Source organism: Arachis ipaensis, chromosome B6, assembly GCF_059453495.1.
Source record: "Arachis ipaensis isolate K30076 ecotype BB chromosome B6, ASM5945349v1, whole genome shotgun sequence".
In the NCBI taxonomy this organism is placed as follows: Eukaryota; Viridiplantae; Streptophyta; class Magnoliopsida; order Fabales; family Fabaceae; genus Arachis; species Arachis ipaensis.
In genome coordinates, this window is record NC_142441.1 from 37,500,402 (window position 1) to 37,572,490 (window position 72,089).

The 72,089-nt window shown below is 38.6% G+C and overlaps 5 non-coding genes across 5 annotated transcripts; 2 read left to right on the plus strand and 3 right to left on the minus strand.

Moving 5' to 3' along the window:
• Nucleotides 1-8,614: 8,614 nt before the first annotated feature.
• LOC148555171 (small nucleolar RNA R71) lies at nt 8,615-8,722 on the minus strand. The gene has a single exon (XR_015887478.1). It is a non-coding gene; the product is annotated as a small nucleolar RNA R71 (small nucleolar RNA).
• Nucleotides 8,723-27,461: 18,739 nt separating this feature from the next.
• On the plus strand, nt 27,462-27,569 carry LOC148555172 (small nucleolar RNA R71). The gene has a single exon (XR_015888074.1). It is a non-coding gene; the product is annotated as a small nucleolar RNA R71 (small nucleolar RNA).
• A 2,576-nt stretch (nt 27,570-30,145) lies between these two features.
• Nucleotides 30,146-30,253, plus strand: LOC148555173 (small nucleolar RNA R71). The gene has a single exon (XR_015887999.1). It is a non-coding gene; the product is annotated as a small nucleolar RNA R71 (small nucleolar RNA).
• Nucleotides 30,254-56,481: 26,228 nt separating this feature from the next.
• LOC148555174 (small nucleolar RNA R71) lies at nt 56,482-56,589 on the minus strand. The gene has a single exon (XR_015888172.1). It is a non-coding gene; the product is annotated as a small nucleolar RNA R71 (small nucleolar RNA).
• An 8,168-nt stretch (nt 56,590-64,757) lies between these two features.
• On the minus strand, nt 64,758-64,865 carry LOC148555175 (small nucleolar RNA R71). Its single transcript, XR_015888173.1, has one exon. It is a non-coding gene; the product is annotated as a small nucleolar RNA R71 (small nucleolar RNA).
• Nucleotides 64,866-72,089: the final 7,224 nt, after the last annotated feature.

The following is a 72,089-nucleotide window of genomic DNA, read 5'->3' on the forward strand; positions in this document are numbered from 1 at the left end:
CACTTCAATATGGTGGATGTGATGATCGTGACAGTCATCATCATTCTCAACTTATGAACGCGTGCCTGACAACCACTTCCGTTCTACCTTAAATTGAATGGGTATCTCTTGGATATCTAATACAGGGGTCCGAGTCCGAGTTATTAGTGTCTTCGTGGTATAAGTTAGAACCCATGGATGGCCATTCTTGAGATCCGAAAAGTCTAAATCTTGTCTGTAGTATTCCGAGTAGGATCTGGGAAGGGATGGCTGTGACGAGCTTCAAACTCGCGAGTGCTGGGCGTAGTGACAGACGCAAAAGGATCAATGGATTCTATTCCAATATGATCGAGAACCGACAGATGATTAGCTGTGCCGTGACAGAGCATTTGGACCTTTTTCACTGAGAGGATGGGATGTAGCCATTGACAACGGTGATTCCCTACATAGAGCTTGCCATGGAAATGAGTAGGATTGATTGGATGAAGACAACAGGAAAGCAGAGATCAGAGGAACGAAAGCATCTCCATATGCTTATCTGAAACTCTCACCAATGAATTACATAAGTATCTCTATCCTATTTTAATTATCTTTTAGTATACTATAATCTCTTAATACATTTGAATCCGCCTGACTGAGATTTACAAGGTGACCATAGCTTGCTTCATGCCGACAATCTCCGTGGGATCGACGCTTACTCACGTAAGGTTTATTACTTGGACGACCCAGTGCACTTGCTGGTTAATTGTACGAAGTTGTGAAACAGATATAAGATCATGAACGTGCGTATTGAGTTTTTAGCGCCGTTACCAAAGAATGGAATGATCACGATTTCGCACACCAATAATCAGGGACCAAGCATATCTCCCTTCATGAGCAATTAGACCAAGGAGTTGGCTATTGATCAAGATCTGAGAGATTGAGTCACCAAGGGATTGGGGCTCAATCAATCATGATTACCAAGAGGTCAATGAGTTGCATGATTGAAGAGGATATGAGCTAGATTTAATCCAAAGAGAGAACATCTCCTGATCTCAATGAATTCCCTTATTCTTATCTTCTACTTTCTCTATAGCTTTCTTTACATTCTGCAATTTCCCTATTCCCATTTACTATTAAGTCATTTAAGTTTCTGCTCTTTAATTTTGTTGCCATTTTTAATTCTGCTATTTACTGCTTTTCTTTACTTTTGAGTAATTTATATTTCTGCACATTTACAATTCTGTAATAACAAGCAATTCTGCTTAGCTAGACTAATTCACCAATTAATTAAAGTTGCTCAAATCTATCAATCTATGTGGATATGATCCCATTCCACTGTGGGTTATTACTTGGCGATAATTTTGGTGCGCTTGCCAAAAGAACAGATTCACAAATTTTATAATGGGGTGTGAATTCCGGTCATCATATATATATATATATATACATACATAATACAACACATACTATCATCATCGAAATCCTCAATTTCACAACTCCCAAATATGAAAAATCACACAATACATACCCAAATTATTATTCTCTACATCATGTCATCTATACATATCAATTCCAACTAAACACACTATTCAAACTTAATGCTAGGGGCATTTAACCTAGGAATTCTCATCACACCTCATGGTACTTAAATGAAACTTAAACCATACCTCTTGGAAGTCAAATTTAAGCTCTCAACTTGTGAAATCTCAACAAGTCTCATCTCCAAGCTCTACCCAACCGTTCCACAATCAAATTCCAAGTTCCAAAAGCGTACCAATACTCTAATACACACATTACATACATATATCAACTTAGGGCTCACAAAATCTCATAAATTACAAGAGTTAGAGGGTTTCTTACCTTAACCCACAAAATTAGTTGATAGAACTCACCAATGACTCATACTAGAGCACTCCTAAATAATCAAAATCACAAGATTTCTTCAAAACCCACAACCAAATTTGAATTTAAAGATAAAATGAAAATTGGGCAGAGGAGAGAAAAATTCTCACCACAATACCTAAATAGAATTAAAGAGGGCAAGGAGAGCGATGCGTGGCTGCAAACAGCTCGTCAATCGGAGCTCTGGAGAGAATGTTATGGTGATTTAAAGTTTCAAGGAGGGTTATGGTTTCTCTCTTCTTCCCTCTCTTCTCTTCAACGTGAATCACACAAAAATGAGGGGTTGTGGCTGCTGAATGGCCATAATAAGGCTATATATATGTTGGGTCTAGAGCCCACTTGGGTCCGGTTCACTTGGTTTAGTCCGTTGGCCTAATTTTGGGCCAAAACCTTTAAGATTAACGTTTTAATGTGCACTTTAATTATTTTTACTACCTCAACAACAAATATTTAACTTTTTAAGATTTCTCACTCATAATTAATTTTCTCAGCTGTAATACCAGACATATCTCTACTGGTACTGTTGGTCAAATTTTCAGTGTGTGTTTTTCCACATAAAACTATATTTTTTGACTCAGAAAAATCTACTGAGTCCAAATATTATTTAAATCATCAAATTCTGATTGCTAAATTTTTTAACTATATTCGCTCATTTTTAATTTATTATTTTATTAATTATGATTTGACCAGATTTTACAGACAACTCTTCTATTCAGGAGGTCCCAGAGGAGGAGGAGGAGGAGGAGGAAGAGGAAGATCCAGAGAAAGACCCTGGATGGGCTGAGAGAGATGTACAGCCAACGAGCTAGCCACCTGCAGACCTGCCCAATGGTGATGTGTGATCTTGGAGTTAGACCATGACGACACCATACTTTTGGATGACATCCGGTTAGGCACGACTTGAGGAGCTTTAAAGAATTACCCATACTTTTGTTAGAGTATGGGAGGGGCTAGAGATGTCTACACGGCTAGGTTAGCCTGTGCACCAACTTAGAGGCTTTTTGGATGGGTCAGGTCCTCAGATGTCGGATGTACATATATGTATGTGTTATGTATCTATTATGAAGGGGTGTAGTGTACTTGAATCTGGTTAATGAGTTTGTGGATAATTATTCTCTGTAATATATACATATGTGTGTGTGTGAGGAGTATGCATTTAATATATGTACTTACTTTCTCTCATGATATATTATTAACCATCTTGTACGGACTACCTCGTCTTTTAAAAAAATTTCTTTAAAAAATAAAATAATATTACCCAAAAAGCACCGATGGATTTTTAACGACGATACATGCTTATACATTATATTAAAGCTATAAGGTAAACAAATTTGTAAAACTTTACTTCTAGTATGATCATGATGTATTGGGAGTTGGATCGTTACAATGTAAGTATTTGGAGACTCTATTTTTATTTTAGTCATTTTAATTCTATTTTTGTATTTCAATTATTTAAATTTTGTTATTTTCATTCAAGCACATGTCAATTTCTGTACATTTTAATACAAGTCTTATAATTTTTAATTCTTTATCTTTTGTACTTATTCTTTCTTACTTCTTGCTTTCTATAATTATTGTTTTTTTTTACACTTTTATTGGGCACGTTCTCTAAATCCTAATAACAACCCAAAAAAAAAGTCGTATCTGCTCCTTGAATTGATATCATTGATACAAACTTGGTCGACACATCCTGTCAAGGTATAAAAAGAAAAATCTAAGCAGAACAAGCCTCTAATATTTTCAATGTCTTATTTCTATTTCAAAATATTTTAAATAGATTAAATATTATCCTATCGGTAAATTTCACACAAATAATTAATAGAATGAATGATGTAGACATTATAATATTATTAATTAAGTAATATCCTATTAACAATTATATCTTCTTAATGGTTGATGAGCGGATAATTTATACCATTTTTGGCATTGTTTTTACATAGTTTTTAGTATGTTTTAGTTACTTTTTATTATATTTTTATTAGCTTTTATTCAAAAATCACATTTTTGGACTTTACTATGAGTTTGTGTATTTTTTTGTGATTTTAGGTATTTTCTGGCTGAAATTGAGGGACCTGAGCAAAAATCTTATTCAGAGGTTGAAAAAGGACTGCAGATGCTGTTGGAAAATAGACATCCTGGGCTTTCCAGAAATATATAATAGTCCAAACTTTGCCCGAGATTTGATGGCCCAAACTGGCGTCCAAAGCCAACCTAAAACTTTCTGGCGTAAAACGCCCAAACTGGCACCGGAATTGGAGTTAAATGCCCAAACTGGCACCCAAGCTGGCGTTTAACTCCAAGAACAGCCTATACACAAAAATGCTTCAATGCTCAACCCAAGCACACACCAAGTGGGCCCCGAAAGTGGATTTCTGCACTATCTGCACTTACTTACTCATTTTCTGTAAACCTAGGTTACTAGTTTAGTATAAAAACTACTTTTCGACTATCTTTTGGAACGATATGTAACTTTTATCATCTTTTCACGTTTGGAGCCTGGCCTCATGGCCATGCCTAGACCTTTTTCACTTATGTATTTTCTACGGTGGAGTTTCTACACCCCATAGATTAAGGTGTGGAGCTCTGCTGTTCTTCATGAATTAATGGAAGTACTATTGTTTTTCTATTCAATTCACACCTACTTCTTCTCCATGATATACTCTCGTACTTAATTCAGTTAAGTCAGAATGAAGGGGTGACCCGTGACAATCACCCAATCTTCATTACTCGCTTAGCCAAGATCCGCGTGCCTGACAACCACAAAGCGGTCTACATGATGTTTAACGTAGTCATTGGACGATAGTTGGAGTATATTCTCTTGGATATCTAATACACGGACCGAGTCCGTGAGATTAGTATCTTCGTGGTATAGGCTAGAATCATTGACAACATTCCTAGGATCCGGAAAGTCTAAATCTTGTCTGTGGTATTCCGAGTAGGATCCGAGAAGGGATGAGTATGACGAGCTTCAAACCTGCGAATGTTGGGCACAATGACAGTGTGCAAAAGGATCAATGGATTCTATTTCGACGCTAGCGGGAACCGACAGATGATTAGCCATGCGATAGCTGTGCCTGGTATTTTTCATCCGAGACGAGAAATCCGACAGTTGATTAGCCGTGCAGAAACATTTTCACTGAGAGGATCCTACAGCTTGCCATGGAAGGGAGCACGCATGGTTGGAAGAAGGCAATAGGAAAGCAGAGGTTCAGAAGCAACAAAGCATCTCCATACGCTTATCTGAAATTCCTACCAATGAATTACATAAGTAACTTTATTTTATTTTATGATTTATTTATCTTTTAATTATCAAAACTTCATAACCATTTGAATCCGCCTGACTGAGATTTACAAGGATGACCATAGCTTGCTTCAAGCCGAAAATCTCCATGGGATCGACCCTTACTCACGTAAGGTTTATTACTTGGACGACCCAGTGCACTTGCTGGTTAGTTGTGCGAAGTAGTGAAAAGTGTGAATCACGATTTCTTGTACCAAGTTTTTGGCGCCGTTGCCGGGGATTGTTCGAGTTTGGATAACTGACGGTTCATCTTGTTGCTTAGATTAGGTAATTTTATTTTATATTTAAGCTTTTTATTTTTAATTTTGAAAAAAATAAAAAAATAATAATATAGTTTTCGAAAAGTTCAAAAAAAAATTTTGTTCTTCAGAATTTTTAAGAATGAATTATAGAGTTTCATAAGATATGTTGAAGCCTGGCTGGCTGTTAAGCCATGTCTAATCTTTTGGACCGAGGTTTTCACTTATCTTTGCCGGAGCCTTTTGGTTCCCATCAATTTGGCTGTTGTATGTAATGCTCTGCTAAAGCTTGGCTGGCCATTTGGCCATGTCTAATTCTTTTGGACCGAAGCTTTAGACTAACATTGCATAATTCCTGGAATTCTTATTAAATATTCTGTATCTCTTTATTTCTTTTTCAAAAAAATTTTTTGAAAAATATAAAAAAAAAATCATAAAAACCAAAAATATTTTGTGTTTCTTGTTTGAGTCTTGTGTCAAATTTTAAGTTTGGTGTCAATTGCATGCTTTAATTTTTCTTTAATTTTCAAAAATTCATGGATGTGTTGTTTCTTGATCTTCAAGTTGTTCTTGATGATTTCTCTTGTTTGATTTTTAAATTTTCTTGTTTTGTGTCTTTTCTTGTTTTTCATATGTATTTTCGAATTATTAGTGTCTAAAGTAAAAAAAAAAAATTTAAGTTTGGTGTCTTGCATGTCTTTCTTTTCTTAAAAATTTTCAAAAATATGTTCTTGAGTGTTCATCATGATCTTCAAAGTGTTCTTGGTGTTCATCTTGACATTCAAAGTGTTCTTGCATGCATTTATTGTTTTGATCTTAAATTTGTATGTTTTGTTTCATTTTTGCTGTTTAATGAAAAAAAGAGAAAAACAACAAAATGATATCTTTTTTTCTCTCTTTCTTCATTAATTCATAAAAATAAAAAATAATATCTTTCCCTTATTTTACTCATAAATTTCGAAATTTTGGGTTGACTTAGTGATAAACCATTATTTTATGATTTATATTATGTTTAATTGTGTGGTTTTATCAAATCTTTACCCACTTATTCATATGATTAGCATGTCTTTACAATTCCTTCCCAAAAATCACTCCATGGTTGAAAACTTGCTTCCTAGAGACTTTTAATTATGTATTTTAATTCTCCTTTATCCCATTCGATGCCGTGATCCGTGTGTTAAGTGTTTCATGCTTCATAGGACACCAATGCTTTGGAAATTGGAGAGGAGGCTTGCAGAAATAGAAGGAACACAAGAAACTAAGGAGATGACCAGCGAGAAATGACGCGAGCGCATGGCCCACGCGAACGCGCGAAATAGAGAATTCGCAACGACGCGGATGCGTGCCTGACGTAAATGCGTGGATTGGAGTCTGCACAAATGACGCGAACATGTGAACGACGCGAACGCGTGGCAAGGAAAAAGCTGAATGACGCGAACGCGTGGACGACGTGTACGCATGACCTGCACGATCTGCAGAAATAACAGAATATGCTGGGGCGATTTCGGGCCGCATTTTGACCCAGCTTTCGGCCCAGAAACACAAACTAAACCTAGGGAACATGCTGAAACTCAAAGACGCATCCACACACATTCAGATTCATCACATTAGGATTACTCTTAGTTTTAGATCTGAATCTAGATTAGTGTTACATTGATAGTTTATGCTTTTGCTTTGGATTGTGGATGTTGAAGAGCCATTACTTCCGTTGAAGACATTACTTTAGTTTGTTTCTTTACTCCCTTATTTTTAATTAGTTACTCATTGACTCTGTTAAGATAATTATGTTGCGTTTTGAATTTATTAATATATGAAGTTATTTTTATTTTAATTAATTTTAATTCTCTATTTTATTTTATTTAATTATGTCTTCTCATATTTTTATGATTATTTCTTTCATATCAATGGAGTAAAATTTCTACTTGACATGGGGTTGATTAAAAGGAGATACTTGAGTTGGAATGCTCAATTGCTTGGTTGAATTGGACGTTGTTAGCTAATTCCATACCTACTAACACGAGACCTCCCTAAGGGAGAGGACTAGGAATTGAGGGTAAGAGTTAGTTTAATCACCATACTTTTCCTATTTAGTAAGGGGTAACCGAGTGAGAACAACAACCTTTTTACACTACACTACACTTGAGAAGATTCCAACAAGGATAGAAATTCTATTTAATTATTCCCCCAGTCAAGGCCTTTTATTCAGAGTATCAATAACTATTCTTAGTTCATTTTCATTGCTTTAATTTTTAATCATTTTAATTACTCGTTATCAAGACTCAATTTTTCTTAAAACCCCTAGTTAATAAAATAGCACTCTTTCCTGCAACTCGTTGGGAGACAACCTGGGACTCATACTCCCAGTATTTTATTTCTAAAATTTGTGACAACCCTTTTTTAAATTGGTGAGGCAAATCTTAGCCGGTTAAGAGCTATACGTGCAACGCTGTCCTCTTAATTGAAATCTCTAAATTGGTTAACTTCTGCCACGCATCAATTTTTGGCGCCGTTGCCGGGGAGTTGCAATAGTGAGCTAAATTATTAATTAATATATATATTTTATTTTTATTTGCATATTTTATTTTTATATTTGTTACCATGAGTTACATGTCTTTCTCATTGAATGACGCGTTCATTGCCTGATCCGAGTTTAGTCCCATTTGATCCTGAAATTAAAAGAACTCTTTCACATATTAGACAAACTCGACGTCGGTTAGCCTCTGAGGGTGGTGAAGTGATTATTATCAATTTACCAGTCTCATCTGAGGGCGAATCTGAACTGCCATCTGAGAGCGAGACAAGGTCATTTACTACTGATCCAGTTGATTTACGTGCAGGAAACATGGAAGCACCTAGGAGGATTACTCTCCAGGAGGCAGGAGCCCCAGATTTTACACTGCAGCCGTATCAAGTGCATCACCCGACTGCAGCTGCAGATTTTGAACTAAAAACCTAACTTATCAACTTGATGCCCAAGTTTCATGGCTTACCTGCTCAAGAGCCTATCAAGCACCTTAGGGATTTCCAGACAGCCTGTTCTACTGTTAGGCGTCATGGTGTAGATGAAACTTCTATTCTGTTAACCGCTTTTTCATTTTCTCTTGAGGGAAAGGCGAGAGAGTGGTACTACTCCCAACCTGAAGTAACTGTTATCAACTGGGATACACTCAAGAGAGAATTTTTAGAAAAATACTTCCCAGCTGAAGTCACAGATAGACTGAGAAAAGAGATCTCTTGCATTGTTCAAGGTGAATCAGAGACTCTCTATGAATATTGGGAGCGCTTCAACAATCTACTGGACGCATGTCCCCATCACATGATTGGTAAACTAGTATTGATAATCTACTTCACCCAAGGCATGAACCCCCAGGATAAGACTACACTGGAAGGTGCTAGTAATGGTTCTTTGAAAAAGTACAAAACCGTAGATGAAGCATGGCAACTGATCAGCGACTTAGCTGAGTCCACTAGGAATCACAGACATAGGCGCCACCATCCCAAGGTTGTTGCCAAAGTTTTTTCTAGTATTGAAACTACTGCTCTCACACAGAGTATATGTGAAATGACCAACTTACTGAAACAAATGAAGTTGAATCAGCAACAGGCACAACAAGCTCAACCTTTACCACAACAAAGCCAACAGTTGGTTCCACAAAGAGTATGCGAGATCTGTGTTGATTATAGTCATTATACTGATGAATGCCCACAGCTCCAGGAAGACAACACTGTGGCAGCCACTCACAACTTCTATGACCGCCCGAATCAAGGATACAATCAACAAGGTGGCAACTACAACCAAGGTGGCAACAATAACCATGGATGGCAGGACAACTCCAACCAAGGATGGAGAGATAATTCTACCCATGGCTGGAGGGATAACTTTAACAGAGGAGGCAGAGACAATAATGGAAACCAGAGGTGGAATAATAATAACAACAACAGACAGCAGAATCAGAACCAACCTTACAGGGCACCTCACCTCAGACAATCACAAGGACCCCAGCAAACCCAACAACAAGTTTCTCAGACTGCTTATTCTAATTCCTCATCAAATGACGAGATGCTCCGTTCTCTTGCACAAGGACAACAAGACATGCAGGCGCAGCTGAACTCTAGCCTGAATGGCTTGACTGCCACTTTACAAGATTTCGTCTCCCGGATGGATCCCTCACTTAATTCCACACATCAACCTTCAAGCTCTAATAGAATTCCTTCTCAACCACTACCTAATCCCAAAGGTGGCATCAACGTCATCACTTTGAGGTATGGAACCACATTACAGGAGAGGAACCATGAGGAGCCAAACCCACCAGAAAACGTGCCAGCAGAGGATGTGATGGAAGTGGAAGATGCTGAAGAAGAAGAGGACGTACAAAACATAGTTGAAGAAGAAGAAGCTCAAACACAGAATGAAGCCCCAAGGGATGCTGAAGCTACAAACCATGCCCATCCTATCCCATTTCCGCCACTTGCAAGGAAGCCCAGAAAATAGATGGAACTTGACTCCAAAATGGTAGAAATATTCAAAAAGGTCGAGGTAACTGTTCCCCTTTTTGATGTTATTCAACAGGTACCTAAATATGCAAAGTTTCTAAAGGATTTGTGCATACATAAAGATAAGATTAATGATTAGAAACTATTCCTTTAGGTAGTTCTATATCTGCTTTAATGGGGGGAATACCTGAAAAATATAGTGATCCAGGTCCATGTATGGTTAGTTGTACCATTGGAAGTGTGATATTTTCTGACTGTATGTGTGATTTAGGAGCATGTGTTAGTATAATGCCTTTGTCTATATATGATACTTTGAGGCTCCCTCCCTTAAAAAGGTCGGCAGCTCGTTTTGTGTTAGCAGATAAAAGCATTATTACAGTAGTTGGAATTGCTGAAGATGTACTAGTGAGCATTAAGGGACTTACATTTCCCATTGATTTCTACATCCTGGAAATGCCCCCTAATGACTCAAGAAGACCATCATCAATCCTGCTTGGAAGACCATTCCTGAAGACTTCAAAGTTCAAGCTGGATGCATTCTCAGGAACTTACTCTTTTAAGATAGATGACAGAACAATGAGTTTCAGTTTAAATGAAGCTATGAAGCATCCTCCGGAAGATCATTCTATCTTTTAGTGTGACATTATTGATGAAATTGTAGCTGAAGTTCACTAGGAAGAATTAGAAGAGAAGTATATGGAGCAAGATCCAAGTCTGGGAATACTTTCTGAAAACAATGAGAAGACTTTACCATTATCACCCGCCCCAGATGATCCAGAGCCTAGCTATGAGCAGAAATTAGAGTTAAAGCCCCTTCCTCCACACCTCAAGTATGCTTACTGGTGTGCGAAATCGTGATCATTCCTTCCTTAGTAACGGCGCTAAAAACTATATACGCACGTTCATGTTTCTTAACTCTGTTTCACAACTTCATACAACTAACCAACAAGTGCACTGGGTCATCCAAGTAATAAACCTTACGTGAGTAAGGGTCGATCCCACGGAGATTGTCGGTTTGAAGCAAGCTATGGTTACCTTGTAAATCTCAGTCAGGCGGATTCAACTGATTTTATGAATTGATAAGTAAAAGATAAATAAAATATAAAATAGGATAGTGGTACTTATGTAATTCATTGGTGAGAATTTCAGATAAGCGTATAGAGATGCTTTCGTCCCTCTAAACCTCTGCTTTCCTGCTGTCTTCATCCAATCCTTCCTACTCCTTTCCATGGCAAGCTGTATGTTGGGCATCACCGTTGTCAATGGATACTTCCCGTTTTCTCAGTGAAAATGGTCCAAGATGCTCTGTCACGGCACGACTATTCATCTGTCGGTTCTCGATCATACCGGAATAGGATCCATTGATCCTTTTGCGTCTGTCACTACGCCCAGCACTCGCAAGTTTGAAGCTCGTCACAGCCATCCCTTCCCAGATCCTATTTGGAATACCACAGACAAGGTTTAGACTTTCCGGATCTCAAGAATGGCCATCCATGGGTTCTAACTTATACTACGAAGACACTAATAACTCGGACTCGGTCCCCTGTATTAGATATCCAAGAGATATCCATTCAATCTAAGGTAGAACGGAAGTGGTTGTCAGGCACGCGTTCATAAGTTGAGAATGATGATGACTGTCACGATCATCACATCCATCATATTGAAGTGCGAATGAATATCTTAGAAGCAGAATAAGTTGAATTGAATAGCAAAACATTAGTACTTTGCATTAATCTTTGAGGAACAACAGAGCTCCACACCTTAATCTATGGTGTGTAGAAACTCTACCGTTGAAAATACATAAGTGATGAAGGTTCAAGCATGGCCGAATGGCCAGCCCTCACAAAATTCTAAGATAGCATAAAACTAATCAAAGATAATGTAAATACAATAGTAAAAAGTCCTATTTAAACTAAACTAGTTACTAGGGTTTACAGAAATGAGTAAATGATTCAGAAATCCACTTCTGGAGCCCACTTGGTGTGTGCTTGGGCTGAGCATTGAGCTTTACACGTGTAGAGGTCTTTATTGGAGTTGAACGCTATTTTGTAACCTGTTTCTGGCGTTTAACTCCACTTTGCAACCTGTTTCTGGCGTTTGACTCCAGAATGCAGCATGGAACTGGCGTTCAACACCAGTTTACGTTGTCTATCCTTAATCAAAGTATGGACTATTATATATTGCTGGAAATCCCTAGATGTCTACTTTTCAAAGAAATTGAGAGCGCACCATTTGGAGTTTTGTAGCTCCAGAAAATCCACTTTGAGTGCAGGGAGATCAGAATCCAACAGCATCTGCAGTCCTTCTTCAACCTCTGAATTTGATTTTTGCTCAAGTCCCTCAATTTCAGCCAGAAAATACCTGAAATCATAGAAAAACACACAAACTCATAGTAAAGTCCAGAAATGTGAATTTTAATTAAAAACTATTAAAAATATACTAAAAACTAACTAAATCATACTGAAAACTATGTAAAAACAATGCCAAAAAGCGTATAAATTATCCGCTCATCACAACACCAAACTTAAATTGTTGCTTGTCCCCAAGCAACTGAAAATCAAATAGGATAAAAAGAAGAGAATATACTATAAATTCCAAAATCTCAATGAAACTTAGCTCCAATCAGATGAGCGGGACTCGTAGCTTTTTGCCTCTTGAATAGTTTTGGCATCTCACTTTATCCATTGAAGTTCAGAATGATTGGCATCTATAGGAACTCAGAGTTCAGATAGTGTTATTGATTCTCCTAGTTCAGTATGTTGGTTCTTGAACACAGCTACTTTATGAGTCTTGGCCGTGGCCCTAAGCACTTTATTTTCCAGTATTACCACCGGATACATAAATGCTACAGACACATAACTGGGTGAACCTTTTCAGATTGTGATTCAGCTTTGCTAAAGTCCCCAATTAGAGGTGTCCAGGGTTCTTAAGCACACTCTGTTTTTGCTTTGGACCTTGACTTTAACCGCTCAGTCTCAAGTTTTCACTTGACACCTTCACGCCACAAGCACATGGTTAGGGACAGCTTGGTTTAGCCACTTAGGCCAGGATTTTATTCCTTTAGGCCCTCCTATCAACTGATGGTCAAAGCCTTGGATCCTTTTCAGTACCCTTGCCTTTTGGTTTTAAGGGCTATTGGCTTTTTGCTCTTGCCTTTTGGTTTAAAGAGCTTTTGGCTTTTTCTGCTTGATTTTTCTTTTTCTTTTTTTTTTGCTATTTTTTTTCTCGCAAGCTTTCTGTATTCACTGCTTTTTCTTGCTTCAAGAATCATTTTTATGATTTTTCAGATTATCAAATAACATTTTTCCTTTTTCCTTATTCTTCAAGAGCCAACATATTTAACATTCATTAAACATCAACTTCAAAAGACATATGCACTGTTCAAGCATTCATTCAGAAAACAAAAAGTATTGTCACCACATCAAAATAATTAAACTAGTTTCAAGGATGAATTTGAAACCATGTACTTCTTGTTCTTTTGTAATTAAAACAGTTTTCATTTAAGAGAGGTGATGGATTCATATTCATAACTTTAAGGCATAGACACTTAGACACTAGGGATCATATAGTAAAGACACAAACATAAATAAAACATAAAGCTCAAAAATCGAAAAAAATAGGAAAATAAATAAACAAGGAGATTGAGGAATGAGTCCACCTTAGGGAGGGTGGCGTCTTCCTCTTCTTGAAGAACCAATGGTGCTCTTGAGCTCCTCTATGTCTCTCCCTTGTCTTTCTTGCTCCTCCCTCATAGCTCTTTGATCTTCTCTAATTTCATGGAGGATGATGGAGTACTCTTGGTGCTCCACCCTTAGTTGTCCCATATTGAAACTTAATTCTCCTAGGAAAGTGTTGATTTGTTCCCAATAATTCTGTGGAGGAAAGTACATCCCCTGAGGCATCTCAGGGATTTCATGGTGAGAAATTTCCTCATGTCCATGATCTCTTGTTTGCTCCATCCTTTTCTTAGTGATGGGCTTATCCTCTTCAATGAGGATATCTCCCTCTATGCCAATTCTAGCTGAATTGCAGAGGTGGCATATGAGGTGAGGAAAGGCTAACCTTGCCCAAGTGGAGGACTTGTCAGCCACCTTGTAGCGTTCTTGAGGTATAATCTCATGAACTTCCACTTCCTCCCCAATCATGATACTATGGATCATGATGGCCCGGTCTACAATAACTTCAGACCGGTTGCTAGTAGGAATGATTGAGCGTTGAATGAACTCCAACCATCCTCTAGCTACTGGTTTGAGGTTAAGCCTTCTTAGTTGAACTGGCTTGCCTTTTGAGTCAATTTTCTATTGAGCTCCTTCCACACATATGTCCATGAGGACTTGGTCCAACCTTTGATCAAAGTTGACCTTTCTTGTGTAGGGGCGTGCGTTCTCTTCCATCATTGGCAAGTTAAACGCCAGCCTTATATTTTCCGGACTGAATTCTAAGTATTTCCCCCGAACCGTGGTAAGCCAATGCTTTGGATTCGGGTTCACACTTTGATCATGGTTCCTTGTGATCCATGCGTTTGCATAGAATTCTTGAACCATTAGGATCCCGACTTGTTGAATGGGGTTGGTGAGAACTTCCCAACCTCTTCTTTGGATTTCAAGACGGATCTCCGGATACTCATTCTTTTTGAGTTTGAAAGGAACTCAGGGATCACTTTCTTCTTGGCCACAACTTCATAGAAGTGGTCTTGATGGACCTTAGAGATGAATCTCTCCATCTCCCAAGACTCAGAGGTGGAAGTAATTGCCTTCCCTTTCCTCTTTCTAGAGGTTTCTCTGGCCTTAGGTGCCATAAATGGTTATGGAAAAATAAAAAGCTATGCTTTTACCACACCAAACTTAAAATGTTTGCTCGTTCCCGAGCAAAAGAAGAAAGAAAGAAGTAGAAGAAGAAGAAAAATGAAGGAGAGGGAGAGATAGATGGTTTCGGCTAAGGGGAAGAAGAGAGGATTGTGTTGTGTGAAAATGAAGAAGGAATGAAGGGTTTATATAGGAGTGGGGAGGGGTTTAGGGTTCGGCCATTTAGGGTTGGGTTTGGGAGGAAAATTTTTTTGAATTTAAAGGTAGGTGGGGTTTTTGGGGAAGAGAGGATGGATATGATTGGTGAAGAGGTGATCGGGAAGAGTGATTGAGTTGATTGGTGAGGGGTATTTGGGGAAGAGAGTTATGGAAAGGTGTGAAGAGGAGAGAAGAAGTAGGTGGGGATCCTGTGGGGTCTACAGATCCTGAGGGAATCCTGTGGGATCCACAGATCTTGAGGTGTTTGAGGATTTCTCATCCCTGCACCTTTTAGACGTGTAAAACGCCCCATATATGCAATCCTGGCGTTTAACGCCAGACTGCAGCATGTTTCTGGTGTTAGACACCACTTCCTTGCTTCTTTTGGGCGTTCAACGCCAGTCCATAGCATGTTTCTGGCGTTGAACGCCAGTATAGTGCATGTTTCTGGCGTTAAACGCCAGTCTGATGCTTGTTTCTGGCGTTTAACGCCAGCTTTTCTCTGGGCGCAATACTGGCATTTAAATGCCAGACTGCTGCTTTTATCTGGCGTTTAAATGCCAGTAAGCCCTTCCTCCAGGGTGTGCTATTTTTAATGCTGTTTTTCATTCTGTTTTTGATTTTTCAGTAGTTTTTGTGACTCCACATGATCATCAACCTAATAAAACATGAAATAACAAAGAGAAAATAAAATAAAAATGATTAAATAATATTGGGTTGCCTCCCAACAAGCGCTTCTTTAATGTCAATAGCTTGACAGTGAGCTCCCATGGAGCCGCACAGATAATCAGAGCAAGGTTGGGACCTCCCAACACCAAACTTAGAGTTTGGTTTTGGCCTCCCAACACCAAACTTAGAGTTTAACTGTGGGGGCTTTGGTTGACTCTGCAGTGAGAGAAGCTTTTCATGCTTCCTCTCCATGGTTACAGAAGGAGATCCTTGAGTTTTAAACACAAGGTAGTCCTCATTCAGTTGAAGGACCAACTCTCCTCTGTCCACATCAATCACAACTCTTGTTGTGGCTAGGAAGGGTCTTCCAAGGATGATGGATTCATCCTCATCCTTCCCAGTGTCTAGGATTATGAAATCAGCAGGGATGTAAAGGCCTTCAACCTTTACTAACACGTCCTCTACTAGTCCATAAGCCTGTTTTCTTGAGTTGTTTGCCATCTCTAATGAGATTCTGACAGCTTGCACCTCAAAGATTCCAGTTTCTCCATTACAGAGAGTGGCATGAGGTTTATCCCTGATCCAAGGTCACATAGAGCCTTCTCAAAGGTCATGGTGCCTATGGTACAAGGTATTAAGAACTTTCCAGGATCTTGTTTCTTCTGAGGCAATCTCAGTTGATCCAGATCACTTAGTTCATTGGTGAGAAAGGGAGGTTCATCTTCCCAAGTCTCATTACCAAATAATTTGGCATTCAGCTTCATGATTGCACCAAGGTACTTGGCAACTTGCTCTTCAGTAACATCTTCATTCTCTTCAGAAGAAGAATACTGATCAGAGCTCATGAATGGCATAAGGAGGTTCAATGGAATCTCTATGGTCTCTAGATGAGTCTCAGATTCCTTTGGTTCCTCAGAGGGAAACTCTTTGTTGATCACTGGACGTCCCAGGAGGTCTTCCTCACTGGGATTCACGTCCTCTCCCTCCCTTGCAGGTTCGGCCATGATGATCAATTCAATGGCCTTGCACTCTCCTTTTGGGTTTTCTTCTGTATTGCTTGGGAGAGTACTAGGAGGGGTTTCAATGATCCTTTTACTCAGTTGGCCCACTTGTGCTTCCAGATTTCTAATGGAGGATCTTGTTTTATTCATGAAACTTAGAGTGGCCTTAGATAGATCAGAGACTATGTTTGCCAAGCTAGATGGGGTCTGCTCAGGACTCTCCGTCTTTTTCTGAGTGGATGATGAAAAAGGCTTGCTATTGCTAAACCTGTTTCTTCCACCATTATTAAAGCCTTGTTGAGGCTTTTGTTGATACTTCCATGAGAAATTTGGGTGATTCCTCCATGAGAGATTATAGGTGTTTCCATAGGGTTCACCCATGTAATTCATGATGAGACGCAGAAGTTGGTGAATTAAAAATTATTAAATTGGTTGCATTGCAAGTATAGTTCTTAACTCACCGAAAATCTGCCTATCAATTTAAAAGTATGTCACAGAGAATTTCAATTAAAAATTACTGGGAGTTTTAAGTCCCAGGTCGTCTCCCAACGAGTTGCAGAAAAGTGTGCTATCTTATTAATCAGATGTTCCAAGAAGTTGAGCTAAGTAAATTGGGATGTAAATTGAGGAAATTTAAATAATATGAATAAAAGCCTTGACTGGGAGTTGATTAGTTGGAATCTCTATTATGGATGGAATGATTTTAAGATTGATTTATAATTAATGGTTGCTCTGTTTGGTTATCCTTTACTATGTAAGGGAAAGTCAAACAAGTTGGGATGCTAGATCTGTTCACAAGTTGCAACCTACTTAGTTCAAAGGGATTGGCGTTGGTGACAGGATAACAATCCAACAATTAACCCAATTACAAATTTTCTTTCAATCCTTCCAACTCAAGAGTTCCTTTTTAATCAACTCCCCATCAAGTAAAGAAACTACTCACGCATTGTAAATAATAAATCCATAACACATGAAAGGGGATTAAAGGAAGACATGATTATTGGAATTGAAATTGAATTAAAAATAAATAATCCTCGCATTAAATAATCATAAAATTATCTGAATGACAAAATTGAACAAAGCAAAGAACATGGAAGAATGAAACCAAGTTAAGAAAACAAACTAGAATGATGAAGTCTTGATGAGGAAATAACTCTTCTCAATGTTCCAATGCTAAGACCAATTGAAAATTAAAATTCTAAAAACCTAGAGAGAAAAACCTTAGAGAGTAAAAACTAGATCTAAAACTGTCTCTGAATGAATGTGTTATTTGTTTCTGCATGTTCTCTGACTCTAGTCTTCTGTTCCGGGCCGAAAACTGGGCCAAAATAGGGTCCAAAATCGCCCCCAACGAATTCTGCAGGTTATGCAGATCGCACATGTCACGCGATCGCGTCATCCATGCGGACGCGTCATTCACGTTTTTCCTCGCCACGCGTTCGCGTCGTCCACGCTACCGCGTCGCTTGGTCTTTCCAATCCGCGTGGCCGCGTGAGCCATGCGGCCGCGTCGCTGCGAATTGCTCTCCTCCGCACGGTCGCGTGAGCCATGCGACCGCGTCACTTCTCGCTGGTTATCTCCTCAAATTCTTGTGTTCCTTCCATTTTTGCTAGCTTCCTTTCCAATCTCCAACTCATTCATGCCCTATAAAGTCTGAAACACTTAACACACAGATTACGTCATCGAATGGAATAAAGGAGAATTAAAATTGAATAATTAAAGTCTCTAGGAAGCAGTTTTCAAACATGTAATAAATTCAGGAAGGAAATCTAAATGCATGCTAATTTAATGAATAAGTGGGTAAGGATCATGATAAAACCACACAATTAAGCACAATATAAACCATAAAATAGTGGTTTATCAACCTCCCCACACTTAAACATTAGCATGTCCTCATGCTTAATTGAAGGAGATAAGGAAATAAGTATGAACATGTAGAAACTCATGAAATGCAATGCAAACCTATATATATATATATATATATATATATATATATATATATATATATATATATATATATAAATGCAACTATATGGTTCTTGTCCACTTGATCAAAAGTAAATAGGCTCTTCAAAACAATTACAAATCAAATTCCACTAATTTTATCATTACACAATAAAACAGATAAAAGTGCAAGAAGATAGCTTGTGAGAGCAGGGAACATGAAAATTCAAGCTTTGAACCCTCACTGATAATGTATGTACGCTCTGATCTCTAGTGTATAGGGTGATCACTCTATCCTTCTCTAATCATGCTTTCTAACTTTTGTTCTTCTCCTAACCAATCAACAATAGTTAATACACCAATGCAAACATCATGAGGTCTTTCCAAGGTTGTAATGGGGCTAAGGTATAGGTAGGGGTGTATATTTGGTCAAGTGAGCTAATAAATTGAATCTTTAATTAACCCAAGCTCTAACATAACTTGTACACACTTAATGTCATCTTTAAAGTTCATACCTAGCTACCCAGAATTCCCTTTTTCAATCATACTCATGTATCAACTTATTTTTTTTGGTTCTATCATATGTGCATTGATCTTCGAATTCTGAATTCAACATTGGGATAATTTTGTCCCCTTATTTATTGATTTTGATTTTTTTTAAATAAAGCTTGTCAATGCACATAGATTTTTAATTCTTGTAGTTTCACATGAGTAGGTATCCAAATTCCCCTTAAATTTTTATGACACATTCTCTTAACAACTTTTGTTCCCACAATTTTCCATACTTAACTAGCACACACAATTCTATCTTAAGCTAACCAAAGATTCAATTTGGGATATACAATTGTTTTTCGGCTTAAGGTTAGTAATGTGGTAAAATATCGAACAAATGGGAATTAAAGGCTCAAAGTGGTTAACAAAGGTAATTGAAAAGGGTAGGCTTAATTTGGATGAGTGAGTTTAAATAAATAATGGCCTCATTCATGTGCAAGCATGCAAATATAATAACTATTGGACATATAAGATAAAACAAAATATAGATTACAATCATAGAGAAGTAAACACACAAGAATGAAATAATTATGGTTAAATAATGTAACCATTCATAAAGGCTCAAATCTTTCACAGGTTGTGTGTTCTTTAACTCAAATATCATGTTCTAAATACAACTCAAGCAAATTTATCATAAGAATATTTGAAAAATTAGTGAAATTTTGTTCCAAAGATAGATTTTTAAAAGAAACTTATTGTCTTTTCAATCAAGTAGAACATGCATGCAATTATCCTAACCTATGTAATTTATTCTATTCTATAAAGGAAAGAAAATCTAACTAAAATATCCTAATTATTGGTGCTAGAGAAGAGAAATTACCTCCGAAAGTCAGGTACTGACCGACCTCCCCACACTTAAGGCTTTGCACCGTCCTCGGTGCCATCTATCAGGAACAGGGGTGGGCTGGTAGCAGTATCTCCACAGTCGGGGCCGTCAAGGCTCCCTGTGCTGGTAAAGGAAGTGGAGTCCGGGGTGTCTGAGTCTCTGAAGCGTCCCTTGAGTAGCTCCTTGAGGTGTTTGAATCGGCGCTCGTTACGGCGCTCTCTCATCTTTTCTTTTTGTTCTTGCCGATCCAACCGTTCGATTATCTGTCGGAGCAAGTTCTCAGTTGTAGATGCTTGTGGTGTCGAAGAAGGATTATCTTCAACTGGAGCAGTAGGAAGGCTTGTAGTGGCTGCTGAGAGTCTGAGGTATTTCCCGTTAGGGACATACTGATCATCCCGTGGAAGCATGGCTTTGGTGTCCCCAGCTCTGTAGGAGACTCCGGCTGCTAAGACAAGATCTGAGACCAAGGCGGGGAAAGGTAAGTTGCCCACAATTTGCACGTGTTCCATAGCATTCCAGATATGTCTTGCGAGATTCAGAGGTTGGTCTGTAAGGATGCACCATAGTAGAACAGCCATGTCTGCAGTGAAGGAGGACTCATGAGTGCTCGGAAAGACGTAATGGGACATGATCTGTGCCCATACGCGAGCCTCCAAAGTAAGTGCTGAAGCCAAGATTCCCTTAGGGTGGGTACGGTGGTATCTGTAGATCCAATGGCTGCCAGGTAATGTGATGACTCTGAGAACAGAGTCCCAGTTGAATTGGTATCTCTGGCGCTGAAGGGTGGCTACTTGAAAAGCGTCCATTCCTGCTGGAATAGGGGGAAGATTCAGAGCTTGCTGAATGGCCTCTTCTGTGATGGGGACTTGCTTCTTCCGGACATAAACAGACTACAGGGTCGGCATGTAGAAGTTGGAGTAGAACTCAACTACCCAAGAAAGATTGACCTGTCTTGGCTGTCTCCGTAGGAAACCCCATTGTCTTTGCTCAATTTGCGGCTCAACAAAGGTGGCAATATTGGACAGGAGGATAAGAAGGTATTCATTGTTATAGTTCCTTTCTGCCAGGATAGGGAACATCTGCTCACAGTAGCGATTGGAAAATTGCGCAGCGTCCTTTGCTGGAAAGGCTTTCTCCTTTTCGTCAACCTTTATTATCCTCTTAACTCTTTTTGTTGAGGGCTTGACGGCGGTTGAAGAAGGCTCTGCCACTAATGCTCTTTTAGTTCCTCTTCTTGCTGGTGGTTTGGAAGTTGCTTTCTCCTTTCCTTTCTTGGTGGCCATCCTGAAAGAAGGAAAGAGAAAGAAAATTAAATTTAAAGAGATATACAGCAAGGAAGGAAAACGGAAAAAGGGGGTGATGGATGCACATGAAGATATGCTGACATTATCACATGCTCGCGAGTACGTGTGAGAAGCCAACTATGGAAAATAGTTAGTGCATGTAAAGACAAATGAATGCAAGGTGTTTATTGGCATGCTGGCAAAGGGCATGAGTAGCATAGACCAAGCAATACTTTGTAACAAACCATCACGTTTGTATTGACAATTAAATTCAATTAATAAAATAATAAGGGAAAGTTGTGAAAAGCAAGCATTGAATAGTAGAGTAAAGTAATGTAGAAAAGTGCATAGGGCTATATAGGCTTTTTCACAAACACATGGCATGCATGGTAAATAAGATATAAAAAGTATGAAATTGAACATGCAAGCAATCCCCTTAAAAGTAATAATAATTGTCAAATAAATTGTAACAAGTCACAAGCATATAATGAGGGATAATGACTCAAAAATTTTCTAGCACCATGTAAAAAGGGAAAGAAGAAAATAAAATACAAAAGTGAAAAGAAAAAAGAAAGAAAAAGAAAATAAAAATGTATATAATATAATAAGAATGATGGAAAAGAGAAGAAGGAAGAAGAAAGTAAAACCCTGTTAATGGTGGTGAGAGGGATAGAGAGTGAAAGGTGAGATAGAAGGGGGAATGGGGAAGGAAGAAATAAGAAGGGAAAAGAAAAATTAGGATTTGGGGGAGAGGAAGATAAGATATGTGGCAATTTTAGGTTGAGCTGTGCGACGCATGCGACGCGGCCGCATGGGGCACGCGTTCGCGTGGGTGCGCGTCAGGTAAGGGGACGCGATCCCGTCGGTCATGCAGTCGCGTGACCCATGTTACGCTGCTGGCGCGAGTGCAGCCTCGCTCCAGCACAACTCTCTATTCGATTTAATTTAATTGCCAAATTGGGGTGACGCGATCGCGTGGGTCACGCGATCGCATGAGTGTGCGTCAGAAAATAGATGATGCGGCCGCGTCGGCGACGCGGTCGCGTGATAAGGATTGTACTTCCAGCACCAATCCAGCACTACTCTTGCACAATATCTCAGTGTGCACCCTTTTACGTCAAAAATTCAGGGAACGCGGTCGCGTGGGAGGCCATGGTTCCCATGCGACGCGAACGCGTCAGGGACGCGATCGCGTGGGTCGATTCGTGCCATTGGCACACCTCCAGCCAGACTTCAGCCGAACTCTCTGTTCGTTTATTTGTTTTCTCCACCCTCTTTGCGACGCGGACGCGTCGCTGATACGATCGCGTCGCACGGCGAAAAACCCCTTTTCTTTTTTTTTTTTGAAATATAAAGACATGTAAATGAAAGAGCACGAAAGCACTAATAAAGAGAAGAGTTATAGAAGAAAAACTAAAAGTGAAGAAAAGAACAATCATACCGCGGTGGGTTGTCTCCCACCAAGCACTTTGCTTTAACGTCCGTAAGTTGGACGCTCCACTAGCTCAATCTGCTGCGATGTGGGGATCTTCCAAGCGGAAGATCTCCAACTCTTTATTTTTCTGCACCTTCTCACCATGGTACAGCTTCAGGCATTGGCCATTAACCTTAATAAGTTCAGAGCTCGAAGGATGGCTTAGGTGATAAACTCCGTACGGTTCAGCCTTCTCTACTCTGTATGGACCTTCCCATTTTGATCTCAACTTACCGGGCATGAGCCTTAGTCGAGATTTGTAAAGGAGGACAAAATCTCCAGGTTGAAACTCTTTATTCTTGATGTTTTGATCATGCACAGCTTTCATTTTTTCCTTGTAAATTCTGGAGTTCTCATAAGCTTCTAGGCGAAGGTTCTCCAGTTCTTGCAGTTGCAATTTCCTTTCAGCTCCAGCGTTCTCAATTTCCATGTTGCACTCCTTAACTGCCCAGAAGGCTCTGTGTTCTATTTCAACTGGGAGATGACAAGCTTTTCCATAAACCAAACGGAAGGGACTCATCCCAATGGGTGTCTTGTATGCTGTTCTATATGCCCACAGTGCATCTTGTAGCCTGGTGCTCCAGTCTTTTCTATGAGGCTTTACTATCTTTTGCAAGATATGCTTAATTTCTCTGTTCGACACCTCGGCTTGCCCATTAGTTTGGGGATGGTAAGCGGTTGCAACTTTATGGATTATCCCATGCTTCTTCATCAATCCTGTTAGTCTCCTGTTACAAAAATGGGTGCCTTGATCGCTCACGATCGCTCGTGGTGATCCAAAGCGACATATAATATGGTTTCTCACAAAGGAAACAACAGTGTTAGCATCATCAGTGCGGGTAGGAATTGCTTCTACCCATTTGGAAACATAATCCACAGCTAACAATATATAAAAATATCCATTAGAATTTGGAAATGGACCCATGAAGTCAATGCCCCAAACATCAAAAATTTCACAGAAGAGCATATATTGTTGAGGCATCTCATCCCTCCTGGATATATTACCAAATTTCTGGCATGGGGGGCAGGATTTACAAAACTCAGCAGCGTCTCTAAAAAGAGTAGGCCACCAGAATCCGCAGTCTAAGATCTTTCTAGCTGTTCTTTGAGGGCCAAAATGTCCTCCACTCTCAGATGAGTGACAGGCCTCTAAAATGGACTGGAATTCTGATTAAGGCACACAACGTCTAATTATCTGGTCAGTGCCACATCTCCATAAATATGGGTCATCCCATATATAATATTTAGACTCGCTTTTCAGCTTGTCTCTTTGATGTTTAGAAAAATGTGGAGGAAATGTGCGGCTAACTAAATAATTAGCAACAGGTGCATACCAAGGGATTACCTCAGATAATGCTTGCAGGTTGTCAAAAGGAAAATTATCATCTATAGGAGTAGAATCATCCTTAATATGTTCAAGGCGACTCAAGTGGTCTGCTACTAAATTTTGATTACCACTCATATCCTTTATTTCTAAATCAAATTCTTGTAACAGCAGTATCCAACGTATAAGTCTTGGTTTGGATTCCTTTTTAGCTAATAGATACTTTAGAGCTGCATGGTCCGAATACACTACTACTCTAGTACCAAGTAAATAAGCCCGGAATTTATCCAGAGCAAAAACAATAGCAAGGAGCTCTTTCTCAGTAGTAGTATAATTGGACTGGGCAATGTCTAAAGTCTTAGACGCATAGGCAATAACAAAAGGATCCTTACCTTCGCGCTGAGCCAGCGCTGCTCCTACTGCATAGTTGGAAGCATCGCACATGATTTCAAACGGCTGACTCCAGTCTGGTCCTCTCACAATTGGGGCTTGAGTTAGAGCAGTCTTCAGCTTATCAAATGCTTGTTTGCAATCCTCACTGAACTCGAACTCAATATCCTTCTGCAGTAATCTAGATAAGGGAAGTGCCACCTTACTAAAGTCCTTAATAAATCTCCGGTAGAAACCTGCATGGCTAAGGAACGAACGGACTTCCCTCACAGAAGAGGGGTAAGGTAAACTAGAAATAACATTCACCTTTGCTGGGTCTACAGAAATACCATTATTAGATACCACATGTCCTAATACAATCCCTTGTTTTACCATAAAGTGACATTTTTCGAAATTCAATACAAGGTTTGTGTTAACACATCTATCTAATACTCGAGATAATCCATCTAAGCAAAGGCTAAAAGAATTACCATAAACGCTAAAATCGTCCATAAAGACTTCCATACAGTCCTCAATAAGATCAGAGAAAAGACTCATCATGCACCTTTGGAAGGTAGCTGGTGCATTGCACAAACCAAAGGGCATTCTCTTATAAGCATAGGTCCCAAAAGGACAAGTAAAAGTAGTATTTTCCTGATCTTCAGGAGCTATATGAATCTGGAAATAACCTGTGTAACCATCTAAAAAGCAATAATGTGATTTACCTGACAGGCGATCCAGCATTTGATCAATGAATGGAAGTGGGTAGTGACTCTCCAATGCAGACTCTCCAAGCATTCTGAACTCTAGTTGCTATGAGCTCTCCATGCTCACTCTTCACTGTAGTGACTCCAGATTTCTTGGGCACCACTTGTACTGGGCTTACCCATTCACTGTCTGAAATGGGATATATGCTACCTGCTTCTAATAGTCTGGTCACTTCCTTTTTGACAACTTCCAAGATGGTGGGATTCAATCTTCTTTGGGGTTGACGGACAGGTCTTGCTCCCTCTTCTAGAAATATTCTGTGCTCGCATACTTGAGGGTTGATTCCCACTATGTCTGCCAAACTCTACCCAATTGCCTTCTTATGCTTCCTCAGTACATCAAGTAACTGCTCTTCTTGTTGAGAAGTCAGTTCCCTTGCAATAATAACCGGAAGCTTCTGCTCATCCTCAAGATAAGCATATTTGAGATGTGGAGGGAGAGGTTTCAATTCTAACTTTTGATCATGGGCGGGCTCTGGATTATCTGGGGCTTGTGAAAATGGCGAAGTGCTCCCATTGTCAGTTAAGAGGGTCCCCACACTTGGACCTTGTCCGGTGTACCTCTCTTCAAACTCTTCCTCTTGAATTTTAGTCACACTTTCGTCTATGACATCACACTGGAAGATAGAACGATCTTCTGGGGGGTTGTTAATGAGTCCATTCAGATTGAAGATTACTATGCGGCCATCTATTTCAAAGGAGTATGTTCCTGAAAAAGCATCCAATTTGAATTTTGATGTCTTCAGGAATGGTCTTCCAAGTAGGATTGATGATGGCTTATCTGAATCATTGTGGGGCATCTCCAAGATATAAAAATCAGTGGGAAATGTGAGCCCTTTAATGTTCACCAAAATATCTTCAGCAACTCCAGCCATTGTAATAATGCTTTTATCTGCTAACACAAAACGAGCTGCTGACCTTTTTAAGGGAGGGAGCCTCAAAACATCATATATAGACAAAGGCATTATACTGACACATGCTCCTAAATCACACATGCAATCATAAATTACTACACCACTAATAGTACAACTAACTATGCAAGGACCTGGATCACTACATTTTTCAGGTAATCCTCCCATTAAAGCAGATATAGAACTACCTAAAGGAATAGTTTCTAATTCATTAATTTTGTCTTTATGGATACATAAGTCTTTTAGAAACTTTGCATATTTAGGTACCTGCTGAATAACATCAAAAAGGGGAACAGTTACCTCAACCTTTTTGAATATCTCTACCTGGGCTTCCTTGCAAGTTGTGGAAATGGAATGAGAGTAGTGTTTTCTGTGGTGCCTGCGCTTTTTGGTGCTTCCTCCTGTGGTTGAGCTATCTCTTCTTCAGCTATGTCCTGTATATCCTCTTCCTCTTCAACATCTTTGATTTCTACCACCTCTTCAGCTGAGGCGTATTCTGGTGAGCTTGGTTCCTCCTGAATCCTCTCCTGCAGTGTGGTTCCGGACCTCAGGGTGATAGCATTAATGCCTCCCTTTGGATTGGGTAATGGTTGAGAGGGGATTCTAGTGGTGCTTGAAGGTTGGTTACTAGAATTTTGTGCTGATCCAAGCTGTGTCATAAAAGCTTGCATAGTAGAGGTGAAACCATTCAGACTGGCATTAATACTATTCATGATGTTACTTTCCATGGTCTGTTGTCTTTTCTCAAAAGATTGCAGTAGGTCTTCAGTAGAAGGTAAAGAAGAATAGGTAAATTGAGAGGTCTGCTGCTGATTGTTCTGTGGTCCTTGGTTCTGCCTCAGGTGAGGTGCTCTGTAAGGTTGATTTTGCTGCCTGTTATTGTTATTGTTCAACCTCTGATTTCCCTGATTATCTCTGCCTCCTCTATTATTGTTGTCCCTTCAATTCTGGTTTGAATTGTCCTGCCATCCATGGTTATTACTTCCACTTTGATTGTACCCTTGGTTGGGGCGGTCATAGAAGTTGTGAGTGGATGCCACCATGTTGTCTTCTTGTTGGAGCTGCGGGCATTCATCAGTGTAATGGCTATAATCAGCACAGATTCTGCAAATTCTTTGTGGGACTAGTTGTTGGTTTTGCTGTGGTGGAGGTTGAGCTTGCTGAGCTTGTTGATTCAACTGTATTTGCTTCAGCAAGTTGGTCATTTCACAGATGCTTTGAGTTAGAGCAACAGTCTCTCTGCTAGAAGATACTTCTGCAACAGCTTTTGAATGGCCTTACTTTTGTCTGTGGTTCCTAGTGGATTCAGCTAAATCACTGATCAATTGCCAAGCTTCATCAGTGGTCTTGTACTTCTTCATAGACCCATTGCTGCACTTTCCAGTAAGGTCTTATCTTGGGGCCTCATACCATGTGTAATATAGCTGAGTAGCACGATCTTGTCAATCATGTGGTGGGGGCATACTTCCAAAAGATTATTGAAGCGCTCCCAGTATTCAAAGAGAGTCTCATTGTCATCCTGAACAATTGTGGAGATATCCTTCCTTAGCTTATCAGTAACTTCAGATGGAAAGAATTTCTCCAGAAACTCCTTTCTGAGTGTATCCCAGTTGGATACATTTGCTAGAGGTTGAGTGTAGTACCACTCTCTTACTTTTCCCTCAAGAGAAAACGGAAAAGCTTTCAGCAGAATTGAAGTTTCATCAGTGCCATCACGCCTGACAGTAGAACAGGCTGCCTGGAAATCTCTCAAGTGCTTGATAGGGTCTTGAGCAGGTAGGCCATGAAACTTGGGCATCAAATTTAGCAGTGCGGGCTTTATTTCAAAATCTGTAGCTACCACCGGATGATGCGCTTGAAACGGTTGCATTGTAAAATCAGGGGCTCCTTCCTCCTGGATGGTAACTCTCCTAGCTGCCATGTTTTTTGCGCGTAAAACAACCGAATCATTAGAACGGGGGCTGGTTTCTTCCTCAGATTCACTTTCAGATCCGCCCTCAGAGCGGGCTAACCGACGCTGTTCTCGCCTTATTCGTGAAATTGTCCTTTCCATTTCGGGATCGAATATTAGCAAGCGCGGATCAGGAAGTGAACGCGTCATTTGATAGAAGAAACATGCAGCTCATAGTAGCAAATTAAAATAAAATGCAAATAAATAAATTCTAATTAATAAAATTAGCACTCTATTGCAACTCCCCGGCAACGGCGCCAAAAATTGATGAGACGCAGAAGCTGGTGAATTAAAAATTATTAAATTGGTTGCGTTGCAAGTATAGTTCTTAACTCACTGAAAATCTGCCTATCAATTTAAAAGTATGTCACAGAGAATTTCAATTAAAAATTACTGGGAGTTTTAAGTCCCAGGTCGTCTCTCAACGAGTTGCAGAAAAGTGTGCTATCTTATTAATCAGATGTTCCAAGAAGTTGAGCTAAGTAAATTGGGATGTAAATTGAGGAAATTTAAATAATATGAATAAAAGCCTTGACTGTGAGTTGATTAGTTGGAATCTCTATTATGGATGGAATGATTTTAAGATTGATTTATAATTAATGGTTGCTCTGTTTGCTTATCCTTTACTATGTAAGGGAAAGTCAAACAAGTTGGGATGCTAGATCTGTTCACAAGTTGCAACCCACTTAGTTCAAAGGGATTGGCGTTGGTGACAGGATAACAATCCAACAATTAACCCAATTACAAATTTTCTTTCAATCCTTCCAACTCAAGAGTTCCTTTTTAATCAACTCCCCATCAAGTAAAGAAACTACTCACGCATTGTAAATAATAAATCCATAACACATGAAAGGGGATTAAAGGAAGACATGATTATTGGAATTGAAATTGAATTAAAAAGAAATAATCCTTGCATTAAATAATCATAAAATTATCTGAATGACAAAATTGAACAAAGCAAAGAACATGGAAGAATGAAACCAAGTTAAGAAAACAAACTAGAATGATGAAGTCTTGATGAGGAAATAACTCTTCTCAATGTTCCAATGCTAAGACCAATTGAAAATTAAAATTCTAAAAACCTAGAGAGAAAAACCTAAGAGAATAAAAACTAGATCTAAAACTGTCTCTGAATGAATGTGTTATTTGTTTCTGCATGTTCTCTGACTCTAGTCTTCTGTTCCGGGCCAAAAACTGGGCCGAAATAGGGTCCAAAATTGCCCCCAACAAATTCTGCAGGTTATGCAGATCGCACATGTCACGCGATCGCGTCATCCATGCAGACGCGTCTTTCGCGTTTTTCCTCGCCACGCGTTCGCGTCGTCCACGCTACCGCGTCGCTTGGGCTTTCCAATCCGCGCGGCCGCGTGAGCCATGCGGCTGCGTTGCTGCGAATTGCTCTCCTCCGCGCGGTCGCGTGAGCCATGAGACCGCGTCACTTCTCGCTGGTTATCTCCTCAAATTCTTGTGTTCCTTCCATTTTTGCTAGCTTCCTTTCCAATCTCCAACTCATTCATGCCCTATAAAGTCTGAAACACTTAACACACAGATTACGGCATCGAATGGAATAAAGGAGAATTAAAATTGAATAATTAAAGTCTCTAGGAAGCAGTTTTCAAACATGTAATAAATTCAGGAAGGAAATCTAAATGCATTCTAATTTAATGAATAAGTGGGTAAGGATCATGATAAAACCACACAATTAAACACAATATAAACCATAACATAGTTGTTTATCAATTCACCTCTGCTATTGTAGGGTTCTCAGGATCATAAGCTTCTTCCTCAGAAGATGCCTCTTGAGTACTGTTGGATGCAGCTTGCATTCCATTCAGACTCTGAGAAATCATGTTGACTTGCTGAGTCAATATTTTGTTCTGAGCCAATATGGCATTCAGAGTATTAATTTCAAGAACTCCCTTCTTCTGAGGCATCCCATTATTCACAGGATTCAGAGTATTAATTTCAAGAACTCCCTTCTTTTGAGGCGTCCCATTATTCACAGGATTCCTTTCAGAAGTGTACATGAACTGGTTATTTGCAACCATGTCAATGAGTTCTTGAGTTTCTGCAGGCGTTTTCTTTAGGTGAATGAATCCACCTGCAGAATGGTCCAATGACATCGTTGATAATTCAGATAGACCATCATAGAATATATCCAGAATGGTCCATTCTGAAAGCATGTCAGAAGGACACTTTTTGGTCAGTTTCTTATATCTCTCCCAAGCTTCGTAGAGGGATTCACCTTCTTTCTGTCTGAAGGTTTGAACATCCACTCTAAGCTTACTAAGCTTTTGAGGAGGAAAGATCTTGGCTAAGAAAGCCGTGACCAGCTTATCCCAAGAGTTCAGGCTATCTTTAGGTTGAGAGTCCAACCATACTCTAACTCTATCTCTTACAGCAAACGGGAAAAGCATAAGCCTGTAGACCTCAGGATCAACCCCATTGGTCTTAACAGTATCATAGATTTGCAAGAATTCATTCAAGAACTGAAAAGGATCTTCAGATGGAAGTCCATGAAACTTGCAGTTCTGTTGCATCAGAGAAACTAATTGAGGTTTAAGCTCAAAATTGTTTGCTCCAATGGCAGGGATTGAGATGCTTCTTTCATGTAAATTGGAATTAGGTGCAGTGAAGTCACCAAGCATCCTCCTTGCATTGTTATTATTTTCGGCCATGTCTCCTTCTTTTTCAAAAATTTCTGTCAGATTTTTTCCAGAGAGTTGTGCTTTAGCTTCCCTTAGCTTCCCCTTCAGAGTCCTTTCAGGTTCAGGATCAGCTTCAACAAGAATGTTCTTATCCTTGTTCTTGCTCATATGAAAAAGAAGAGAAAGCAGAAAAGAAAATATGGAATCCTCTATGTCACAGTATAGAGATTCCTTTATGTGAGTAGAAGAAAGTAAGAATAGAAGAAGGAAAAGATGAGAATCCAAACACAGGGGTGGGGATAGAAGTGTTAATGGATGAATAAATAAATAGAAGGAGATGAGAGAGAGGGAAATTCAAAAATTAAACAAAATAAAATAAAAATATTTTAAGATTAAAGTTAAAATTTGAAAATTAAAATTGAAATTAAATTAAAATTAAAACAATTAGTTAATTAAGAGAAGGATTTTTGAAAAAGAGGGAAGGGATTTTCGAAAATTAGAAGGAGAGAGTTAGTTAGGTAGTTTTGAAAAAGATACGATTGAAACAAAAAGATATGATTGATTAAAAGAGATTTGAAATTTATTTTTTAAAAAAGATATGATTAAAATTGAAAAAGATATGATTGAAACAAAAAGATAAGATTAATTGAGAAAGATTTGAAAATCAAATTTAAAAAGATAAGAGGTTAGGGGAGAAGTTAGAAAGAATTTTGAAATTGATTTTGAAAAAGATATGATTGAAATTGAAAAGATTTAATTTTGAAAACTAAATTTGATTACTTGACTAACAAGAAACAAAAAGATATGATTTTAAAATTTAAAGATTGAACCTTTCTTAATAGGAAAGTAACAACTTAATATTTTTGAATCAATCATATTAAATGTTGGTATTAATTTCGAAAATATGAAATAAAAATAAGAAAAAGATTTTGAAAATAATTTTTGAAATTTTTGAAAATTCAAAAGAAAAATTGAAAAAGATTTGATTTTTGAAAAGGATTTGAAAAAGATAGAATTTTTAAATTGAAAATTTGATTTGACTCATAAGAAACAACTAATTTTGAAAATTTTTTGAAAAAGTCAATCCAAATTTTCAAAATTTTTAGAGAGAAAAAGGGAAAGATATTTTTGATTTTTGAATTTTTAATGATGTGAGAGAAAAACAATAAAAAGACTCAATGCATGAAAATTTTGGATCAAAACATGTGATGCATGCAAGAACACTATGACTGTCAAGATGAACACCAAGAACACTTTGAATGTCAAGATGAACACCAAGAACTTATTTTTGAAAAAATTTCAAGAAAAGAAAACATGCAAGACACTAAACTTAAAGATTTTTATTCTTTAGACATTAATAATTCAAGAATGCATATGAAAAACAAGAAAAGACACAAAACAAGAAAATATGAAGATCAAACAAGAAGACTGGCCAAGAACAACTTGAAGATCATGAAGAATGCAATGCATGAAATTTTCGAAAATAATTAGAAAGTTAAAAAGATGCAATTGACACCAAACTTAAAACTTGACTCTAGACTCAAACAAGAAACACAAAAAATATTTTTGATTTTATGATTTTGTAAACTTTTTTTTTTTGGATTTTTCGAAAATATTTTGGAAAACGAAAAAGAAAATTTTTTTTTTTGAAAAGTTTTCGAAAATAAAAAGAATAAAAACAAAGACTTAAAATTAAAATAAAATTACCTAATCTGAGCAACAAGATGAACCGTTGGTGCACGAATTATGAATCACACTTTTCACAACTCGTACCACTAACCAGCAAGTGCACTGGGTCGTCCAAGTAATACCTTACGTGAGTAAGGGTCGAATCCCATGGAGATTGTTGGTTTGAAGCAATCTATGGTTATCTTGTAAACCTTAGTCAGGAAGTCAATTATGTTTATCAGTCAAATTGCGAATAACCAAGAGAGCATAAATTAAAGGTTACTTGTTATGCAGTAATGGAGAATATGTTGGAGTTTTGGAGATGCTTTGTCTTCTGAATCTCTGCTTTCCCCTGTCTTCTAATTCACGCACGCACGTCCTCCTATGGCAAGCTGTATGTAGGGGATCACCGTCGTCAATGGCTACATCCCATCCTCTCAGTGAAGAATATGCTCACATGCTCTGTCACAGCACGGCTAATCATCTGTCGATTCTCGATCATACTGGAATAAGATTCTTCATCCTTTTGCGTCTGTCACTAACGCCCAGCACTCGCGAGTTTGAAGCTCGTCACAGTCATTCGATCATTGAATCCTACTCGGAATACCACAGACAAGGTTTAGACTTTCCGGATTCTCATGAATGCCGCCATCAGTTCTAGCTTATACCACGGAGATTCTGATTAAGGAATCTAAGAGACACTCATTCAATCGGATATAGAACGGAGGTGGTTGTCAGGCACACGTTCATGGTTTGAGGAAGGTGATGAATGTCACGGATCATCACCTTCATCACAGTTAAGCGCGAATGAACATCTTAGATAGGAACAAGCGTGTTTGAATGGAAAACAGAATTTCTTGCATTAATTCATCGAGACACAGCAGAGCTCCTCACCCCCAACAATGGAGTTTAGAGACTCATGCCGTCAAAGAGTACAAAGTTCAGATCTAAAATGTCATGAGATGTAAAAATAAGTCTCTAAAAGTTGTTTAAATACTAAACTAGTAGCCTAGGTTTACAAAAAATGAGTAAACTATGATGGATGATGCAGAGATCCACTTCTGGGGCCCACTTGGTGTGTGCTGGGGGCTGATATTTAAGTAATTCACGTGCAGAGGCCATTCGTGAAGTTGAACGCCAGTTTTTGTGCCAGTTTGGGCGTTCAACTCCAGCTTTTGATCCTTTTCTGGCGCTGGACGCCAGAATTGGGCAGAGAACTGGCGTTGAACGCCAGTTTACGTCATCTATCCTTGGGAAAAGTATAGACTATTATATATTGCTGGAAAGCCCTGGATGTCTACTTTCCAACGCAATTGGAAGCATGCCATTTCGAGTTCTGTAGCTCCAAAAAATCCACTTTGAGTTCAGGGAGGTCAGAATCCAACAGCATCAGCAGTCCTTTTTCAGCCTGAATCAGATTTTTGCTCAGCTCCTTCAATTTCAGCCAGAAAAATACCTGAAATTACAGAAAAACACACAACTCATAGTAAAGTCCAGAAATATGAATTTTTTCTAAAAACTAATGGAAATAAACTAAAAACTAACTAGAACATACTCAAAACTATACGAAATTAACCCCAAAAAGCGTATAAAATATCCGCTCATCAACCGTCAGTTGTCCAAACTCGAACAATCCCCGGCAACGGCGCCAAAAACTTGGTGTGCAAAATCGTGATTATTCCTTCCTTAGTAACGGCGCTAAAAACTGTATACGCACGTTCATGTTTCTTAACTCTGTTTCACAACTTTGTAAAACTAACCAGCAAGTGCACTGGGTCATCCAAGTAATAAACCTTACGTGAGTAAGGGTCAATCCCACAGAGATTGTCGGTTTGAAGCAAGCTATGGTTACCTTGTAAATCTCAGTCAGGCGGATTCAACTGATTTTATGAATTGATAAGTAAAAGATAAATAAAATATAAAATAGGATAGTGGTACTTATGTAATTCATTGGTGAGAATTTCAGATAAGCGTATAGAGATGCTTTCGTCCCTCTGAACCTCTGCTTTTCTGCTGTCTTCATCCAATCTTTCCTACTCCTTTCCATGGCAAGCTGTATGTTGGGCATCACTGTTGTCAATGGCTACTTCCCGTCCTCTCAGTGAAAATGGTCCAAGATGCTCTGTCATGGCACGGCTATTCATCTGTCGGTTCTCGATCATACTGGAATAGGATCCATTGATCCTTTTGCGTCTGTCACTACGCCCAGCACTCGCGAGTTTGAAGCTCGTCACAGCCATCCCTTCCCAGATCCTACTCGGAATACCACAGACAAGGTTTAGACTTTCCAGATCTCAAGAATGGCCATCCATGGGTTCTAACTTATACCACAAAGACACTAATAACTCGGACTCGGTCCCCTGTATTAGATATCCAAGAGATATCCATTCAATCTAAGGTAGAACGGAAGTGGTTGTCAGGCACGCGTTCATAAGTTGAGAATGATGATGACTGTCACGATTATCACATCCATCATATTGAAGTGGGAATGAATATCTTAGAAGCGGAATAAGTTGAATTGAATAGAAAAATAGTAGTACTTTGCATTAATCTTTGAGGAACAGCAGAGCTCCACACCTTAATCTATGGTGTGTAGAAACTCTACCATTGAAAATACATAAGTGATGAAGGTTCAGGCATGGCCGAATGGCCAGCCCTCACAAAAGTCTAAGATAGCATAAAACTAATCAAAGATAATGTAAATACAATAGTAAAAAGTCCTATTTAAACTAAACTAGTTACTAGGGTTTACAGAAATGAGTAAATGATTCAGAAATCCACTTCTGGAGCCCACTTGGTGTGTGCTTGGGCTGAGCATTGAGCTTTACACGTGTAGAGGTCTTTATTGGAGTTGAACGCCAGTTTGTAACCTGTTTCTGGCGTTTAAGTCCACTTTGCAACTTGTTTCTGGCGTTTGACTCCAGAATGCAGCATGGAACTGGCGTTCAATGCCAGTTTACATCGTCTATCCTTAATCAAAGTACGGACTATTATATATTGATGGAAAGCACTGGATATCTACTTTCCAACGCAATTGAGAGCGCGCCATTTTGAGTTTTGTAGCTCCAGAAAATCCACTTTGAGTGTAGGGAGATCAGAATCCAACAGCATCTGCAGTCCTTCTTCAACCTCTGAATCTGATTTTTGCTCAAGTCCCTCAATTTTAGCCAGAAAATACCTGAAATCACAGAAAAACACACAAACTCATAGTAAAGTCCAGAAATATGAATTTTAATTAAAAACTAATAAAAATATACTAAAAACTAACTAAATCATACTGAAAACTTTGTAAAAACAATGCCAAAAAGTGTATAAATTATCCGCTCATCACTTACCTTGAGGACAAGAAGAAGTTCCCAGTCATCATTGCAAGGGAACTCACTTCTCAACAAGAAAAACAACTACTCAGTGTGCTGAGAAAACATAAGAAAGCAATTGGATGGAGCTTGGCGGATATAGTAGGCATCAGCCCCTAAGTTTGTGAACATAGAATATTCTTAGAAGAGAGAGCAAAGCCTGTCCGTCAACCGCAAAGAAGATTTAATCCCACCATCTTAGAATTTGTCAAGAAGGAAGTGACCAGGCTACTTGAAGCAGATATCATTTACCCGATTTCAGATAGTGAATGGATCAGCCCAGTACAAGTAGTGCCCAAGAAGTCTGGAGTCACAACAATAAAGAATGAGCATGGAGAGCTTCTGACAACTAGAGTGCAGAATTCATGGAGAGTTTGCATTGACTATAGGCGTCTCAACTAAGCCACTCGCAAGGATCATTACCCCTTGCCATTTATTGATCAGATGCTTGATCGCCTGTCAGGTAAATCTCATTATTGTTTTTTAGATGGTTATACAGGATACTTTCAAATTCATATAGCTCCTGAAGATCAGGAAAAGACTACTTTTACATGTCCCTTTGGAACTTATGCTTATAAGAGAATGCCTTTTGGCTTATGCAATGCACCTGCTACTTTCCAAAGATGCATGATGAGTCTTTTCTCTGATCTTGTTGAGAACTGTATGGAGATTTTTATGGAAGATTTCAGCATATATGGTGATTCATTTAGCCTTTGCTTGGATAGTTTATCTAGAGTATTAGACAAGTGTGTTAGTACAAACCTTGTATTAAATTTTGAAAAATGTCACTTTATGGTCAAATAAGGAATTGTACTGGGACATGTTGTGTCTAATACTGGCATTTCTGTAGATCCAGCAAAGGTGGATGTTATTTCTAGTTTACCTTACCCCTCCTCCGTGAGGGAAGTCCGTTTGTTCATTGGCCATGCAGGTTTTTACAGGAGATTTATTAAGGACTTCAGTAAGGTAGCACTGCTTTTATCCAGATTGCTGCAGAAAGATATTGAGTTCGAATTCAGTGAGAGCTGTATGCAAGCGTTTGATAAGCTGAAGATCGCCCTGACTCAAGCCCCAATTGTGAGAGGACCTGACTGGAGCCAGCCATTTGAAATCATGTGTGATTCTTCCAACCATGCAGTAGGAGCAGCGCTGGCTCAGCGTGAAGGTAAGGACCCTTTTGTAATTGCTTATGCATCTAAGACCTTAGATGCTGCTCAGTCTAATTATATTACTACTGAAAAAGAGCTTCTTGCTATTGTTTTTGCTCTGGATAAATTCTGAGCCTATTTACTTGGTACTAAGGTAGTAGTGTATGCAGACCATGCAGCTTTAAAATATTTATTAGCTAAAAAGGAGTCCAAACCAAGGCTAATACGTTGGATACTGCTGCTGCAAGAATTTGATTTAGAAATTAAGGATAGGAGTGGTAACCAGAATTTAGTGGCAGACCACTTGAGTCGCCTTGAGCACATTAAGGATGACTCCACTCCTATAAATGATAATTTCCCATTTGATAACTTACAAGCAGTATCTGAAGTAGTTCCTTGGTATGCACCTGTAGCTAATTATCTAGTTAGCCACACTTTTCCTCTAAATTTTACTAAGCATCAGAGAGACAAGCTGAAAAGCGAGTCCAAATATTATATATGGGATGATCCATATTTATGGAGGTGTGGTGCTGACCAGGTAATTAGATGGTGTGTACCTCAATCAAAATTCCAGTCTATTTTAGAGGCTTCCCACTTGGTGTGCGAAATCGTGATCATTCCATTCCTTGGTAACGGCGCTAAAAACTCAATACGCACGTTCATGATCTTATATCTGTTTCACAACTTTGTACAACTAACTAGCAAGTGCACTGGGTCGTCCAAGTAATAAACCTTACGTGAGTAAGGGTCGATCCCACGGAGATTGTCGGCTTGAAGCAAGCTATGGTCACCTTGTAAATCTTAGTCAGGGGGAGTAAATTGTATTAAGAAATTATAGTGGATGAAAATAAATAAAATATAAAATAGGATATTGGTACTTATGTAATTCATTGGTGAAAATTTCAGATAAGCGTATAGAGATGCTTTCGTTCCTCTGATCTCTGCTTTTCTGCTGTTTTCATCCAATCAATCGTACTCCTTTCCATGGCAAGCTTTATGTAGGGCATCACCGTTGTCAATGGCTACATCCCATCCTCCTGTAAAAATGGTCCAATGCGCTGTCACTGCATGGCTAATCATCTGTCGGTTCTCGATCATATTGGAATAGGATTTACTATCCTTTTGCGTCTGTCACTACGCCCAGCACTCGCGAGTTTGAAGCTCGTCACAACCATCCCTTCCCAGATCCTACTCAGAATACCACAGACAAGGTTTAGACTTTCTGGATCTCAGGAATGGCCATCCATGGGTTCTAACTTATACCACGAAGACGCTAATAACTCGGACTCGGTCCCCTGTATTAGATATCCAAGAGATATCCATTCAATCGAAGGTAGAACGGAAGTGGTTGTCAGGCACGTGTTCATAGGGGAATGATGATGACTTTGTCACGATCATCACATTCATGTTGAAGTGCGAATGAATATCTTAGAAGAAGAATAAGTTGAATTGAATAGAAAAACAGTAGTACTTTGCATTAATCTTTGAGGAACAGCAGAGCTCCACACCTTAATCTATGGTGTGTAGAAACTCTACAGTTGAAAAATACATAAGTGAGAGGTTCAGGCATGGCCGAATGGCCAGCCCCCATTATCTAAGAACTAAACGTCCCAAGATGATCCGAAGATGAAAATACAATAGTAAAAAGTCCTATTTATACTAGACTAGCTACTAGGGTTTACAGAAGTAAGTAATTGATGTAGAAATCCACTTCCGGGGCCCACTTGGTGTGTGCTTGGGCTGAGCATGAAGCTTTCACGTGGAGAGGTCATTCTTAGAGTTGAACGCCAGTTTGTAATGTGTTTCTGGCGTTGAACTCCACTTTGCAACTTGTTTCTGGCGCTGAACGCCAGACTGCAACATGGAACTGGAGTTCAACGCCAGTTTGCGTCATCTAAACTCGGGCAAAGTATGAACTATTGTATATTGCTGGAAAGCCCTGGATGTCTACTTTCCAACGCAATTAAGAGCGCACCATTTGGAGTTCTGTAGCTCCAGAAAGTCCACTTTGAGTGCAGGGATATCAGAATCCAACAGCATCTGCAGTCCTTCTTCAACCTCTGAATCTGATTTTTGCTCAAGTCCCTCAATTTCAGCCAGAAAATACCTGAAATCACAAAAAAACACACAGACTCATAGTAAAGTTCAGAAATGTGATTTTTAATTAAAAACTAATAAAAATATAATAAAAAATAACTAAATCATACTGAAAACTATGTAAAAACAATGCCAAAAAGCGTATAAATTATCAGCTCATCACAACACCAAACTTAAATTGTTGCTTATCCCCAAGCAACTGAAAATCAAATAGGATAAAAAGAAGAGAATATACTATAAATTCCAAAATATCAATGAAACATAGCTCCAATCAGATAAGCGGGACTTGTAGCTTTTTGCCTCTTGAATAGTTTTGGCATCTCACTTTATCCATTGAAGTTCAGAATGATTGGCATCTATAGGAACTCAGAGTTCAGATAGTGTTATTGATTCTCCTAATTCAGTATGTTGATTCTTGAACACAGCTACTTTATGAGTCTTGGCCGTGGCCCTAAGCACTTTGTTTTCTAGTATTACCACCGGATACATAAATGCCACAGACACATAATTGGGTGAACCTTTTCAGATTGTGACTGAGCTTTGCTAAAGTCCCCAATTAGAGGTGTCCAGGGTTCTTAAGCACACTCTTCTTTTGCTTTGGACCTTGACTTTAACCGCTCAGTCTCAAGTTTTCACTTGACACCTTTACGCCACAAGCACATGGTTAGGGACAGCTTGGTTTAGCCGCTTAGGCCAGGATTTTATTCCTTTAGGCCCTCCTATCCACTAATGCTCAAAGCTTTGGGATCCTTTTTATTTATCCTTGCCTTTTGGTTTTAAGGTTTATTGGCTTTTTGCTCTTGCCTTTTGGTTTTAAGAGCTTTTGGCTTTTTCTGCTTGCTTTTTCTTTTTCTTTCTATTATTTTTTTTTGCCATTTTTATCTTTTTTTTTGCAAGCTTTCTGTATTCACTGCTTTTTCTTGCTTCAAGAATCAATTTTATGATTTTTCAGATTATCAAATAACATTTCTCCTTATCATCATTCATTCAAGAGCCAATATATTTAACATTCTTAAACAACAACTTCAAAAGACATATGCACTGTTCAAGCATTCATTCAGAAAACAAAAAGTATTGTCACCACATCAAAATAATTAAACTAGTTTCAAGGATGAATTCGAAACCATGTAATTCTTGTTCTTTTGTAATTAAAACATTTTTTATTCAAGAGAGGTGATGGATTCATAGGACATTCATAACTTTAAGGCATAGACGCTTAAATACTAGTGATCATGAAGACAAAAATATAAACAAACATAAAGCATAAAAATCGAAAAACAGGAAAATAAATAAACAAGGAGATTAAGGAATGAGTCCACCTTAGTGAGGGTGGCGTCTTCCTCTTCTTGAAGAACCAATGGTGCTTTTGAGCTCCTCTATGTCTCTTCCTTGTCTTTCTTGCTCCTCCGTCATAGCTCTTTGATCTTCTCTAATTTCATGGAGAATAATGGAGTGCTCTTGATGTTCCACCCTTAATTGTCCCATGTTGGAACTTAATTCACCTAGAGAAGTGTTGATTTGTTCCCAATAGTTTTGTGGAGGAAAGTGCATCCCTTAAGGCATCTCAGGGATTTCATGGTGAGGAATTTCCTCATACTCATGTTGAGGTCCATGCTCTTTTGTTTGCTCCATCCTTTTCTTAGTGATGGGCTTGTCCTCTTCAATGAGGATGTTTCCCTCTATGTCAATCCCATCCGAATTGCAGAGGTGGCAAATGAGGTGAGTAAAGGCTAACCTTGCCAGGTTGGAGGACTTGTCAGCCACCTTGTAGAGTTCTTGAGGTATAATCTCATGAACCTCCACTTCCTCCCCAATCATGATGCTATGGATCATGATGGCCCGGTCTATAGTAACTTCAGACCCGTTGCTAGTAGGAATGATTGAGCGTTGAATGAACTCCAACCATCCTCTAGCTACTGGTTTGAGGTCAAGCCTTCTTAGTTGAACCGGCTTGCCTTTTGAGTCAATTTTCCATTGAGCTCCTTCCACACATATGTCCATGAGGACTTGGTCCAACCTTTGATCAAAGTTGACTCTTCTAGTGTAGGGGCGTGCGTTCTCTTCCATCATTGGCAAGTTGAACGTCAGCCTCACATTCTCCGGACTGAAATCTAAGTATTTCCCCCGAACCATGGTGAGCCAATTCTTTGGGTTCGGGTTCACACTTTGATCATGGTTCCTGGTAACCCATGCGTTTGCATAGAACTCTTGAACCATTAAGATCCCGACTTGTTGAATGGGGTTGGTTAGAACTTCCCAACCTCTTCTTTAGATTTCAAGTCGGATCTCCGAATACTCATTCTTTTTGAGTTTGAAAGGAACCTCAGGGATCACTTTCTTCTTGACCACAACTTCATAGAAGTGGTCTTGATGAACCTTAGAGATGAATCTCTCCATCTCCCATGACTCGGAGGTGGAAGCGATTGCCTTCCCTTTCCTCTTTCTAGAGGTTTCTCTGGCCTTAGGTGCCATAAATGGTTATGGAAAAACAAAAAGCAATGCTTTTACCACACCAAACTTAAAATGGTTGCTTGTTCTCGAGCAAAAGAAAAGAGAAAGAAGTAGAAGAAGAAGAAAAATGGAGGAGATGGAGGGAGAAGGTGGATTCGGCCAAGGGGAAGAAGAGAGGGTTGTGTTGTGTGAAAATGAAGAAGGAATGAGGGGTTTATATAGGAGTGGGGAGGGGTTAGGGTTCGGCCATTTAGGGTTGGGTTTTTTTGGGGAAGAGAGGATGGATGTGAGTGGTGAAGAGGTGATGGGAAAGAGTGATTGAGTTGATTGGTGAGGGGTATTTTGGGGAAAAGTGATATGAAAAGGTGTGAAGAGGAGAAAAGAAAGGTAAGTGGGGATCCTGTGGGGTCCACAGATCCTGAGGTGTTCGAGGATTTCTCATCCCTTCACCTTTGAGGTGTGTAAAACGCCCTATATATGCAATCCTGGCGTTTAACGCCAGACTGTAGCATGTTTCTGGCATTAAACGCCACTTCCATGCTTGTTTTGGGCGTTCAACTCCAGTCTGCAGCATGTTTCTGGCATTGAACGCCAGTATGGTGCATGTTTCTGGCGTTAAACGCCAGTCTGATGCTTGTTTCTGGCGTTTAACGCCAGCTTTCCTCTGGGTGCAATCCTGGCGTTTAAACGCCAGATTGCTGCTTGTTTCTGGCGTTTAACACCAGTTTCATGCTCTGTTCTGGCGTTAAACGCCAGCCAGATGCTCCTTACTGGCGTTTAAATGCCAGTAAGCCCTTCCTCCAGGGTGTTCTATTTTCAATGCTGTTTTTCATTCTGTTTTTTATTTTTCAATAGTTTTTGTGACTCCACATGATCATCAACCTAATAAAACATGAAATAACAAAGAGAAAATAAAATAAAAATGATTAAATAACATTGGGTTGCCTCCCAACAAGTGCTTCTTTAATGTCAATAGCTTGACAGTGGGCTCTCATGGAGCCACACAGGTGATCAGGTCAATTTTATAGACTCCCAACACCAAACTTAGAGTTTGGATATGGGAGTTCAACACCAAAACTTAGAGTTTGACTGTGGGGGCTTTGGTTGAGTCTGCAGTGAGAGAAGCTTTTCATGCTTCCTCTCCATGGTTACAGAAGAAGATCCTTGAGTTTTAAATACAAGGGATTCCTCATTCAGTTGAAGGATCAATTCTCCTCTATCCACATCAATCACAGCTCTTGTTGTGGCTAGGAAGGGTCTTCCAAGAATGATGGATTCATCCTCATCCTTCCCAGTATCCAGGATTATGAAATCAGCAGGGATGTAAAAGCCTTCAACCTTTACTAACACGTCCTCTACTTGACCATAAGCCTGTTTTCTTGAGTTGTCTGCCATCTCTAATGAGATTCTGGTAGCTTGCACCTCAAAGATTCCCAGTTTCTCTATTACAGAGAGGGGCATGAGGTTTATCCCTGACCCAAGGTCACATAGAGCTTTCTCAAAGGTCAAGGTGCCTATGGTACAAGGTATTAAGAACTTTCCAGGATCCTGTTTCTTCTGAGGCAATCTCAGTTGATCCAGATCACTCAGTTCATTGGTGAGCAAGGGAGGTTCATCTTTCCAAGTCTTATTACCAAATAATTTGGCATTTAGCTTCATGATTGCACCAAGGTACTTGGTAACTTGCTCTTCAGTAACATCTTCATTCTCTTCAGAAGAAGAATACACATCAGAGCTCATGAATGACATAAGGAGGTTCAATGGAATCTCTATGGTCTCTAGATGAGCCTCAGATTCCTTTGGTTCCTCAGAGGAAAACTCCTTATTGATCTCTGGACATCCCAGGAGGTCTTCCTCACTGGGATTCACGTCCTCCTCCTCTTTTGTGGTTTCGGCCATGATGGTCATTTCAATGGCCTTGCACTCTCCTTTTGGATTTTCTTCTGTATTGCTTGGGAGAGTACTAGGAGGGATTTCAGTGACCCTTTTACTCATCTGGCCCACTTGTGCCTCCAAATTTCTAATGGAGGACCTTGTTTCATTCATGAAACTTAAAGTGTCCTTAGATAGATCAGAGACTATATTTGCCAAGCTAGATGGATTCTGCTCAGAACTCTCTGTCTTTTGCTGAGTGGATGATGGAAAAGGCTTGCTATTGCTAAACCTATTTCTTCCACCATTATTAAAGCCTTGTTGAGGCTTTTGTTGATCCTTCCATGAGAGATTTGGGTGATTTCTCCATGAGAGATTATAAGTGTTTCCATAGGGTTCACCCATGTAATTCACCTTTGCTATTGCAGGGTTCTCAGGATCATAAGCTTCTTCTTCAGAAGATGCCTCTTGAGTACTGTTGGATGCAGCTTGCATTCCATTCAGACTCTAAGAAATCATATTGACTTGCTGGGTCAATATTTTGTTCTGAGCCAATATGGCATTCAGAGTATCAATTTCAAGAACTCCCTTCTTCTGAGGCGTCCCATTACTCACATGATTCCTCTCAAAAGTGTACATGAACTGGTTATTAGCAATCATGTCAATGAGTTCTTGAGCTTCTATAGGCATTTTCTTTAGGTGAATGGATCCACCTGTAGAAGTATCCAATGACATCTTAGCTAATTCAGACAGACCATCATAGAATATATCCAGGATGGTCCATTCTGAAAGCATGTCAGAAAGACACTTTTTGGTCAGTTGCTTATATCTCTCCCAAGCTTCATAGAGGGATTCACCTTCTTTCTGTCTGAAGGTTTGAACATCCACTTGAAGCTTACTCAGCTTTTGAGGAGGAAAGAACTTGGCTAAAAAAGCCGTGACCAGCTTATCCCAAGAGTTCAGGCTATCTTTGGGTTGAGAGTCCAACCATACTCTAGCTCTGTCTCTTACAGCAAACGGGAAAAGCATAAGCCTGTAGACCTCGGGATCAACCCCATTGGTCTTAACAGTATCACAGATCTGCAAGAATTCAGTTAAGAACTGAAAAGGATCTTCAGATGGAAGTCCACAAAACTTGCAGTTCTGCTGCATCAGAGAAACTTTGAGGTTTCAGCTCAAAATTGTTTGCTCCAATGGCAGGAATGGAGATGCTTCTTCCATGTAAATTGGAATTAGGTGCAGTAAAGTCACCAAACATCCTCCTTGCATTATTATTATTATTTTTGGCTGCCATCTCCTCTTCTTGTTTGAAAATTCCTGTAAGGTTGTCTCTAGGTTGTTGTATTTTAGCTTCTCTTAGTTTCCTTTTCAGAGTCCTTTCAGGTTCAGGATCTGCTTCAACAAGAATTTTCTTGTCCTTGCTCCTGCTCATATGACAAAGAAGGGAATAACAAAGAAAATATGGAATTCTCTATGTCACAGTGTAGAGACTCCTTTATGTGAGTAGAAGAAGAAAAGAATGTAATGTAAGGAAGGGAAGAGGGAAAACTCGAACACAGAGAGGGAGGTGGTGTTCAAATTTTTGGATGGAAGAGAAGTGTTAGTAGATGAATAAATAAATAGAAGGAGATGAGAGAGAGAATTTCAAAATTTAATTAAAATAAAAATTAAAATTGAAAGTTAGATTTCGAAAATTAAAGTTGAAATTAAATTAAAATTAAAACAATTAGTTAATTAAAAAGAAATTTTGAAAAAGGAGAGAGGGAATTTTCGAAAATAAGAGAGAGAGGATTAGTTAGGTAGTTTTGAAAAAGATATGATTGAAACAAAAAGATAAGATTGATTGAAAAAGTTTTGAAATTTGTTTTTGAAAAAGATATGATTGAAATTTAAAAAGATATGATTGAAACAAAAAGATAAGATTTGAAAATCAATTTTAAAAAGATAAGAAGTTAGAAAAGATTTTGAAATTGATTTTGAAAAAGATATGATTGAAATTTTAATTTGAAAAAGATTTGAAAAGAAAATTAAAAATATTTGATTTTGAAAACTAAAGTTGATTACTTGACTAACAAAAAACTAAAAAGATATGATTCTAGAGTTTAAAGATTGAACCTTTCTTACTAGGTAAGTAACAACTTAATATTTTTGAATCAATCACATTAAATGTTAGTAAAGATTTTGAAAAGAAATAAAATAAGAAAAAGATTTTGGAAATCAAATTTAAAAAATTTTCGAAAATATGAAGGTAAAATGAAAAAGATTTGATTTTTGAAAAAGATTTTGAAAATATAAGATTTTTTAAATTGAAAATTTGATTTGATTCATAAGAAACAATTAAATTTCAAAACTTTTTTACTAAATCAAATCATATTTTCGAAAATTTTGAGTAAAATAAGGAAAAGATATTTTTTTATTTTTGAATTTTTTAATGAAGAAAGAGAAAAACATGAAAAAGACTCATAACATAAAAATTATGAATCAAAACACACAATGCATGCAAGAACACTATGAATGTCAAGATGAACACCAAGAACACTTTGAAGATCAAGATGAACATCAAGACTTATTTTTGAAAATTTTTAATGAAAGAAAAACATGCAAGACACCAAACTTAGAAATTTTCAAACTTTAGAAACTAATAAATTAAAAATGCATATGAAAAACAAAAAAAGACACAAAACAAGAAAATATGAAGATCAAACAAGAAGACTTACCAAGAACAACTTGAAGATCATGAAGAACACTATGAATGCATGAATTTTCGAAAAATGCATAAATTTTTTAGAAAAAATGCAATTGACACCAAACTTAAAAATTGACTCTAGACTCAAACAAGAAACAAAAAAAATATTTTTGATTTTATGATTTTAGTAATTTTTTTTGGATTTTTGTATATTTTTATTTTTTTGAAAACCTATAGGGAAAAGGAAGCAATGAATTTAAAGTCCTCAATCAAGATTCCAGGAATCATACCAGGTTAGTCTAAAGCTTGATGGCCAGCCAAACTTCAGCATATCAATTTGAAACTTTAGAATTCATTTTTAAAAATTTAGAATAATTTTCGAAAACAAAAGGAAAAGAAATTTTTTTGAAAGATTTTTGAAAAAAAATTTTTTTTTGAAAATAAAACGAAAAAGAAAATTACCTAATCTGAGCAACAAGATGAACCGTCAGTTGTCCAAACTCGAACAATCCCTGACAACGGCGCCAAAAAGTTGGTGTGCGAAATCGTGATCATTCCATTCCTTGGTAACAGCGCTAAAAACTCAATACGCACGTTCATGATCTTATATCTGTTTCACAACTTCGTACAACTAACCAGCAAGTGCACTGGGTCGTCCAAGTAATAAACCTTACGTGAGTAAGGGTCGATCCCACGGAGATTGTTGGCTTGAAGCAAGCTATGGTCACCTTGTAAATCTCAGTCAGGCGGAGTAAATTGTATTAAGAAATTATAGTGGATGAAAATAAATAAAATATAAAATAGGATAGTGGTACTTATGTAATTCATTGGTGAGAATTTCAGATAAGCGTATAGAGATGCTTTCGTTCCTCTGATCTCTGCTTTCCTGCTGTCTTCATCCAATCAATCGTACTCCTTTCCATGGCAAGCTTTATGTAGGGCATCACCGTTGTTAATGGCTACATCCCATCCTCCTGTGAAAATGGTCCAATGCGCTGTCACTGCATGGCTAATCATCTGTCGGTTCTCGATCATACCGGAATAGGATTTACTATCCTTTTGCGTCTGTCACTACGCCCAGCACTCGCGAGTTTGAAGCTCGTCACAGCCATCCCTTCCCAGATCCTACTCGGAATACCACAGACAAGGTTTAGACTTTCCAGATCTCAGGAATGGCCTTCCATGGGTTCTAACTTATACCACGAAGACGCTACTAACTCGAACTCGGTCCCCTGTATTAGATATCCAAGAGATATCCATTCAATCGAAGGTAGAACGGAAGTGGTTGTCAGGCACGCCTTCATAGGGGAATGATGATGACTTTGTCACGATCATCACATTCATGTTGAAATGCGAATGAATATCTTAGAAGTGGAATAAGTTGAATTGAATAGAAAAATAGTAGTACTTTGCATTAATCTTTGAGGAACAGCAGAGCTCCACACCTTAATCTATGGTGTGTAGAAACTCTACCGTTGCAAAATACATAAGTGAGAGGTTCAGGCATGGCCAAATGGCCAGCCCCCATGATCTAAGAACTAAACGTCCCAAGATGATCCGAAGATGAAAATACAATAGTAAAAAGTCCTATTTATACTAGACTAGCTACTAGGGTTTACAGAAGTAAGTAATTGATGTAGAAATCCACTTCCAGGGCCCACTTGGTGTGTGCTTGGGCTGAGCATGAAGCTTTCACGTGGAAGCAATTCTAACAGGGTGGAAGCAATTCCTACCCGTACCGATGATGATAACACTATTGTTTCCTTTGTTAGAAACCATATTATCTATCGCTTTGGATCACTACGAGCAATCGTGAGCGATCAAGGCACCAACTTTTGTAACAGGAGACTAACAGGATTACTGAAAAAGCATGGGATAATTCACAAAGTAGCAACAACTTATCATCCCCAGACCAATGGGCAAGCAGAAGTCTCTAACAGAGAGATTAAACGTATTCTGGAGAAGATAGTAAAACCTCATAGGAAGGACTAGAGTGCCAGGTTACAAGATGCACTCTGTGCATATAGAACAACGTACAAGACGCCCATTGGGATGAGCCCCTTCCGCCTGGTATATGGAAAGGCTTGCCACCTCCCCATAGAGGTGGAACACAAGGCTTTCTGGGCTGTAAGAGAGTGCAACATGAATCTTACAAAAGCTAGTGATGAAAGAAAACTGCAACTAGCTGAGCTAGAGAACATTCGCATAGAAGCTTATGATAACTCCAGACGATACAAGGAGAAAATGAAGGCTGTCCATGACAAGCATATAAAAAGGAGAGAATTCAGACCAGGGGAGTTAGTTCTATTATATAACTCCATATTGAGGCTCATGCCGGGTAAAGTGAGATCAAGATGGGAAGGTCCATACACAGTAGAAAAGGTAGAGCCATACGGAGTTTTCCACCTGCGTCATCCTACTAGCTCCAAATTTCTAAAGGTCAATGGACATCGCCTAAAGCTTTATCATGGTGAGAAGATGAAAAATCAAAAGGAACTAGAGATTTTCCTCTTGGAAGACCCACCAAGAGAAGCAGAATGAGCCTAACGAGCGTCCAACTTAAGGACATAAAAGCAAAGTGCTAGGTGGGAGACAACCTACCATGGTATGATCATTCCGTTTTAGTCTTAGTTTTAGTTTTACTTTATTTTTATGATGTTAATGACTCTTCCCATCATCCCTGCATATAGCTGCATATAGTTTGCATAAGCATTTTGCATAATATTTTAACAAAAAAAGCATGCACGCGACGCGGCAGTGTTGCTGACGCGTCCGCGTCACCAGTGGGTTTTGAAGAAAAGAGAATTGGACAGAGAGTCACTCGAAAGCGTGGCTGGAGGCGTGCCTTAGGCACAAACATGCCCACGCGTCCACGTCACCCACGCGGCCGCGTCAATTGGAAAATAAGCCTCCCACGCATCCGCGTCACCCATGCGAACGCGTGCCCTTAAAAATCGACCTAAAAGAGGTGTATGGCAGCAAGTTGCGATGGAGCTGGGCTGGAATAATGCTAGAAGCACCAGCCTCATCACGTGACCGCATGCCCCACGCGGCCGCGTCGTCCTCCAAACATGGCCATTCACGTGATTGCGTCACCCACGCGATCGCGTCACCCTAAGTTTTGGCAAAATAAGTTTAACACAGAGAGTTGCGCGAACACGAGGCTGCACTCGTGCCAATCGCACAATTCAGGTCACGCGATCACGTGACCCACGAGTCCACGTCACCTGTATTTATCGCACATCACACGACCACGTCACTCACGCGTCCGCGTCACATGCGGCGCACAGAATATCCAGATCAGCCAAAATATCTTATCTTTTCTTCTCCCAAATTCTTATTTTTCTTTTCCCTTATTATTTCTTTCTTCTCCCTTCCTCCTTCTCTACCCATTCTCACTTTTTACCTTCTTCTTCCTTATTTTTCACATCCATTATCAAGGTTCTTTTCTTTCTCTATCTATTTTCATCTTTTCTATTATTTTTATTTATTTATGTTTACTTCTTCTTTTTCTTTTATTATCTACATTCTATTTTCCTTTTACTTTTCTTTTTATTCCTTTAATTGGTGTTAGAAATTTATTTGGGTAATTATCTTCTTTCATATTTTGCTTGTGAGTTATTATGTCTTGTTTGACATTTACATATTACTTTTCAAAAGAGTTGCTTGCATAACTAAATTTACTACTTCCAATAACATATTCAACATGCATGCCAAGTGTTTGTGAAAATGCCCGTATGGCATTACACATTATTTTTACTTACTTTATTCTACTACTTTAATGCCTGTTTTTCACAAAATCCCTTTTATATTTTATTAATTTAATTTAATTTTCAATACAAACAGGTTATTAGTTTGAAAGACTTGGTAATCTAACTTGGACATTGAATACTTGCTCTATGCTACTCATGCTTTTGCCGGCATGCCAATAAACATCTTTCATTCAATTGCCATCACATGCACTTGTTATATTACCTTTGATGAACTTTTCACATGTAGTCTAGACCATGTGTTAACGACATCCCTCTTTAACGTGCATTGATTATCAACCATAATGTTCGCTCCCTTGCTCGAACCCTTCGCTTTACACATTACTTTCTCTTCCCTTTTTCAGGATGGCCACCAAGAAAGGAAAGGAGAAAGCTACTTCCAAACTACCAGCAAGGAGAGGAACAAAAAGAGCATTAGTGGCAGAGTCATCTTCAACAGCAGTAAAGCCCTCAACAAAAAGAATCAAGAGGATCATCAAGGTCGACGAAAAAGAAAAAGCCTTCCCAGCAAAGGATACAGTGCGATTTCCTAACCACTACTGTGAGCAGATGTTCCCCATCCTGGTAGAGAGGAATTACAACAATGAATACCTTCTCATCCTCCCAACCCGCATTGCTGAATTTATTGAGCTGCAAATTGAATGAAGACAATGGGGATTCCTACAGAGACACCCACGGTAGGTTAATCTCTCATGGGTAGTAGAATTCTACTCCAACTTTCACATGCCAACCATGCAGTCTGTCTATGTCCGTCAGAAGTAATTCCCCATAACTGAAGAGGCTATTCAACAAGCTTTAGATCTTCCCCCTGCTCCAGAAGGATTGGACGCATTTCAAGAAGCCTCACTCAAGCGCCAGACATACCAATTTGACTGGGACGCCATTCTCAGAGTTATAGCACAGCCTGGTAGCCGATGGATCTACGGATACCATCGATCCCGACCAAAAGGGATATCGGCTTTAGCACTTACCTTGGAGGCTCGAGTATGGGCACAGATTATGTCTCATTACGTCTTTCTGAGCACTCACGAGTCCTCCTTCGCTGCAAACATGGCTGTTTTACTTTGGTGTATCCTTACAGACGAGCACCTCAATTTACCAAGACACATCTGGAATGCAATGGGACACGTACAGATAGCGGGCAACTTACCTTTTCCCGCCTTGGTTTCAGATCTCGTCTCGGCAGCCAGAGTCTCCTACAGAGCTGGGGACACCAAAGCCTTACTTCCACGGGATGATCAGTACGTCCCTAACGGAAAATATATCAGACCATCAGCAGCCACTACAAGCCAGCCTACAGAACTGACTGAAGACATTCCTCCTTCAACACCACAAGCACCTACAACAAACCAACTGCTCCATCAGATACTTGAAAGGTTGGATCGGCAGGAACACAAAGCAAAGTTAAGAGAGCGCTGTAACCAGCGCCGATTCACATACCTTAAGGAGCTATTTATGGGAAAATACAAATCTGATGACGACCCAGTCGCCCCGAACTCCACTTCATTTACCAGCACAAGAAGCCATGACGGTCCCGATAGTAGAGATGCTACTACCAGCCCCCCTTTGTTCCTGACAGATGGCACCGAGGACGGTGCAAAGCCTTAAGTGTGGGGAGGTCGGTCAGTACCTGACTTCCGGAGGTAAATTCTCTTCCCTAAACACCAATAAAATAGGATATTTAGTTAATTTTTCTTTTGTTTAGGATAGAATAGATTGCATAGTAATAGGTTATTTGCATGCATGTTCTACTTGATTGAAAATAATAAGTCTCCTCTAAGACCCTATTTTTTAAAAAATTTTACTAATTTAAGTCAAAACGTTTTTATTAAATTTGTTTGAAGTTGTATTTGGAACATAATTTAAAAAGCTAAGAACACACAACTTGTGAGATTTGAGCTTAATTACATGGTTACATTATTTAACCATAAATATTTTATCCTTGTGTGTTTACTTCTCTATGATTGTGATCTTTATTTTGTTTCATCCTATATGTCCAAATGTTTAATATGTTATATGCATGCGTATGATTGAGGCCATTATTTGTTTAGCTCACTTATCCCAAATAAGCCTACCCTTTAAATTACCTTTGTCAGCCACTTTGAGCCTTTTAATCCCATTTGTTCTATATTTTACCACATCACTAGCCTTAAGCGGAAAAATAATTAAATATCCCAATTGAATCTTTAGTTAGCTTAAGATAGAAATTGTGTGTTAATTAAGTATGGGAAAATTGTGGAAACAAGGGTTAATAAGGGAATGAGTCATGATAAAATAATGGGAATTTGGGTACCTACTCATGTGAAACTATAAAAATTTAAAATCCATGTGCATTGATAAGCTATTTGAAAAAAAAAATGTAGTAATAGTAATTAAGTAAAAAATAAGGGGACAGAATTACCCCAATATTAAGCTAATAAAAAGATCAACGCATATGTGATACAAGCAAAAAGGAAAAGTTAATACATGAGTATGTGATGAGCGGATAATTTATACGCTTTTTGACATTGTTTTTAGTATGTTTTTAGTAGGATCTAGTTACTTTTAGGGATATTTTTAATAGATTTTGTGTTAAATTCACATTTCTGGACTTTACTATGAGTTCATGTGTTTTTCTGTGATTTCAGGTATTTTCTGGCTGAAATTGAGGGACTTGAGCAGAAATCAGATTCAGAGGTTGAAAAAGGACTGCTGATGCTGTTGGATTCTGACCTCCCTGCACTCAAAGTGGATGTTCTGGAGCTACATAACTCGAAATGGCGCGCTTCCAATTGCATTGGAAAGTAGACATCCAGGGCTTTCCAGCAATATATAATAGTCCATACTTTGGCCAAGAATAGACGACGCAAACTGGCGTTCAACGCCAGCCTTCTGCCCAAATCTGGCGTCCAGCGCCAGAAAAGGATCCAAAACCAGAGTTGAACGCCCAAACTGGCACAGAAACTGGCGTTCAACTCCACAAATGGCCTCTGCACGTGCAACACTTAAGCTCAGCCCAAACACACACCAAGTGGGCCCCGGAAGTGGATTTATACATCAAATACTTACTCATGTAAACCCTAGTAGCTAGTTTATTATAAATAGGACCTCTTACTATTGTATTAGGCATCTTTGGACGTCTAGTTCTTAGATCAGAGGGGCTGGCCACATGGCCATGCCTGGACCTTTCACTTATGTATTTTTAACGGTAGAGTTTCTACACTCCATAGATTAAGGTGTGGAGCTCTGCTGTTCCTCAAAGATTAATGCAAAGTACTACTGTTTTCTATTCAATTCTTCTTATTTCGCTTCTAAGATATCCATTCGCACCCAAGAACGTGATGAAGGTGATGATTATGTGTGACGCCCATCATCCTTCCCCCTTATGAACGCGTGTCTGACAAACACTTCCGTTCTACATGAATTAAGCTAGAATGAGTATCTCTTAGATCTCCTAACCGGAATCTTCGTGGCGTAAGCTAGAATGATGGCGGCATTCAAGAGAATCCGGAAGGTCTAAACCTTGTCTGTGGTATTCTGAGTAGGATTCAATGATTGAATGACTGTGACGAGCTTCAAACTCGCGATTGTTGGGCGTTAGTGACAGACGCAAAAGGAGGGTGAATCCTATTCCAGCATGATCGAGAACCGACAGATGAATAGCCGTGCCGTGACAGGGTGCGTGAGCATATTATTCACTGAGAGGAGGGGATGTAGCCACTGACAACGGTGATGCCCTTGCATACAGCCAGCCATGGAAGGGAGTAAGACTGATTGGATGAAGATAGCAGGAAAGCAGAGGTTCAGAGGAACGAAAGCATCTCCATTCGCTTATCTGAAATTCCTATCAATGAATTACATAAGTATTTCTATCCCTATTTTATTATATTAAATTCAAAAACATCTTCATCACTTTATATCTGCCTGACTGAGATTTACAAGGTGACCATAGCTTGCTTCATACCAACAATCTCCGTGGGATTCGACCCTTACTCACGTAAGGTATTACTTGGACGACCCAGTGCACTTGCTGGTTAGTTGTACGGAGTTGTGTCCACACATAGAGCCACAATGAGGATTCAATACAATTATATATTATTACTCTCACACAAGTACAAAGAACATGGAACACAATTTCGTGCACCAAGTTTTTGGCGCCGTTGCCGGGGATTGTTCGAGTTTGGACAACTGACGGTTCATCTTGTTGCTCAGATTAGGTAATTTTCTTTTTATTTTCTTTTCAAAAATTTTTCAAAAATATTTTCAAAAATCTCTCATAAGTTTTCGAAAAAAAATAATAATAAAAATGTTTTCAAAAATAAATTATTCTATGGCTTCAAAATTTTTAAGAATAAATTCTAGTGTTTCATGAAATATGTTGAATCATATCTGGCTGTAAAGCCATACCCAAACTACCTTGGGATTGGCATTCAACTAATCACTTCAGCCCATGTAATTATATGTTGCATCCTGGCTGGCTGTAAAGCCATGTCTAAATTTATTTGGACTGAGGCAGCAATTTGTTATCAAGAGCAAGCTAGTTGGAGTTAATCCACCTGCTACTGTTTCTGATTTACATACTAAAGCTTGGCTGGCTATTAAGCCATGCCTAACCCTTTGATTGGAGCTTTAGAGCATAAGATTCCTGGAATTCATATTAAAAATTTTGAATCCTTATTTTTCTTTTTTCTATATAATTTTCGAAAAATATAACATAAAAATCCAAAAAAATTAGAAAATCATAAAAATCAAAAATATTTTCTGTTTCTTGTTTGAGTCTTGAGTCACATTATAAGTTTGGTGTCACTTGCATATGCATCTTGCATTTTTCGAAAATTTCATGCATTCATAGTGTTCTTCATGATCTTCAAGTTGTTCTTGGTAAGTCTTCTTGTTTGATCTTGATGATTTTTTGTTTTGTGTCTTTTCATGTTTATCATATGCATTTTTCGTTTCTTAGAGTCTAAGCATTAAAGAATTCTAAGTTTGGTGTCTTGCATGTTTTCTTTGCATTAAAAATTTTTCAAAAATATGTTCTTGATGTTCATCATGATCTTCATAGTGTTCTTGGTGTTCATCTTGACATTCATAGCATTCTTGCATGCATCACATGTTTTGATTTAAAAATTTCATGCATTGCATCTTTTTAGTGTTTTTCTCTTGCATCATAAAAATTTCAAAAAAAAAAAAAAAAATATCTTTCCCTTTTTCTCTCATCAAATTCGAAAATTTGGATTGACTTTTTCAAAAATTTTTAAAAATCAAAGTTGTTGTCAATGAGTCAAATCAAATTTTCAATTTGAAAATCTTATCTTCTTCAAAATCTTTTTCAAAAATCAAATCTTTTTCAAAATTTTTAGCTATTTTCGAAAATTTCAAAAATATTTTTCAAAAATCTTTTTCTTATTTTATATCATAATTTTCGAAAATAACATAAACAATTAATGTTTTGATTCAAAAATTTGAAGTTTGTTACTTGCTTGTTAAGAAAGATTCAAACTTTAAGTTCTAGAATCATATCTTGTGATTTCTTGTGAATCAAGTCATTAATTGTGATTTTAAAAATTAAATCTTTTTCAAAACTAATTTCTATCATATTTTTTCAAAAATATCTTCTTATCTTATCTTTTTCAAAAATATCTTTTAAAAATATCTTTCCTAACCTCCTAACTACTTATCTTTTCAAAATTGGTTTTCAAAATTTGTTTCAACTAACTAACTAACTTTTTGTTTGTTTCTTAACTTTTTCAAAACCACCTAACTAACTCTCTCTCTCTCTAATTTTCGAAAATATCTTATCTTTTTCAAAAATATCTTTTCAAAATATCTTTTCTAACTTCCTAACTTCTTATCTTTTCAAAATTTGTTTCAACTAACTAACTAACTTTTTGTTTGTTTCTTAACTTTTTCAAAACCACCTAACTAATTCTCCCTTTCTAATTTTCGAAAATATCTCCCTCTTTTTCAAAAATTTCTTTTTTATTAACTAATTATTTTTATTTTTGATTTCAAAAAAAAAAATTTTCGAAAAAAATACTAAATATTTTTCAAAAACTATTTTCAAAAATCACTAACTCCTTTTCAAAATAATTTTCGAAAATTATTCCTTCTCTCTCATCCTATTCTATTTATTCATTCATATCCTAACATCTCATCTCACATCTCTTCCATTCGTACAGTTGCTTCTTCCTTTACATCACATTCTTTGTCTCCCCCTCTTTTCTTCCACTCACAAAGGGATCCCTATACTGTGGTATAAAGGATCTCTATTATTATTATTATTTTTCTGTCCATTCTTCCTTGTATGAGCAGGAGCAAGGATAAGAACATTCTTGTGGAAGCAGATCCAGAACCTGAAAGGACTCTGAAGAGAAAATTAAGAGAAGCTAAAATACAACAATCCAGAGAAAACCTTTCAGAAATTTTTGAACAGGAAAAGGAGATGGCAGCCGAAAATAATAATAATGTAAGGAAGATGCTTGGTGACTTTACTGCACCTAATTCCAATTTACATGGAAGAAGCATCTCCATTCCTGCCATTAGAGCAAACAACTTTGAGCTGAAACCTCAATTAGTTTCTCTGATGCAGCAGAACTGCAAGTTTGATGGACTTCCATCTGAAGATCCCTTTCAGTTCTTAACTGAATTCTTGCAGATATGTGATACTGTTAAGACTAATGGAGTAGATCCTGAAGTCTACAGGCTCATGCTTTTCCCTTTTGCTGTAAGAGACAGAGCTAGATTATGGTTGGATTCTCAACCCAAAGACAGCCTGAACTCTTGGGATAAGCTGGTCACGGCTTTCTTAGCCAAGTACTTTCCTCCTCAAAAGCTGAGCAAGCTTAGAGCTGATGTTCAAACCTTCAGACAGAAAGAAGGTGAATCTCTCTATGAAGCTTGGGAAAGATACAAACAGTTGACCAAAAAGTGTCCTTCTGACATGCTTTCAGAATGGACCATCCTGGATATATTCTATGATGGTCTGTCTGAGCTATCAAAGATGTCACTGGACACTTCTGCAGGTGGATCCATTCACCTAAAGAAAACGCCTGCAGAAGCTCAAGAACTCATTGACATGGTTGCTAATAACCAGTTCATGTACACTTCTGAAAGGAATCCTGTGAGTAATGGGACGCCTATGAAGAAGGGAGTTCTTGAGGTTGATACTCTGAATGCCATATTGGCTCAGAACAAAATATTGACTCAGCAAGTCAATATGATATCACAGAGTCTGCATGGAATGCAAGCTGCATCCAACAGTACTCAAGAGGCTTCTTCTGAAGAAGAAGTTTATGATCCTGAGAACCCTGCAATAGCAGAGGTAAATTACTTAGGTAAACCTTATGGAAACACCTATAACTCAACATGGAGAAATAATCCAAATTTCTCATGGAAGGATCAAAAGCCTCAACAAGGCTTTAATAATGGTGGAAGAAACAGGTTTAGCAATAGCAAACCTTTTCCATCATCAACTCAGCAACAGACAGAGAACTCTGAACAAAATGCTTCTAATTTAGCAAATCTAGTCTCTGATCTATCTAAGGCCACTATAAGTTTCATGAATGAAACAAGGTCTTCCATTAGAAATCTGGAAGCACAAGTGGGCCAGCTGAGTAAAAGGATCACTGAAATCCCTCCTAGTACTCTCCCAAGCAATACAGAAGAGAACCCAAAAGGAGAGTGCAAGGCCATTGACATAAGTGCCCTGGCCGAACCTGTGAGGAGAGGAGAGGACGTGAATCCCAAGGAGGAAGACCTCCTGGGACGTCCAGTGACCAATAAGGAGCTTCCCTCTGAGGAACCAAAGGACTCTGAGGCTCATCTAGAGACCATAGAGATTCCATTGAACCTCCTTATGCCCTTCATGAGCTCTGATGAGTATTCCTCTTCTGAAGAGAATGAGGATGTCACTGAAGAGCAAACCGCCAAGTTTCTTGGTGCAATCATGAAGCTGAATGCCAAATTATTTGGCATTGATGCTTGGGAAGTTGAACCTCCCTTGTTCATCAATGAACTAAGTGATCTGGATCAACTGACATTGCCTCAGAAGAGACAGGATCCTGGAAAGTTCATAATACCCTGTACCATAGGCACCATGATCTTTAAGGCTCTGTGTGACCTTGGTTCAGGAATAAACCTCATGCCCCTCTCTGTAATAGAGAAACTGGGAATCTATGGGGTGCAAGCTGCTAAAATCTCACTAGAGATGGCAGACAGCTCAAGAAGACAGGCTTATGGACACGTAGAAGATGTATTGGTAAAAGTTGAGGGCCTTTACATCCCTGCTGACTTCATAGTCCTGGATACTGGAAAGAAAGAGGATGAATCCATCATCCTAGGAAGACCTTCCCTGGCCACAGCAAGAGCTGTGATTGATGTTGACAGAGGTGAAATAGTCCTTCAATGGAATGAGGACTCCCTTGTGTTTAAAACTCAAGGATCTCCCTCTGCAACCATGGAGAGGAAGCAGGAAAAGCTTCTCTCCAAGCAGAGTCAACCAGAGCCCCCACAGTCAAACTCTAAGTTTGGTGTTGGGAGGCCACAACCAAACTCTAAGTTTGGTGTTGAACTCCCATATCCAAACTCTAAGTTTGGTGTTGGAGAGTTTCAACAAAGCTCTGCACATCTGTGAGGCTCCATGAGAGCCCACTGTCAAGCTATTGACACTAAAGAAGCGCTTGTTGGGAGGCAACCCAATGCATATCTAATTCTTATTTTTCATGTTTTCTTAGGTTCATGATCATGTGGAGTCACAAAATAAAAATAAAAATTGAAAACAGAATCAAAAACAGCAGAAGAAAAATCACACCCTGGAGGAGCATCTGTCTGGCGTTCAAACGCCAGAACAGAGCAAAGTTCTGGCGCTGAACGCCCAGAATGGGAGCATCCTGGCGCTGAACACCCAGAACAAGCATGGTTCTGGCGTTCAACGCCAGAAATGGCAGCACAGGGGCGTTGAACGCCCAAAATGGGCACCAACCTGGCGCTGAACGCCCAGAGTTGTGTGCAAGGGCATTTTACATGCCTAAATTGGTGCAGGGATGTAATTGCCTTGACACCTCAGGATCTGTGGACCCCACAGGATCCCCACCTACCTCATCATCTCTCTTTCCATTCATGATCATCCCTTCTGTTTTCCATTTACCACTCACATCCTTACACCCACTTACCTTCAAAATTCAACATCTCTTCCCCACCCAATCCCACCCATATGGCCGAATACACACCTCCCTCCATCTCCTCTATATCTTCTTCTTCTTCTATTCTTTCTTCTTTTGCTCGAGGGCGAGCAACATTCTAAGTTTGGTGTGGTAAAAGCATAGCTTTTTTGTTTTTTCCATAACCATTGGTGGCACCTAAGACCAGAGAAACCTCTAGAAAGAGGAAAGGGAAGACAAAAGCTTCCATCAAGGGTCTATAGCTCAGTGGTAGAACATTTGACTGCAAATCAAGAGATCCCTGAGATACCTCAGGGGATACATTTTTTTTTCCACACAATTATTGGAAGCAACTAAGGGTGGAACATCAAGAGACTCCATCATCCTTCATGAAATCAGAGAAGATCTAAAAGCAATGAAGGAGGAGCAGCCAAGGCAAGGAAGAGACATAGAAGAGCTCAAGGACATCACTAAGGTGGACTCATTCCTTGTTCTTACTTTCTCTGTTTTTCGTTTTCTATGTTATGTGCTTATCTATGTTTGTGTCTTCATTACATGATCATTAGTAGTTAGTAACTCTGTCTTAAAGTTATGAATGTCCTATGAATCCATCACCTCTCTTAAAATAAAAACTGTTTTAATTCAAAAGAACAAGAAGTACATGAGTTTCGAATTTATCCTTGAACTTAGCTTAATTATATTGATGTGGTGACAATGCTTCTTGTTTTCTGAATGTATGCTTGAACAGTGCATATGTCTTTTGAAGTTGTTGTTTAAGAATGTTAAATATGTTGGCTCTTGAAAGAATGATGACTAGGAGACATGTTATTTGATAATCTGAAAAATCAGAAAAATGATTCCTGAAGCAAGAAAAAGCAGCAAAGAACAAAGCTTGCAGAAAAAAAAAAGGCGAAAAAAAAAATATAGAAAGAAAAAGAAAGAGCAAGCAGAAAAAGCCAAAGCTCTTAAAACCAAGAGGTAAGAGCAAAAAGCCAATAACCCTTAAAACCAAAAGGCAAGGGCAATAAAAAAGGATCCCAAGGCTTTGAGCATCAGTGGATAGGAGGGCCTAAAGGAATAAAATCCTGGCCTAAGCGGCTAAATCAAGCTGTCCCTAACCATGTGCTTGTGGCGTGAAGGTGTCAAGTGAAAACTTGAGACTGAGCGGTTAAAGTCAAGGTCCAAAGCAAAAGAAGAGTGTGCTTAAGAACCCTGGACACCTCTAATTGGGGACTTTAGCAAAGCTGAGTCACAATCTGAAAAGGTTCACCCAATTATGTGTCTGTGGCATTTATGTATCCGGTGGTAATACTGGAAAACAAAGTGCTTAGGTCCACGGCCAAGACTCATAAAACAGCTGTGTTCAAGAATCATCATACTGAACTAGGAGAATCAATAACACTATCTGAAATCTGAGTTCCTATAGATGCCAATCATTCTGAACCTCAATGGATGAAGTGAGATGCCAAAACTATTCAAGAGGCAAAAAGCTATAAGTCCCGCTCATTTGATTGGAGCTATGTTTCATTGATAGTTTGGAATTTATAGTATATTCTATTCTTTTTATCCTATTTTGATTTTCAGTTGCTTGGGGACAAGCAACAATTTAAGTTTGGTGTTGTGATGAGCGGATAATTTATACGCTTTTTGACATTGTTTTTAGTATGTTTTTAGTAGGATCTAGTTACTTTTAGGGATATTTTTAATAGATTTTGTGTTAAATTCACATTTCTGGACTTTACTATGAGTTCATGTGTTTTTCTGTGATTTCAGGTATTTTCTGGCTGAAATTGAGGGACTTGAGCAGAAATCAGATTCAGAGGTTGAAAAAGGACTGCTGATGCTGTTGGATTCTGACCTCCCTGCACTCAAAGTGGATTTTCTGGAGCTACAGAACTCGAAATGGCGCGCTTCCAATTGCATTGGAAAGTGGACATCCAGGGCTTTCCAGCAATATATAATAGTCCATACTTTGGCCAAGAATAGACGATGCAAACTGGCGTTCAACGCCAGCCTTCTGCCCAAATCTGGCGTCCAGCGCCAGAAAAGGATCCAAAACCAGAGTTGAACGCCCAAACTGGCACAGAAACTGGCGTTCAACTCCACAAATGGCCTCTGCACGTGCAACACTTAAGCTCAGCCCAAACACACACCAAGTGGGCCCCAGAAGTGGATTTATACATCAAATACTTACTCATGTAAACCCTAGTAGCTAGTTTATTATAAATAGGACCTCTTACTATTGTATTAGGCATCTTTGGACGTCTGGTTCTTAGATCAGAGGGGCTGGCCACACGGCCATGCCTGGACCTTTCACTTATGTATTTTTAACGGTAGAGTTTCTACACTCCATAGATTAAGGTGTGGAGCTCTGCTGTTCCTCAAAGATTAATGCAAAGTACTACTGTTTTCTATTCAATTCTTCTTATTTCGCTTCTAAGATATCCATTCGCACCCAAGAACGTGATGAAGGTGATGATTATGTGTGACGCTCATCATCCTTCCCCCTTATGAACGCGTGTCTGACAAACACTTCCGTTCTACATGAATTAAGCTAGAATGAGTATCTCTTAGATCTCCTAACCGGAATCTTCGTGGTGTAAGCTAGAATGATGGCGGCATTCAAGAGAATCCGGAAGGTCTAAACCTTGTCTGTGGTATTCTGAGTAGGATTCAATGATTGAATGACTGTGACGAGCTTCAAACTCGCGATTGTTGGGCGTTAGTGACAGACGCAAAAGGAGGGTGAATCCTATTCCAGCATGATCGAGAACCGACAGATGAATAGCCGTTCCGTGACAGGGTGCGTGAGCATATTATTCACTGAGAGGAGGGGATGTAGCCACTGACAACGGTGATGCCCTTGCATACAGCCAGCCATGGAAGGGAGTAAGACTGATTGGATGAAGATAGCAGGAAAGCAGAGGTTCAGAGGAACGAAAGCATCTCCATTCGCTTATCTGAAATTCCTATCAATGAATTACATAAGTATTTCTATCCCTATTTTATTATATTAAATTCAAAAACATCTTCATCACTTTATATCTGCCTGACTGAGATTTACAAGGTGACCATAGCTTGCTTCATACCAACAATCTCCGTGGGATTCGACCCTTACTCACGTAAGGTATTACTTGGACGACCCAGTGCACTTGCTGGTTAGTTGTACGGAGTTGTGTCCACACATAGAGCCACAATGAGGATTCAATACAATTATATATTGTTACTCTCACACAAGTACAAAGAACATGGAACACAATTTCGTGCACCAAGTTTTTGGCGCCGTTGCCGGGGATTGTTCGAGTTTGGACAACTGACGGTTCATCTTGTTGCTCAGATTAGGTAATTTTCTTTTTATTTTCTTTTCAAAAATATTTTCAAAAATCTCTCATATGTTTTCGAAAAAAAAAATAATAATAAAATGTTTTCAAAAATAAATTATTCTATGGCTTCAAAATTTTTAAGAATGAATTCTAGTGTTTCATGAAATATGTTGAATCATATCTGGCTGTAAAGCCATACCCAAACTACCTTGGGATTGGCATTCAACTAATCACTTCAGCCCATGTAATTATATGTTGCATCCTGGCTGGCTGTAAAGCCATGTCTAAATTTATTTGGACTGAGGCAGCAATTTGTTATCAAGAGCAAGCTAGTTGGAGTTAATCCACCTGCTACTGTTTCTGATTTACATACTAAAGCTTGGCTGGCTATTAAGCCATGCCTGACCCTTTGATTGGAGCTTTAGAGCATAAGATTCCTGGAATTCATATTAAAAATTTTGAATCCTTATTTTTCTTTTTTCTATATAATTTTCGAAAAATATAACATAAAAATCCAAAAAAATTAGAAAATCATAAAAATCAAAAATATTTTCTGTTTCTTGTTTGAGTCTTGAGTCACATTATAAGTTTGGTGTCACTTGCATATGCATCTTGCATTTTTCGAAAATTTCATGCATTCATAGTGTTCTTCATGATCTTCAAGTTGTTGTTGGTAAGTCTTCTTGTTTGATCTTGATGATTTTTTGTTTTGTGTCTTTTCATGTTTATCATATGCATTTTTCGTTTCTTAGAGTCTAAGCATTAAAGAATTCTAAGTTTGGTGTCTTGCATGTTTTCTTTGCATTAAAAATTTTTCAAAAATATGTTCTTGATGTTCATCATGATCTTCATAGTGTTCTTGGTGTTCATCTTGACATTCATAGCATTCTTGCATGCATCACATGTTTTGATTTAAAAATTTCATGCATTGCATCTTTTTAGTGTTTTTCTCTTGCATCATAAAAATTTCAAAAATCAAAAAAAAAAAAATATCTTTCCCTTTTTCTCTCATCAAATTCGAAAATTTGGATTGACTTTTTCAAAAATTTTTAAAAATCAAAGTTGTTGCCAATGAGTCAAATCAAATTTTCAATTTGAAAATCTTATCTTCTTCAAAATCTTTTTCAAAAATCAAATCTTTTTCAAAATTTTTAGCTATTTTCGAAAATTTCAAAAATATTTTTCAAAAATCTTTTTCTTATTTTATATCATAATTTTCGAAAATAACATAAACAATTAATGTTTTGATTCAAAAATTTGAAGTTTGTTACTTGCTTGTTAAGAAAGATTCAAACTTTAAGTTCTAGAATCATATCTTGTGATTTCTTGTGAATCAAGTCATTAATTGTGATTTTAAAAATCAAATCTTTTTCAAAACTAATTTCTATCATATTTTTTCAAAAATATCTTCTTATCTTATCTTTTTTAAAAATATCTTTTAAAAATATCTTTCCTAACCTCCTAACTACTTATCTTTTCAAAATTGGTTTTCAAAATTTGTTTCCACTAACTAACTAACTTTTTGTTTGTTTCTTAACTTTTTCAAAACCACCTAACTAACTCTCTCTCTCTCTAATTTTCGAAAATATCTTATCTTTTTCAAAAATATCTTTTCAAAATATCTTTTCGAACTTCCTAACTTCTTATCTTTTCAAAATTTGTTTCAACTAACTAACTAACTTTTTGTTTGTTTCTTAACTTTTTCAAAACCACCTAACTAATTCTCCCTTTCTAATTTTCGAAAATATCTCCCTCTTTTTCAAAAATTTCTTTTTTATTAACTAATTATTTTTATTTTTGATTTCAAAAAAAAAAATTTTCGAAAAAAATACTAAATATTTTTCAAAAACTATTTTCAAAAATCACTAACTCCTTTTCAAAATAATTTTCGAAAATTATTCCTTCTCTCTCATCCTATTCTATTTATTCATTCATATCCTAACATCTCATCTCACATCTCTTCCATTCGTACAGTTGCTTCTTCCTTTACATCACATTCTTTGTCTCCCCCTCTTTTCTTCCACTCACAAAGGGATCCCTATACTGTGGTATAAAGGATCTCTATTATTATTATTATTTTTCTGTCCATTCTTCCTTGTATGAGCAGGAGCAAGGATAAGAACATTCTTGTGGAAGCAGATCCAGAACCTGAAAGGACTCTGAAGAGAAAATTAAGAGAAGCTAAAATACAACAATCCAGAGAAAACCTTTCAGAAATTTTTGAACAGGAAAAGGAGATGGCAGCCGAAAATAATAATAATGTAAGGAAGATGCTTGGTGACTTTACTGCACCTAATTCCAATTTACATGGAAGAAGCATCTCCATTCCTGCCATTAGAGCAAACAACTTTGAGCTGAAACCTCAATTAGTTTCTCTGATGCAGCAGAACTGCAAGTTTGATGGACTTCCATCTGAAGATCCTTTTCAGTTCTTAACTGAATTCTTGCAGATATGTGATACTGTTAAGACTAATGGAGTAGATCCTGAAGTCTACAGGCTCATGCTTTTCCCTTTTGCTGTAAGAGACAGAGCTAGATTATGGTTGGATTCTCAACCCAAAGACAGCCTGAACTCTTGGGATAAGCTGGTCACGGCTTTCTTAGCCAAGTACTTTCCTCCTCAAAAGCTGAGCAAGCTTAGAGCTGATGTTCAAACCTTCAGACAGAAAGAAGGTGAATCTCTCTATGAAGCTTGGGAAAGATACAAACAGTTGACCAAAAAGTGTCCTTCTGACATGCTTTCAGAATGGACCATCCTGGATATATTCTATGATGGTCTGTCTGAGCTATCAAAGATGTCACTGGACACTTCTGCAGGTGGATCCATTCACCTAAAGAAAACGCCTGCAGAAGCTCAAGAACTCATTGACATGGTTGCTAATAACCAGTTCATGTACACTTCTGAAAGGAATCCTGTGAGTAATGGGACGCCTATGAAGAAGGGAGTTCTTGAGGTTGATACTCTGAATGCCATATTGGCTCAGAACAAAATATTGACTCAGCAAGTCAATATGATATCACAGAGTCTGCATGGAATGCAAGCTGCATCCAACAGTACTCAAGAGGCTTCTTCTGAAGAAGAAGTTTATGATCCTGAGAACCCTGCAATAGCAGAGGTAAATTACTTAGGTAAACCTTATGGAAACACCTATAACTCAACATGGAGAAATAATCCAAATTTCTCATGGAAGGATCAAAAGCCTCAACAAGGCTTTAATAATGGTGGAAGAAACAGGTTTAGCAATAGCAAACCTTTTCCATCATCAACTCAGCAACAGACAGAGAACTCTGAACAAAATGCTTCTAATTTAGCAAATCTAGTCTCTGATCTATCTAAGGCCACTATAAGTTTCATGAATGAAACAAGGTCTTCCATTAGAAATCTGGAAGCACAAGTGGGCCAGCTGAGTAAAAGGATCACTGAAATCCCTCCTAGTACTCTCCCAAGCAATACAGAAGAGAACCCAAAAGGAGAGTGCAAGGCCATTGACATAAGTGCCCTGGCCGAACCTGTGAGGAGAGGAGAGGACGTGAATCCCAAGGAGGAAGACCTCCTGGGACGTCCAGTGACCAATAAGGAGCTTCCCTCTGAGGAACCAAAGGACTCTGAGGCTCATCTAGAGACCATAGAGATTCCATTGAACCTCCTTATGCCCTTCATGAGCTCTGATGAGTATTCCTCTTCTGAAGAGAATGAGGATGTCACTGAAGAGCAAACCGCCAAGTTTCTTGGTGCAATCATGAAGCTGAATGCCAAATTATTTGGCATTGATGCTTGGGAAGTTGAACCTCCCTTGTTCATCAATGAACTAAGTGATCTGGATCAACTGACATTGCCTCAGAAGAGACAGGATCCTGGAAAGTTCATAATACCCTGTACCATAGGCACCATGATCTTTAAGGCTCTGTGTGACCTTGGTTCAGGAATAAACCTCATGCCCCTCTCTGTAATAGAGAAACTGGGAATCTATGGGGTGCAAGCTGCTAAAATCTCACTAGAGATGGCAGACAGCTCAAGAAGACAGGCTTATGGACACGTAGAAGATGTATTGGTAAAAGTTGAGGGCCTTTACATCCCTGCTGACTTCATAGTCCTGGATACTGGAAAGAAAGAGGATGAATCCATCATCCTAGGAAGACCTTCCCTGGCCACAGCAAGAGCTGTGATTGATGTTGACAGAGGTGAAATAGTCCTTCAATGGAATGAGGACTCCCTTGTGTTTAAAACTCAAGGATCTCCCTCTGCAACCATGGAGAGGAAGCAGGAAAAGCTTCTCTCCAAGCAGAGTCAACCAGAGCCCCCACAGTCAAACTCTAAGTTTGGTGTTGGGAGGCCACAACCAAACTCTAAGTTTGGTGTTGAACTCCCATATCCAAACTCTAAGTTTGGTGTTGGAGAGTCTCAACAAAGCTCTGCACATCTGTGAGGCTCCATGAGAGCCCACTGTCAAGCTATTGACACTAAAGAAGCGCTTGTTGGGAGGCAACCCAATGCATATCTAATTCTTATTTTTCATGTTTTCTTAGGTTCATGATCATGTGGAGTCACAAAATAAAAATAAAAATTGAAAACAGAATCAAAAACAGCAGAAGAAAAATCACACCCTGGAGGAGCATCTGTCTGGCGTTCAAACGCCAGAACAGAGCAAAGTTCTGGCGCTGAACACCCAGAATGGGAGCATCCTGGCGCTGAACACCCAGAACAAGCATGGTTCTGGCGTTCAACGCCAGAAATGGCAGCACAGGGGCGTTGAACGCCCAAAATGGGCACCAACCTGGCGCTGAACGCCCAGAGTTGTGTGCAAGGGCATTTTACATGCCTAAATTGGTGCAGGGATGTAATTGCCTTGACACCTCAGGATCTGTGGACCCCACAGGATCCCCACCTACCTCATCATCTCTCTTTCCATTCATGATCATCCCTTCTGTTTTCCATTTACCACTCACATCCTTACACCCACTTACCTTCAAAATTCAACATCTCTTCCCCACCCAATCCCACCCATATGGCCGAATACACACCTCCCTCCATCTCCTCTATATCTTCTTCTTCTTCTATTCTTTCTTCTTTTGCTCGAGGGCGAGCAACATTCTAAGTTTGGTGTGGTAAAAGCATAGCTTTTTTGTTTTTTCCATAACCATTGATGGCACCTAAGGCCAGAGAAACCTCTAGAAAGAGGAAAGGGAAGACAAAAGCTTCCATCAAGGGTCTATAGCTCAGTGGTAGAACATTTGACTGCAAATCAAGAGATCCCTGAGATACCTCAGGGGATACATTTTTTTTTTCCACACAATTATTGGAAGCAACTAAGGGTGGAACATCAAGAGCACTCCATCATCCTTCATGAAATCAGAGAAGATCTAAAAGCAATGAAGGAGGAGCAGCCAAGGCAAGGAAGAGACATAGAAGAGCTCAAGGACATCACTAAGGTGGACTCATTCCTTGTTCTTACTTTCTCTGTTTTTCATTTTCTATGTTATGTGCTTATCTATGTTTGTGTCTTCATTACATGATCATTAGTAGTTAGTAACTCTGTCTTAAAGTTATGAATGTCCTATGAATCCATCACCTCTCTTAAAATAAAAACTGTTTTAATTCAAAAGAACAAGAAGTACATGAGTTTCGAATTTATCCTTGAACTTAGCTTAATTATATTGATGTGGTGACAATGCTTCTTGTTTTCTGAATGTATGCTTGAACAGTGCATATGTCTTTTGAAGTTGTTGTTTAAGAATGTTAAATATGTTGGCTCTTGAAAGAATGATGACTAGGAGACATGTTATTTGATAATCTGAAAAATCAGAAAAATGATTCCTGAAGCAAGAAAAAGCAGCAAAGAACAAAGCTTGCAGAAAAAAAAAAAAAAAATAGGCAAAAAAAAAAATATAGAAAGAAAAAGAAAGAGCAAGCAGAAAAAGCCAAAGCTCTTAAAACCAAGAGGTAAGAGCAAAAAGCCAATAACCCTTAAAACCAAAAGGCAAGGGCAATAAAAAAGGATCCCAAGGCTTTGAGCATCAGTGGATAGGAGGGCCTAAAGGAATAAAATCCTGGCCTAAGCGGCTAAATTAAGCTGTCCCTAACCATGTGCTTGTGGCGTGAAGGTGTCAAGTGAAAACTTGAGACTGAGCGGTTAAAGTCAAGGTCCAAAGCAAAAGAAGAGTGTGCTTAAGAACCCTGGACACCTCTAATTGGGGACTTTAGCAAAGCTGAGTCACAATCTGAAAAGGTTCACCCAATTATGTGTCTGTGGCATTTATGTATCCGGTGGTAATACTGGAAAACAAAGTGCTTAGGGCCACGGCCAAGACTCATAAAACAGCTGTGTTCAAGAATCATCATACTGAACTAGGAGAATCAATAACACTATCTGAAATCTGAGTTCCTATAGATGCCAATCATTCTGAACCTCAATGGATGAAGTGAGATGCCAAAACTATTCAAGAGGCAAAAAGCTATAAGTCCCGCTCATTTGATTGGAGCTATGTTTCATTGATAGTTTGGAATTTATAGTATATTCTATTCTTTTTATCCTATTTTGATTTTCAGTTGCTTGGGGACAAGCAACAATTTAAGTTTGGTGTTGTGATGAGCGGATAATTTATACGCTTTTTGACATTGTTTTTAGTATGTTTTTAGTAGGATCTAGTTACTTTTAGGGATATTTTTAATAGATTTTGTGTTAAATTCACATTTCTGGACTTTACTATGAGTTCATGTGTTTTTCTGTGATTTCAGGTATTTTCTGGCTGAAATTGAGGGACTTGAGCAGAAATCAGATTCAGAGGTTGAAAAAGGACTGCTGATGCTGTTGGATTCTGACCTCCCTGCACTCAAAGTGGATTTTCTGGAGCTACAGAACTCGAAATGGCGCGCTTCCAATTGCATTGGAAAGTAGACATCCAGGGATTTCCAGCAATATATAATAGTCCATACTTTGGCCAAGAATAGACGACGCAAACTGGCATTCAACGCCAGCCTTCTGCCCAAATCTGGCGTCCAGCGCCAGAAAAGGATCCAAAACCAGAGTTAAACGCCCAAACTGGCACAGAAACTGGCGTTCAACTCCACAAATGGCCTCTGCACGTGCAACACTTAAGCTCAGCCCAAACACACACCAAGTGGGCCCCGGAAGTGGATTTATACATCAAATACTTACTCATGTAAACCCTAGTAGCTAGTTTATTATAAATAGGACCTCTTACTATTGTATTAGGCATCTTTGGACGTCTGGTTCTTAGATCAGAGGGGCTGGCCACACGGCCATGCCTGGACCTTTCACTTATGTATTTTTAACGGTAGAGTTTCTACACTCCATAGATTAAGGTGTGGAGCTCTGCTGTTCCTCAAAGATTAATGCAAAGTACTACTGTTTTCTATTCAATTCTTCTTATTTCGCTTCTAAGATATCCATTCGCACCCAAGAACGTGATGAAGGTGATGATTATGTGTGACGCTCATCATCCTTCCCCCTTATGAACGCGTGTCTGACAAACACTTCCGTTCTACATGAATTAAGCTAGAATGAGTATCTCTTAGATCTCCTAACCGGAATCTTCGTGGCGTAAGCTAGAATGATGGCGGCATTCAAGAGAATCCGGAAGGTCTAAACCTTGTCTGTGGTATTCTGAGTAGGATTCAATGATTGAATGACTGTGACGAGCTTCAAACTCGCGATTGTTGGGCGTTAGTGACAGACGCAAAAGGAGGGTGAATCCTATTCCAGCATGATCGAGAACCGACAGATGAATAGCCGTGCCGTGACAGGGTGCGTGAGCATATTATTCACTGAGAGGAGGGGATGTAGCCACTGACAACGGTGATGCCCTTGCATACAGCCAGCCATGGAAGGGAGTAAGACTGATTGGATGAAGATAGCAGGAAAGCAGAGGTTCAGAGGAACGAAAGCATCTCCATTCGCTTATCTGAAATTCCTATCAATGAATTACATAAGTATTTCTATCCCTATTTTATTATATTAAATTCAAAAACATCTTCATCACTTTATATCTGCCTGACTGAGATTTACAAGGTGACCATAGCTTGCTTCATACCAACAATCTCCGTGGGATTCGACCCTTACTCACGTAAGGTATTACTTGGACGACCCAGTGCACTTGATGGTTAGTTGTACGGAGTTGTGTCCACACATAGAGCCACAATGAGGATTCAATACAATTATATATTGTTACTCTCACACAAGTACAAAGAACATGGAACACAATTTCGTGCACCAGTATGTAATGCAAAGTGGGAAATTTTTGGGTAGCTAGGCATGATTCTAAAGTTATATAGAGTATATGTATGTTAGGTGAAAGCTCAGGTTAATTAAAGATTCAATTTATAAGCTCACTTAGCCATATACATATACCCTCACCCTTACCTTAGCCCCATTACAACCTTAAAAAGACCTCATGATGTTTGCATTGATGCATTAAATATTGTTGATTGGTTAGGTGAAGAACAAAAATTTAGAAAGCATGATTAGAGAAGAGTAGAGTGATCACCCTATACACTTGAGAGAATAGAGTGCACGTACACCATCAGTGAGGATTCAATGCTTGATTCTATGTTCCCTGCTTTCATGAGCTGTCTTCTTACAATGTTACCTGTATTTACTATATGAATTGAGTTAGTGAAATCTAATTTATATTTGTCTTGAAGAGCTTATTTACTTTTAACCAAGTAGACAAGAAGCATATAGTTGCGCATATATATATATATATATATATATATATATATATATATATATATATATATATATATATATATATATATATAGGTTACATTGCATTTCATGAGTTTTACATTCCCCTATTCATTTACTTTATCTCCTTCAACTAAGCATGAGGACATGCTAATGTTTAAGTGTGGAGAGGTTGATAAACCATTATTTTATTATTTATATTGTGTTTAATTGTGTGGTTTTATCAAATCTTTACCCACTTATTCATATGATTAGCATGTCTTTACAATTCCTTCCCAAAAATCACTCCATGGTTGAAAACTTGCTTTCTAGAGATTTTTAATTATGTATTTTAATTCTCCTTTATCCCATTCGATGCCGTGATCCGTGTGTTAAGTGTTTCAGGCTTCATAGGGCACGAATGATTTGGAAATTGGAGAGGAGGCTTGCAGAAATGGAAGGAACACAAGAAACTAAGGAGATGACCAGCGAGAAATGACGCGAGCGCATGGCCCACGCAAACGCGCGAAATAGAGAATTCGCAACGACGCGGACGCGTGCCTAACGTAAATGCGTGGATTGGAGTCTGCACAAATGACGCAAACGTGTGAACGACACGAACGCGTGGCAAGGAAAAAGCTGAATGACGCGAACGTGTGGACGATGCGTAGGCATGACCTGCGCGATCTGTAGAAATAACAGAATACGCTGGGGCGATTTTGGGCCGCATTTTGACCCAGTTTTCGGCCCAGAAACACAGACTAAACCTAGGGAACATGCTGAAACTCAAAGACGCATCCACACACATTCAGATTCATCACATTAGGATTACTCTTAGTTTTAGATCTGAATCTAGATTAGTGTTACATTGATAGTTTATGTTTTTGCTTTGAATTGTGGATGTTGAAGAGCCATTACCTCCGTTGAAGACATTACTTTAGTTTGTTTCTTTACTCCCTTATTTTTAATTAGTTACTCATTAACTCTGTTCAGATAATTATGTTGCGTTTTGAATTTATTAATATATGAAGTTATTTTTATTTTAATTAATTTAATTTCTCTATTTTATTTTATTTAATTATGTTTTCTCATATTTTTATGATTATTTCTTTCACGTCAATGGAGTAAAATTTCTACTTGACATGGGGTTGATTAAAAGGAGATACTTGAGTTGGAATGCTCAAGTGCTTGGTTGAATGGGACGTTGTTAGCTAATTCCATACCTACTAACACTAGACCACCCTAAGGGAGAGGATTAGGAATTGAGGGTAAGAGTTAGTT